The sequence below is a fragment of the Macrotis lagotis genome, chromosome 1, assembly GCF_037893015.1.
Source record: "Macrotis lagotis isolate mMagLag1 chromosome 1, bilby.v1.9.chrom.fasta, whole genome shotgun sequence".
In the NCBI taxonomy this organism is placed as follows: domain Eukaryota; kingdom Metazoa; phylum Chordata; class Mammalia; order Peramelemorphia; family Peramelidae; genus Macrotis; species Macrotis lagotis.
Window position 1 is genome coordinate 1991960 of NC_133658.1, and position 72089 is coordinate 2064048.

The 72089-nt window shown below is 41.8% G+C and overlaps 1 long non-coding RNA gene across 1 annotated transcript; it reads left to right on the forward strand.

Annotated features, from left to right (window-relative positions):
- Window positions 1-2953: 2953 nt before the first annotated feature.
- LOC141512549 (uncharacterized) lies at window positions 2954-58424 on the forward strand. The gene is made up of 3 exons (XR_012475526.1): window positions 2954-3767; window positions 57538-57622; window positions 58263-58424. It is a non-coding gene; the product is annotated as an uncharacterized LOC141512549 (long non-coding RNA).
- The last annotated feature ends 13665 nt before the right edge of the window (window positions 58425-72089 follow it).

Genomic DNA, 72089 nt, shown 5'->3' on the forward strand with positions numbered 1-72089 from the left:
GCTCCCTCCTAATTCCTTGAATTTTAACTTGATCCACATATCTGGAATGGTTTCCTTTTTCATCTACATCTTGAAGTTTCCTTCACTTCTAGGTGCCAACTAAAATATTGTATCTACAAGAATCTTTTCCCAGGCCTGTAAAATGTTATTGTTCTCCTTCTAAAATTATCAACAGACTCTGAATTCCTTGAGAGTGGAGACTTTTTGAACCCTTCTTTGTATACTACAACTTACTATACTTCCTGACAGATGAATAGAGACTTCTCAACTTAGTTTAACTAAGTATTATCTCTAAAGGACAAGACAAGGATGCACATTATCATCATTACTCTTAGATATAGTCTTCAATATTTGAGCTTTAGTAATAAGACAAGACCAAAATTTATGGAATATCTGTGCATAAATAAGCAAATAAATCATTTTTTACAGTTGACACGATGATTTCCTTAGACAACCCTAGAGATTCAACTAAAATTAATTGAAACAATTAAGCCCTTTGACAAAGTGAGATATCAAATAAATTCACAGATATGATCAGCTTTTCTATATATGGCTAATAAACCCACAAAGAAAGGATAGAAAAAGAAATCCCATTCAAAATCACTATGAAATATATAAAACCCTTGAGAATCCATTCATCAAGACTCACAGAGAAATTTATGCATACAAGTAAAATACTCTTTAGAAATACAGACCTCATTTCAAGTTTTCTCTCATGTTGGCTCTACCTCCACCCTGATTGCCATACTACCTTGAGGAGCTCTCTAGCCTGAGTCTGGTCATTCATTAGTGCCTGGTTGCCTGAATTCACCATATCAAGAGAAGTCCCAACATACATACTCTTCATTCCCTTTTAAGACATGCTCCATTCTGCTCCACCTCCACATCAGATACCTTGCTCCATGAAGGTACCCTCCCCTCTACCTCTGACCTTTCAGATTCCCCTTATGTTTTGTATTCACTTATTAGAACGTAAGCCCCTTGATAGAAGGAATTGTCTTGAATTCTTATTTTGCTATTCCTAGTACAAAGGTTTAACTATTGCCTTCTCTATTAAAACAGTCATGTAGGCACCAATGCTGGGCAAGCTCAAGCATGTGACATCTGACAACAGAATATGACTATCCAATATATCCTAACCTGTCTGTCAATGGACTTATTGTCGGTATGGTTTTTCCTCTCACACCTTCTACCTTTGAGCTACTCACCTGTGTGTTATGATTAGCAACAGTTTTAACACTAGGACAATGTCAGCTTACCATTCATAGGATTATACTCCTCTGCTGTTAGTACATTTCTTAGAGCTCAATTTCTAGAAAGCATAGGGAGAGAAAGCAGCAGATGCAGCATGTGGCCTCACCTGAGTCAATCCTTATCCTGAGGTTATGGATCTGGCTTGCCAGTTTGTGCTACCTACATCACTACACTATAACAGAGACCATTCACCTTAGAGACCTGCTGCAGATATGGGTACAATACAGCAAGTGATTTAGACCCTCTTCCTTGTATTTTAAAGGGTCAGTAAGAGTTCACTGGAAGCCACCAGAACTTTGATGCTTTCCCAGAGCATTTACGATTAGAGTCAGGGTTAGAAATAAGGTAAGGGTTAGGGTCAGGAATTAGGCTTAGGGTTAAGGTCACTTTAGAATGAAGAAGATTAGGGTTAGAGTATTGTACAAGAGGAAGATTAACCATGGACAGTCTAAGAAAAAAGTCAAAAGTGACAATTAGTCCATCAAGACACAAATTAGGATTTATCTGATTGTCACATTCTGTTACATGCTGGTTCTTGTCCAAAACTGATGATTTGCCCTTGTGTCTTGATAATAAAGGGGAAAGCAAAGCCTATTTAAGACCATGGGACTCCAGTAGCAACCAGAGTATGTCCAACATTTCTGTTTCCCATCAGTTATGCCACAAGGAGAACAATTTTGGTAATAGTAAATGAGAAGAATTATTTGCGCAGCATGCCCCAACTCATAGGAAACATAATTGTGCAACTCATACTACCAATCACTTGGTTGGTCATTAGGGTCATCTTCAATGCCAAAGGACTACTAGTATTATCTTTATACCAAAAAAATAATTTAATAAATATTCATTGCTTGTGATTGGGTTCTGTCAACATATGGAAAATAATATTTCCAAGGTTAATTTTCTTATTCAATATCATTCAAATCAAACTACCAAATGTTATAAGATTAAAATTTAATAACAAAATTTATCTTGAGCAATAAAATACAGTAATCTCATGAAAAATTAGAATGGAGAGCTATCATGACCATATCTCCATCTATCCTACAGGGCAATAATCATGAAAACTTCTGACTAAAATAGTGAGAGGCTGATCAATGAGTTAGACTAAGTATAGAAGATTTAGAAGGAAAAAATATAGTAGCAGTGTAGGTAGCAAACCCAAATATATCAACTGCTCGAACAAAGACTTGTTAACTGACAAAAACTTTTGTGACAACTGGAAATGGGTCTGGAAGGAATGAAATTGATATCAATATGTCACAACATATACTATAACAAGCTCCAAATGGATGCATGATCTGGCTATAAAAGGTCATACCATAAATTTCTGAAGCATGAAGGAGACATCTTTTCTACCTATGAATAAGGAAAGAGCACTTAATCCCAGAAACACAGTATTGAAAAGGATACAATGGATGATTTTAATTACATAATGTTCAAAGCATTTAGAACAAACACAGTCAATACAGTTAAAATTAGAAGGGAAGCAAGGAACTGGCTAAAAATCCTTGCAGCAACTTTCTCTGTTAAAGATCTGATAAGCATGTATTAAGAATCCACCTGGTTGCTCATATGTACTATTTGTGCCCGATGAGTACTCTGGCCTTGTATGGATCTGTTGAGTCACAATTGGCCATACTGCAAGACTCTTATATAGTGATGTCATTTTGAATCTTTTTGAGAATAAAGGACAACAGCCAACCTTAGAGCACTGAATTAACTGGACAAGAAGGGAAGCTATTCCTCCAATAGTGAAATGATCAAAGGACATGAATATATAGTTTGTGGGGAAGAAATTTGAGTCATCGACAACCATTTTAAAAAACACAATTGCTAACAATAAGAGGAATGAAAACTGAAAAATTATAATAATCTACCTCAACCTATTAGATTTTGAAAAATTACCAAAAAAAACCCAAAACAAAATAAATTACAACTGCCAATGAAGCTCTTTGAAAACAGAAACATTAATGAACTGCTGTTGGAGCTCTAAAGAAATCCAACTACTCTGGAAGACAACTTGGAACTATACCTCACAATCATTCACCAATCATACCTTTTAAGTAAGTAATGCCACTAGTATGACTACTTTCCAAAGTTTGAAAGAGAGAAATTGTCCATTTGTACAAAAATGTTTGTGGTAGTACTTTTTGTCATTGTAAAAAACCATAAAGTAAGGACGTGCCCAGCATTTGAGAAATGGCAAGACAAATTGGTGATTATTGACAATGTTGAATATTATTCATCATTAAGAGATTAAGAAACAGTCAGTTTTGCAAAACCCAGAAAGATTCTTATGAAGTGATACAGAGTGAAGTGAGCAGAACCAAGAGAACAATTCACCTATTGGCTGCAAAATTATGAAGAAAGACAACTTTGAAAAGCTTATGAACTCTGATCAATGCATTGACCAACCATGGCTACAAGGAATTAATAATGGGGCAGGATTCTCACCTCTTGACATAGACAATGGATGAGAAGAACAGAAGGAAGCAGACTTTTTCTGTCAGGTAAATGTTTTGGAATGCTTCTTCTTGCTCTGATAACTTGTTTAGAAAGGAGGCCTTATTTAAAGAAAGTAAGAAATGTGTAAGAGAGAGAGAGAGAGAGAGAGAGAGAGAGAGAGAGAGAGAGAGAGAGAGAGAGAGAGAGAGAGAGAGGGAGGGAGGAAATTAGGGAGGAAGGGAGGGAGGAAGGAAGGGAGGGAAGGAGGGAGGAAGGAGAGAGGGAGGAAAGAAGAGGGAGGGAAGGAGGGAGGGAGGAAGGAAAGAGGATGGGAGGGAGGGAAGGAGGGAGGGAAGGAGGAAAGGAAGGGGGGAAAATAAGCTATGTTAATAAAACATTTTAAAATGTGTGCCAAATAAGGTAGGATTCAGAAGGAAATAAAGGTACAGTTTGGGAAATAAAGTAATGAATTTAGTTTAAAATTTTTTTCTTCAAAAAAGTTCTACCTGATGGAGATTTCCAATTTCATGTTTATTTTTTCTGTTCACTTTGATTACTTTGTTTATGTTTGCTGGTGTTTTTCGAAGTCAGAGAAAAAAATTAAAAGAACTTAGCCAGATCCTTGATTGGTTCGCCCCTCTTAGAAAAAAAAAATTGACTGTAGCTTCTCATATGAAAATCCTTTTTAATTCCCAGTCAAACCAGCAAAATATGTGTTTTTATTTATTTTATTTAAGGCAAGGGGGTTAAGTGATTTGCCCAAGGACACACAGCTAAGCAATTATTAAGTGTCTGAGGCCTTGTTTGAACTCAGGTCCTCCTGCCTCCAGGGCCGGTGCTCTATCCACTGAGCCACCTAGTGACCCTCAAACCAGCAAAGTAAAAAGAAGTCATGGTGAAACACTGACCAAAAAATGGCTTGTGTTGCTCTGATCTAAGACACAAGCTTCCAAAGGGGCATATTCATTCACACCATGATCATTTTTGTCTTTCATTCTTGAAGACTATGACATCAGGAAGATAATGCCATGACAAGCAAGTGAATTGTATTTGAATGAGAGGAGTGCTTGGTCCAGTGGCCAGATATGAATCAGGATAACTGGAGATGACCCTGGATGTGAGGCAAACAGTGTTAAGTGATCTGCCCAAGGTCATACAGCTAGAAAGAGCCAAGTGTCTGAGGTCAAATTTGAACTCAGATCCTCCTGACTCCAGAGCTAGTGCTCTATCCACTGTGCCATTTAGTTCCCTGTTCACACCATAATGACAGTCAGCTAGCTACACAGAGCATGGGAGAAGAAGGTGCTGTTAGGGGGTTTCCTTTTATCCCCAAGTCCAGGCACAACAATTCATCACTTCAAAAAGCCTCGTGTCTTTCAGCTTCCTGGTCTCCTTGCCCTTTGACATCGAGCAGCTAGCTGAGTTCGATTGCTTTCCTCTTTTATTTAAGTTTTGTAATTTTCTTTATAATTTGGTCGAGCACTAGCCAGGTGACCTTGGGTTAGTGACTTAATCACAGGTCTCAGAGCTCAAGAGGGATTTGGGAGGCTATCTAGCTGAAATCATACTTGACTCAGCATTCTCTCCAAAGTATCACTGATAAGTGGTTGCCAGGACTTCACTCAAAGATTACCACAGAGGGGGAGCTCTCTTAGGATAATGACTGACTTTTATATAGCTCTTCAAAGTTTACAAAACACTTAACTAACATCTCATTTAAGCCTCACAACAGGTATTAATATCCCAGCCTCACAGATGAGGAAAATGAAGCTGACAGTGAGTTCATTCAAATGAGATGACCTATATAAAGTGTTTTGTGAATTTTAAACATTAAGAAGTTTTAAATGAAAGAGCAAAAGTTTGTAGAAGGTGAAGAAAGAAAGGGAGACAGAAAGAAAGGGAGGAAGAAAGAAGGAAAGAAAGAAAGAAAGAGAGAGAGAGAGAGAAAGAAAGAAAGAAAGAAAGAAAGAAAGAAAGAAAGAAAGAAAGAAAAGGAAGGAAGGAAGGAAGGAAGGAAGGAAGGAAGGAAGGAAGGAAGGAAGGAAGGAAGGAAGGAAGGAAGGAAGGAAGGAAGGAAGGATGAAAAGTAAGAAGGAAGAAATAAAGAAAAACAAAAAAGAAAAAGAAAGATGTCAGAAAACAAAGAGGATGAGGAGGACAAACATGAGGAGAAGCTCAGCTTTATCACTCAGTTATGTCACAATGCAATTATAATTTGCCTCCTATATATTGGTCACTTTATTAGCCACTTGCTTTGCAAAGATACAAATAAAAGAATCTCTGTCCTCAAAGGGTTTATGACAAACAGATGTAGGCTATGCCCTCTCCTCCCAGCACACTCTCTCACAGGCACACCCACATGCACACACATTAGGTTCCTAGACGTAGGCTAGCTACCTCTCAGGATTCTTATATAACCATGCATGGTATCAGTGAATCTTCCAGAATTCTATGTAATCAAACCGCCATTCTGGTGGACCTATTCATTGTAAACTGCCAGTTATCAGTGTCTGAATTTTGATTAAGTAATTAACATAAATAGGTTTTTATATAAGAATTTATTTTAATATATAGCAAGTACAGAAGGTGCAAAGCATTTCTTTCTTTTGCAGCCTACACACACACACACACACACACACACACAATGAGGATGGTTGTTCTTTGTTCTCAAAGAGGAGCCTGACAGCAGAAAGATGACTCCATGACAAACAAGTGCATTGGATTTGAGTGAGGGAGGGCTGCCCTAAATCACCATTCTGACTTTTCCCTCTAGAGCCACCTGAGTCTGGTGGCCAAATATGAATCAGGACAACTGGAGGTGGCCCCAGATTCAAAGTATTCCAGATTAAGTGATTTTCCCAAGGTCACACCGCAAATGTCAAATATCTGAGGTCAAATTTGAACTCAGGTCCTCCTTACTCCAGGGCTAGTGCTCTATTCATTCCACCACCTAGCTGCCCTAGGGACATACTGTCCCTATAACATCTTGGTCACTGGGGAAACTATAGTCAAACTAAACATAGTTTCTTTTTTTTTTTTTTTTTTTTTTGCAAGGCAAGGGGATTAAATGACTTGCCCAAGCTAGGTAATTATTAAGTGTCTGGGGATGGATTTAAACTCAGATTCTCCTGACTCCAGGATTGGTGCTCTCTCTCCACTGTGCCTCCCAGCTCCCCAAAACATAGTTTCTTCAAACTTGTTTCTTCAACTTGTCTTCCAAATTCACCATATGGATTGATCATCATAGCTTCCTTTAATCTATTCTGAGTCAAAGAGGTCACTGAAGAGGGTTTAGCCTTGTTCTACTTCCCTCACAATCCAGAAAAAGTAATGATTGGGGGAAAGTTTCAGAGAAATATCTATCATTCTCTGTTCAAGGTAAGGAAAGTGTTCCTAACTCTCACTCTCTCATTTATCTCATAATAGAATGGGTGACTTCAAGAATTAATATGGGGCTGATGCATAGACTCAAAGGAGATGAATCTAGAAATATTGTTCATGACATAATTTCTCTGACTTTTGATAAGTTAACTATCAGTATTTATTATTATAGTTAATATGCATAGCATTTAAAAGATTGCATCTTTTCTTCTCCTCTTTCCCTCTGTCCCTCCCTGTCTCCCTCCCTTCTACTTGCTCTTCCTTCCTTCTTTCCTTCCTTCCCCTTCAAAAATGAAGGACAGCCAACACTCTGTGAGTAGTGATATTGGGGGACCCAACTGGCCAGTTCCAGTTGGGTTATGTTTCTATTACCTCTTCCCCCTAGTCCCTTCTCCTTCTCGTCTCCTTCTATCCACATGGGGAGTCATAGCCTTACAGGCAGTGTTGATTGCTTATACTTCACAAGCTCTCTTAGGTTTTGACGGTTGGAGATTTTCCTTCGTATTTTCTTACCTTGTTTCTTTTTTCCAAACACTGCGACAATTCTTTTGTCTTGAAATTTTCACTCACTATTTCTTGAAACATACCTCTGGTAAACTAGGTTTAATAAAGTCCTCTGGGATTCAAATGGAGCTACTTGACTATGCTTTTAAACCTAAATCACTCTGACCTTCACCGATTGGTCAACGATAGGCCCTAACCCAGATTCCACTTGCTTATTGTTTGAGTTTGGTAGAAAGTTTGAGTGCAAAGACAGTATTGATGAGCAGTTCATTGAGAGGCAGGTTAGGATGTACCTGAAAGTCTCATTCTATCACCAGATAGCACATGCTAGGGCTTGCCTGGCATTGGTGGTATGCCACGGTTCCTCACAGAAATGGGAGGAATCGACCAATTTAAGACTAAGAGACTCCCTAGACAACCAGACCATCTCCAATAGTTCCATTTCCTATAAATCAGATCATGGGATGAAACCATTCTGGCAAAAGCAAGTGAGAAAGATGACTTGCATAGCAGATACCTCACTATAATAAATATAGCTGTGCAATTCATACCTCCAATTATTGATTAGTTGGTATGGTCCTCTGCAATACAGATGAACTAGTAGTAAAAAAATAGCAATTGTTTCTATTCTGGCCAGAAAGTCTGAACATTTTCTCTTCCCAGATTGATTCTTTTGGAAAGCCAAACTAGACTGTCTTTTGCCTCATTTCTTATCTAGGCTTTAATCACTGAACGGGTATTATCTCAGACAAATAATGGCCTGGGAAAGAACTTAGCTTAAAAAGGCCAGAATCTCCCACTACATCTGGGGCCGTTACCCATCATCCTGACCTCTGTCTTGCTACTGGACTCTAATGAATCTGGAGGAGGGAGGCAGATGATTTTACACAGTCACACCTTACTTAAATCCAAATCATTTTCGAGTCAAGGCATTGCCCTTTTGAGATTATTGTTTCTCTTCAACAAACAACAACAGTGTGGTTAGCAGAATGGAGGCAGTTACAGACTATCTGTGCATGCTTTAATTCAAAGAGCAAAAGACCCTTTGTTTGTATATCATAATATTCCTCTGGAAGCAGATTCCCAAGCCCCTTCCATGCTGGGATTATAGTAGCCAAACATGCTTGTACCCGCTAATAAGTCTCTCATTACACAAATAGGATGAAGAGCATTGGATTCAGAGTCAGGAGACCAGGGTTCAAATCCCAGCTTTACTCTCAGCTATCTGTGACTTTTACCGTATCCTTTCATCTCCTGAAAACCCGGTTTACTTCTCAATGACCGGCTCTGATAAAATGGTCTCTAAAGTAACTTCCAGACCCAATCTGCAAGTCTATGAGTCTATAAGAATTTCATTTTCTTGGGCCTTTTCTGGACATCTCAGAGTCTCTTCATTTCTTAAAATATAACTTAGATATATGGGACCCATACAGGAGAGCTTCAAAAGTGCGATGACTCATGGATCAATGCAGATATGAGAATGAATTAAATCTATTTAAAGAAAGGTCTGCAGAATTGGTTTAACTGTACTAGGAATATCTACTCTGGGCCTCCTTGTGCAGGTAATGGGCCACAAGCATGTTATTAATGCCCGAGAGGGATTTATTTATTATATTCCATTAGTGTATTTTAACAAACATTGCTTTGGGACAGCATGCCTGCCAATTTATGTTTATGAGGCTGTCAACATAATTTACATGCTGACAAAAATATGATACAATATTGCCAATGCCGGGCTGCCTTGTCAAATGATCTTGTCAGGAAGAAATGAAACATCCCCCAGCCAAGGAGCAAAGCCGATTCATTACCCTCGGCAGCCCAGCTTCGGCACTGACACGCCGAAATACACTTAATGCCTTTTTTCATGCATCATGTGAATAAAAAAGGGGGCTGGATAAGCCACCTCAGAGGAGAATACCCTGAGCAACAGGAAATGGATGTCTGATTTCTATGGAATGGAAATAACAGGAACGGGAGGCCCAAGAAATACTGGCATGGAAGATTAAGTAGACTTTCTTTTGGAAATTCAGGGACACAAGAGAAACCATGGACAGCTCCAAAGACCCAAATGCAAATAATACTCTGACAAGGAGAAGATGGTCATGTGCAAATGTCTTGCTTTTGACTGCTTTTCTTTTTTTTTGGGGGGGGGGGGGCGGTTCAGACTACCTGCTGATGTCTCTAGGATGAGATGTAAGCAAGCCAGATGCTTTTCTCTCCTTGGTTTCCCATGGTGGTTAGGAATTAGAAGACTAAATCTCCCTATCTTTAAAACAAAGGGACCAGGATCCTACCTAGTCATTGGAATCAAGGCAATTAGTCAAAAAGCATTTATTAAACATTTATTCCATGGTAAGCTCTGTGAATTACAAAATGCCAGAACCCAGAGACCCCAGCAATCTAGCCCAGACCCGATTAAGAATCCCTAGTATATGGGGTAGCTAGGTAGCACAGTGGATAGAGCACTGCCTCTGGGGTCAGGAGAACTTGAATTCATATCTGATCCTGGACACTTATTACTTAACTCTAATTGCTTCCTCTCACCCCCCCCAATGAATCTCTAATATGGCATATTTAACAAGTGATCCAGAAGACTCCTCAGAAAACTCATAGAAAAGCCTTGACAATGTCTATTATCATCCTATCATTGTATCCTGTCAAGGCTAGATCTGAGCCAAACTGCTTATAAGTTATGTTGTCATAAGCAGAACATTATTTTTTTAGCCTGGTACTGATGCCTTTATACTACTGTTATGCTCCAGGGAGGGAATAGCTAGAGACATATTCCCTCCTCATTAGCATTTACTAGCATTAAATAGGCAAACGGAACCACACCCAAGCAGTATGGATTATAACCATGAATATCTCTCAGTGGAACTGAGGAAAGACCGTTAAAAGCTTTTACATTACTCTTTCCCTTGCCTAAAAGCCATGTATGCACCCCACATACCTACCTACTTCCTCCACCCCCAGATTCACTAGGATGCAATGTCTCTGCTGGAGAAGAGTCTACTCTCTAGTGAAGAGTAGATCATAGAAATTCTATCCCAGAGACTTATTAACCTTCTATGTGAAGCACTGGGCTATATGACCCCCAGATTTCATGAGAAAGGGGAAATTAATAGTATACATAATTAATTTCAGAAAAAAGTACAATAGAATTCAGGAAAAAAACTAAATTGCCCCCCCCCCAAAAAAATTCCAGAATTGTGGATTACCTTGCTGAAAGTCCTCAGACTCCACAGTGATAAATCAAGGATAAACAAAATATCTAAGGCTGAGAAGGGTCCTAATAGACCATCTAGTTCAGGCCATAATGGATCAAGAATCCCTTCTAAGTTCAAGTCAGCCTCTATTGAAAGGCTTCTAATGTTAGAGAATTCATTGCCTCCCACAACCAATATTACAGTTCACAACTCATTCTAGTTTAGGATATCTCTAAATTGTAAGATGTATTTGTGCACTGAAATTCTCAGATGCATCAGCAAGCTAATCAGTGTGGATATTCTCTTCAATGAGGCAAGTGGTAACCTGCTCAGGTACCCCAATCGGATGTGACCCATATCCACTTCCTTCTATAAGTTCACCTTATGACGTTCATCCTACATGTTTCGGGGGATCAGTTTCTGGGAGAAAATCACAAAGATTCTAGTGGAACATTCCATTAGTCACACCTCATTCTAATCACATGACCAGATCATCTTTTTCTGAATTCCACATTTACTGGATGACATACTTCATTCCAATTCTTGGTCATAGTCCATTATTAACCATGCTTTGAAGCCTACATTTATTTACTAAGCACTTTCTAAATGTTTTTAAAGTTATATGCATTTTTTAAGTCCTTAGAGACTGGAGAATTCCATGTCTCAGTCATGTAACAATGAGAATAAAATTGAGATATTTAAAATATAGACTTTTTTTAAAAAAAGATTTTATTTGAGTTTTACAATTTTTACCCCATTCATACTTCCCTCCCCCCACCCCACCCCCACAGAAAGCAATCTACTGGGGGTGGAGCCAAGATGGCAACAAGAAGGGATCCAGTCTTAGGAGCTCTCTGATAAAACTCATAAGCTAAGGACTCTAACTAAACTTTCGAGAGACAAAACCCACAAAGGGACCCAGTGAGGCAGTTCTCCTACTCAAGGTAACCTGGAAAAGAGCAGAAAGGCTCTGCTCCCAGGGGTCAGAGGGGCGGCCCACCAGAGGAGTGGCCCACCAGAGGGAAAGAACTTCAGCCTCCGGGAGGCAGCCCCAGGGTGCTGGGAGCTGCGGCTCACAGCAACAGGAGAGTCTCCTGAGCTGCACCCCGGGGAGCACCAGGCACAAAGTGGGGGAACAGCGGGGGACCTCCGCCAGAGTGAGCATGAGGAGCCCAGCCCTCAGGGCACACAGACAGCAGCTTGGTCTTTCCCCAGCCCTGATCCAGGAAACAGAAGCAGGCAGAGCTGGTAAGCAGGAGCCTCCAAGAGCATGAGCCCATTGAGCTGAGGGAGGAGAGTGAAGAGAGACTGCTCTTGTCCTCTGCCCCTGGAACAGGACTCTGGGGCTATGACCACATTCAGATCCTGATCGCAGTCTAGGCCCCCCCACAGAACAGCAGTGGCCCCCCCACCTCAGCCCCGTGGCAGAGGGCGCTTATGGTCATTCACAGACCAGGAGGGAGGACAGAGCCTCACACACTGAGACCCTTGTGGAAGTGTCCCAAAAGCTCAGGAAGCACCCCAAAACCAGGCCCAGGCTGGGAAAATGAGCAAGCAGAGAAACAAAAGGAAGACTATTGAGAAATATTTTGCAAATGAGCCCAAGAAGGATCAAAATACTCAGTCTGAAGATGAGGAAGAACAAGCTCCTGCATCTGAAGACTCCAAGAAAAACAGAAATCAGGCTCAGGCTATGACAGAGCTCAAAAAAGACTTTGAAAATCAAATGAGGGAGTTGGAAGAAAAACTGGGAAAAGAAAGGAGAGAGATGCTGGAAAAACATGAAAATGAAGTCAGCAGCTTAGTCAAGGAAATCCAAAAAAATGTTGAAGAAAATAGCATGCTAAAAACCAGCTTAGGTCAAATGGATAAAACAGTTCAAAAAGTTATTGAGGAGAAGAATGCTTTAAAAAGCAAAACTGGCCAGATGGAAAAAGAGATAAGAAAACTCTCTGAGGAGAACAAATCCTTCAGACAAAGAATAGAATTCAGGGAGATTGATGAATTTACCAGAAATCAGGAATCAATACTTCAAAACCAAAAAAATGAAAAATTAGAAGAAAATGTGAAATATTCATTGAAAAAACAACTGATATGGAAAACAGACTTAGGAAAGATAATTTAAAAATTATCAGAATACCTGAAAGTCATGATCAGGAGAAGAGTCTTGACATCATTTTCAAAGAATTACTACAGGAAAATTGCCCTGATATTCTAGAAGCAGAGGGCAAAATAGAAATGGAGAGAATCCACTGATCCCCCCGAGAAAGAGATCCCAAAAAACCAACCCCTAGGAATATTATAGCCAAGTTCCAAAACTCCCAAGTCAAAGACAAAATATTACATGCAGCCAGAAGGACACAGTTCAAATATTGTGGAGCTGCAGTCAGGATCACACAGGACTTAGCAGCAACTACACTGGAAGCTCGTAGGGCTTGGAATACAATATACCGGAAGGCAAAAGAGCTTAGGATGCAACCAAGAATGAACTACCCAGCAAGGCTGAATGTCCTCTTCCAGGGAAAAAGATGGACTTTCAAAGAACCAGGGGAATTTCAAATGTTCCTTTTGGAATGGCCAGAGCTGAACAGAAGGTTTGATCTTCAGATACAGGACTCAGGTGAAGCATGGAGATTGGAGGAGAGGGGGGAAATAGGAGGGACTTAATGAGGATGAACTGCATGTATTCCTGCATAGAAAAATGACACTGATAATACTCATATGAACCTTCTCAGTTAATAGAGCAGGTAGAGGGAACTTTTATAGTTGAAGCACAGGAGAAAGCTGAATTTGAAGATAAAACATGGTGTATAAATGGAGTCAATAGAAAAAAAGGGAAATGGAATGGGAGAAAGAAAAAGGAGAGGGGGAATAGTCCAAGATATTTCACATAATAAGATTTTTTTTATTACAATGAGCTATTGCAATGATATGGAAGGGGGGAGGCAAGGGGGAATGAGGGAACCTTTGCTCTCATCAGAGATGGCTAGGAGAGGAAACAGCAAATATACTCAATGGGGTATAGACATCTGGAGTAAGAAGGAGGGGGGAGCAGGGGGAAGGGGTGGGGATGTGAATAAAGGAGGAGAGGATGGACCATGGGGGGAGAGTGGTCAGATATAACACATTTTCTTTTTTACTTCTTGCAAGGGGCTGGGATTGGAAGGCCTGTCCAGGACCATAGGGCCAGGTGGATGCTGGGCCTAAGGGGTGGGGTGGGGGGCTCAGGGCTTCTTGGCCCCAGGACCAGGGATCTGTCTGCTGCACCACTCAGATACCCTACAGCAGAGTCAGAGTGAAAGGAGAGAGAAAATATAGTTCATGGTAGTAGAGAAATAAGAAAGGAGGGAGTTGCGATCAGCAATGGCAATGTTGAAAAAATATGGAAGTAACTTTTGTGATGGACTTATCATAAAGAATGTGATCCACTCACGACAGAGTTGTTGGTGTTGGAACAAAGACTGAAGCACATTTTTTTATTATTATTATTGGGAGAGGGTGCAGAGCAAATGGGGCTGGGTGGCCTGCCTGGGGCCACATAGCAGGGTGATCTTTGGGTGTCTGAAGCCGGATTTGGACCTGGGTGCTCCTGGCTCAAGGGCCAATGCTCTGTCTGCCACCCAGCCACCCCTACTATGATTACTATTTTATTTTGGGTCTTTCTTTTTCTTCTTTTTGGTTTTTGCAGGGCAGTGGGGATCGGGTGGCTTGCATGTCACACAGCTGGGTGATTGTTGGGTTTACGAAGCTGGATATGGGCTTGGATACTCGTGGCTCCAGGGCTGGTGCTTCATCCATTGCGCCACCTAGTCATACCTACAATTATTACTATTATTTTTTTAATTTTAATTTTTTTTCTCTCCCCTTTACTTTTTTCACCCAAGCAAGTCTATCTATATTCATGGGGGGGAGGGGTATTTTGTTTACTTGTAAACAAGAATATTTTATCAATGTAAAAAAACATTTGTACAAAATGAGAATAAAAAATAAATTTAAAAAAGAAAAAAAAGAAAGCAATCTGTCAGTCTTTACATTGTCTCCATGTTGTACATTGAACCAAATTGAATGTGATGAGAGAGAAATGATATCCTTAAGGAAGAAACAAAAGATAGACTTTTGTTCCTGGAAGTTTAAAGTCATCAAAGTCACTTTGGAATTTTACAATTCACCCCACTCTGGTTGGGGCTTGTTCTTCGTTATCAAAGGAGACTAAAATGACATCACTATGTTTAAGTCAAATTACAGTGTGTCCACCCATGGCTGATCAACCCAATATGAACTCAGCATGCTCTACCATAAATCAGGCATAAATGGTCCCTTTGAACACCTAGGGTGGAGACTTTGAACTTAGATAACCTCATATTTCCTTTGAGCTGCTTCCATTCTGCCTTCCTCATAGAGCACAGGCCCCTCTCTGATGAGGGCGTGGCATGCTGGTCAATCCTATGCTAAGATCTCCTATGTAGTCCAATCAATTCTAAAATTAGTGTCTCTATATTGGGGTTTTTTTCCTGATCCCCTTGTGAGTGCTTGCCCTATGTGAGTTCTCCATAAAATTGTCTTTGTGGCAAACACACATCTGGCATTCTAACAATGTGCCCAGCCCATCGAAGCTGCCCTCTCCATAGTAATGTTGGAAAGCTAGGCAGTTTAGCTCAAGAAAAAACCTCAGGATATGGTATCTTCTCCTTCCAAGTGATCTTCAGAATCTTCCTAAGACCATTCAAATGGAAGCAATTCAGTTTCCTAGCATGACACTGGAAGACTGTCCAAGTTTCACAAACTTATAGCAATGAGAATGGTTCTGTAGATCTTTTAGCTGCCTTCATGGCAGTTGGAATGAAGTGTTCTCATCTGCCAATTCCACCAATGGAAGACTTCACATGCTTATGGTAGAGATCCTCCCCTAACTCAGCTATGGGGTTGAAACCCTTAGCTACCCTCCACCTAGCTTAGCCTACCTGCCACAATAGTTTACTGGAGTATGGCAACTGTGCATGCTACAACTTCTTGGAGTCCCTGGTGACTGAGGTGTACATCAAAGGTGTAAAGTCCAAATCATATATTTCAGTAGGAAAATCTAGAGGTACAGGATCTCTGGAGGTCATATGTCTAATGATAAGTCATCACTAGACAATAAATATACTTCATCCATTTGGTTATTGATCAACCCAAATAGTCTTATGTGGTTACAGTTCTCTTACAGGAGATTCTAAAATATTTTGTGGCTTTATTCAACCAATATAATATCACCTTTTAGTAGGAGCATAAGGAAGGTCTTCATTCAATAATTTAGAATGGCTTTATTAAGAACCTCCTCATTATTCCAGGTACAAAGAATATGACCAAAATGGAAATATTCTTGTCCTCAAGAAACTTACTTTCCATTGTGATAAATAATAAAATACTTTAAGACCGACCCCCTTCAAATTGGATTTCTCAGTGTATATCCTTCATAACAGTGGCAAATACTTTATACATCACCTATCTCCTTGTTTTATGCCTGACTAAATATTAATATTCAGAAAGTTTTCCCCAAAAAAGTTCATCTCTCATTAAATGTTTGATGTCAGATTGAATCTCTCTGATGGATTCATGAGAAATACCTTCCTCTCCTAAGTTGAAAGAAATAAAAAATAATAATAATAAAAAAGCAAGCAGAGAAGGGCCTTATACTTGCCACATCATTCAGTCATTTGTGTGATGATCTTTGGAAAAATCCTGCATGTTTATACATTGGCCATAAAAATTTTATAGATAATTAGAAGGAAGTCTATTGGCAAGTGCTGGTTGGGATTGTCCTAATAATTTTCTTTCAATACTAAGAAATCCCAACATTTTCTTATCCTTTAATCCCTTCATAAATCATAAGACTTGATGCCCAAAAGACCTCTCATCTGTGGTGAATCCAGCATAGGTTTCCTCTAAGTACATTTCATCTAATCAAAATGCCTTTTCTGTCTTTGCTCACTTTATACCATTTATACCTCCCCTTTAAGGACATTTAGGACTTAGTACAGCACCCCCTCACTCAAATCCAATTCATGTGCTTCTCAAGGTATCGCCTCCCTGATGTTATGGTCTTCTTCAAGAATAAAGGACAGAAGGAGAAGCTAGGTGGCACAGTGGATAGAGCACTGGCCCTGGAGTCAGGATGACCTGAGTTCAAATCCGATCTCAGACACTTAATAATTACCTAGCTGTGGGGCCTTGGGCAAGCCATTTAACCCCATTGCCTTGCAAAAACCTAAAAAAAAAAAAGAATGAAGGACAAATATCATCATTATCATCATGAGGACAAAGTGTCCAAGTGTAATGTTCTTACCAGTTAAAAATAAGGGAGTTATAAAAATCTTTGCAGATCTTTTCCATTTTAATTCCATCATTTTCATCCCATTTTCATATTTAAATGCATTCAGGAGGATTTTGCTTCTTTAGATCACATCAAACTTTCTTTTACAAACTTCTTTCACTCTACTTCTCTCTGTTTTGTGAGGCAATCTTGCTCATAATCTCCCATCAAATTGAATCTAGCTGATTGAGTAAATTTGAGTAGAACAGGAGAGAGTCATATATCTATTCTTACCTGATACTTCCCTTGTTGGTCATAACTCTTCACATATCTGGCAAATAAGGAGTTGTTTGTTAATGAGATATTGGGGGGAGTTCTTTTGTTTTCATTAGTCAGTTAATCTTTATTTGTTAAAATTCTGCATGAAATTATTGTAGTTTATGTCTGTGCACTTTCCTCCACGTATATCACTTTTTCCAGCATCAGTACACCCATGGATCTTTCATTTCAGCCAGATAGTATAGGGAATAGAGAAGGAGTGCATATGTGGGCATGTGTGTGTGTGTATATTATTGCATCTTTTGAGGACACTGGGATGATGATGTTATGACCCACAGAGGAAGATTTCATGGGAGAAAACAGATCGTTATAGCAAATATTAGTAATAGTAGTAACTTACTTAAATAGGTCCCAATGGATTGGAAGTCTTGCAATTGGACCCCAGATTTTTTCCTGTTGTCTCTCTTTTTCTTGATTTTAATCTTTGCTCTAAGAAGTTTGTGGACTGTTTCTACACACTTGATTCAAGAATGACTCCCACTTGAGTAACAAATAATTCCCTGTCAGTTGAATACAGTTGTTTCATTTTCTTTTTATCAAATATGAATCTGCCTCTCTGTAATTTCCCTCCCATCCCTCCTAGTTCTGCTTCTTAGGTCTAATCATTATAAGTCTGAGTATCAAGTAATATATTCCCTTCTCCACATGGCCACCCTTTATCTATTTAAATACATTCACTACCCACCAAGTTCTATCTTCCTCCATGTTAAAAGTCCCTTGATCTTTCAAATAATCTTCATATGACAAGAATTCTAGTACCCTTGTTATCTTAGCACATCTCTTCTTGACTGTTTCAAGTTTGTCAATGCCCTTCCTGGAAGGTATTACAGTAGGTATTCCTTTCATGTAGGAGGTGGACTATATATCCTCCATTGGTCCCTTTTAACTCACCAGTTCTGGGATTCCATGGTTCTGTGAATTTCTTGTCCCCTAAAGTGGGACAAACTCCCTTGGTTCGGGCTGTGAATCTCTTAGTCCTACTTAAGGAGTCTTGCCTTTTTTAACAGCTACATCTTGGTAGGTCTCAATAGCATTAACAACTGTTCAGTGTTATAATAATGAAATAAATCATCTCTATCTTACATACAATCAAATAAGGGAATAATTGATGAAGACCCAGTAATATTGGATTGTTTGTCTGACTGTAATTAATTCACTGGGACACTTTGGGCAAGTCATGCACCGAGTACTTGCTCATGACTAACTCCTGCTCTGGTTTCAGATTCCCCATTTGTAGATCATAATACAAGCTAACCTCTAAGGTCCCTTTGTGTGATGGAAAGAGAACTTGATTTTGAGTCAGGGGACTTGGGCTTGAGCAAAGCTCTGATCCCTAAAACCTCTGACATTTCAAATCACTGGCCCTAGTTTTGTTTTATCTCAACAATAAGGGTGTTGAGCATGATGCTATCCAACAGATATATTTCTATTCAAATCTTAAGTTGGAAATTGCTTACAAAATTCATGAGAATTACACAAAGCCAAAGCCACAGCCATGCCTCATTGTTCAGGATTGAGAGATTTTAGAGAAAGCACTTGATGTGTCCTGATGCTCCTTTCTGGTTCTACTGATACACAAGTTAATACAAGCAAACTGGAATGTCTATCAGTCTCACTCATAACCAGTCTCTGATGATCCTCTTAAGCTTTCAATGCAACATTGGAGTATGGAAAAAAGAAGCTTTTCTACTTAAAATGACCTACATATTGAAATCACAGCTGCAGTGGAAGCCCATGTCCCTAGGTGGAATAGGCAGCTCTCATTTCTCATGGTATGGTTATCCAGGCAGCATTGTCATAGTGACTGACTTCTTCCATCTCCACCATGATATTCAAACACCCTCCTTATTCACATCTAGCCAGAAATAGCAATGGCAGGGAGGTGTAGATAGCTGAAATAACATGGGTTGTGGAGGGGAGAAGTTATTCAAGGAGGATATGAACTCTAATACAATCCTCCTACCTTCAAGGATGATGGTCCTGGGAGAGAAGGCCAGCATTGTGAGAAGAGGTTAGGGAGGCAAAAGAGGAAAAGGCTGGAATGAAAGAGGAAGAGGATGAAAGGAGACAGATGAAACAGGATGCAAGTAGTGAAAAACAAAGGCCAGAAGGTGCAAAAGATGGATGAAAGTAGTCTTGTTGGCTCCTGATTCCATTTTCTTTATGAGAAGAGTGGTTATGTGCACAATGATCAAACTTCTGAAGACTGCCTCAGCTCCTTTTTGTCCCATGAGGAAGATCAAGCACACTGAAGTACAGAGTGAAAGACTTCTCTGACCAGGGCTGTAATTCTGTTTTTAATCCACTTTCAAGGACTGACTATTGTTTAAACATATTACTTAACAATCCCTCTATAATCAGAATTTGCAAAAGAAAATATCCAGTCTCTTTTGGGGGGATGAAGGGGCTACAGTAAGCAGAGGGAAAACCCACATAAGGCAGCTCCTCCTTAAATTATGAGAACATCCTCCCTCCTGGCTTTTTTTATCTAGAGTTGCCCCTAATTGTTTATTTGTGCCTCTCTGCTGAAGTCATCCAGGTTCTCACCCTAACCATGAGGGTTCAACTAGAAATCCTGAAGTATTGCTCTGAATGCTAGGAAGGATCTCCACCTGAATGAGAAAAGATGGCCATTTATCTGGAAAGTGGAGCAGGATTGTGGGTCTATGAGAGGTTTCAACCAAAAGGAGAAAAACCTTCAAGAAAATCTCATCCTTTCTCTGAAGACTTAAAAGCTAATGGGTAAAATGACATGAAGGCACAGATCTATTCTCCTGATGGAGATCGCTTAATTCTATGTCCTTCTACATCTAGCACGAGGCCTAGCACACAGTAGGTGATTAAGAAATGCTTACTGGATTGATTGATGAATTTGGACCGATACCAAGCAATCCAACATGTCCCCACTATTGAGGTCCTACCATGAATCAGTTAGTTATCAAATATGCTAAATACAAGCCAGGGTGGGGGAAGGTGAGAAAAATACTTTCTCTCCAGAAGCTTACATCCTTGATGCAAACAGGTAAACAGATGGAGGCCTGGAGGAGCAGAAGGGGAAGGAAAAAACACTGACAAGTCAGGGTCCCAGGAGCTACTTTCCATTCTGGGACTGTGTGAATCACATGGCCAGGTGCTGATGAGCAGCATCTGTGGCCATGGCCTGGCCCTTTCAGCTGAGAAGCCCTAAGAGAGTTTGGCTACCTTTCTGGTGGAGTCCATGAAGTGGCAGGTGGCTTGCTGGGACCTTTGTGAGTGTGTATCTCTTTGAGCGGGAACCACAGAGGGCCTGTCAGATCATCTGTCCAGCTTGAGAATATTGTTTCTAAACTCCCCTAATCTGTCCCAGCAGGAGTTGCTGCCTTTGACCTCCTTCCTAGGTCCTGGACACCCTCCTGAACTCCACATCTGAGTCTCCAGTTCTTGTCATCATGATCTAGGTATCTCCACTGGAACAGGTGCCAACTGGAAGAAAGGATGAATGGGCACAGAGTCAGTTTCTTTCCTGGGGAGACTGGACTTAGCCAATGCTTCCAAGAAGAGGTGAAGTAAGCCAAGGCAGATGACTCAGTAGAAAGAAAATCTCCCAAGTTTCCTTTCTTCCTGGCTTCCCATCTCTCTTCTTGCTCCTCTCTACTGGCCCCAGCAAGGGATGGGTACTTTGAGCCTTGAGATTTCAGTCCTGAGAAATGTGATCTTGAGCTTTTCACAACAGAACCCAAAGGTGGTCCTCACCTCAGGAGAGGAAGTGGTGCCTTTTCCTGGTTCCTTCTCCTATTACTTTTCATGAGGCTGAAGGCTGTTCAGTGAGAACTCCAGTGAAATATTTCAGAAATATCATACTGTATGTGAGAGCAGCACAAATCAACTTGCCTGTAGCTTTTGCAGGCACATATACAGTATTTTAATGTCCCCATTTATCCTGATCTGTAATACATCTTCATGGTGTGGCCTTAATCACAAATGACAAGTGTTGAAAATGTAATAAAGACAGGGGCACATTAATCCACTTTGTATGAAAATGGGGAAAGATAATCCAATTCTGAACAGCTTGCTCCACACACAAACATGCACGTGCGTGTGTCTGCACACACGCATAATTTCATCATGTTTCATATTTTAGTAAGAGGGATCATTAGAAAACCTAATGAGAAAAGAGCTTTCAAGATGCACAATGGAGGAAAGGCACATTGAGCTTATCATGGAGAAGAAAAGACTGAGGGAAGGATGCCGTCTTCTTGTACCTTTTTAGTACAAAATATTTGAAGAGATGTTATGTGGAAGAGGAAGACCCAAAAGACAGACCTGGGAGCAGAGGATGCCAGCTACAGGCAGGCAGCTCTGAGCTCACCATAAGAAGGGATCTGATAATAATCCTGGTTCCCACAGCTGGAGATGCTTAAATAAAGATCCTGAACTGCTTAGTCCTAGGCTAAATGGAACAAGGTGTCACATAAGAGGGTTAGAGGTAGAGCTGTCCACTTGGGTTCAAAACTAGTAACTTGGCCATGACTGCACAAGATGGGGGAGGGCTGACAACAAAACAATTCATTTAGAAGGGGTTTTGGATGAATTGCAAGCTTGAGACATCTCAACCATGCAGAAGAGCAAGAAAGAAAACTTAAGGGAAACTGGGTTAAAAAGGCAAAGGGTTCTGCTCTCTGTCATCTGACATGAACTCTCTCATTCCAAGTTCCACAGTTTAGGAAGGACATTGCTAAGCTAAGGAATGTCCACCAAAGGGTCTCAGGATAAGAAAGGCCTAGAAATCCCATCATACTAGGAATGGCTGAAGCACCTGGAGATGTTTAACTTGGAGAAGAAATAAGATGTCTGCCTTCCAGTATCATATCTAAAGGACTGTCTGTACTGTGGGGAAGGGGTTGGCTTTATTGGCTCTGGCCCAGAGGATGCAACCAGGAGGGGTTTGAGAAAAGGAAAATTTCAGCTTCCTAACATCAAAAGTGGAATGGATGATTTCCAGAATCACTGGAGGCCAACAGCTAGGGCTGGATCTTCACTTGCCAAGGATGTCATCAAGGTAAGAGGGAGGAGCACTCAATGGTCATTGTGGAGACTTCTACCTTTCCAGTTCCTTCCTCCTGTAATGAGGCCTCCTGAATGAGTAGAGCCCTTTTATTTCTTGCTTGCCCCTGAACCTGCACTTGGAAGCTGACCCAGATGATCTCAAAGACTGACTCCTTCAGCAGGCCCAGACATCCATCAGTCATTTCAGTGGCAAGAGACTTCCTCAGAAATTCTGAATTCTTTATAACTCAAGGCCTCAGACAACGCAGCCGCCAATAGACTAGATATTCTCCCATTTCAGAGTCATAACCATTTTAAATAATAATAATAATGATGATGATGATGATGATGCTTTTGGTGTTTGTTGTAATAATATTTGCACTATATGCCTCACAGGAGGATGTGAGGTGCAAATGACATGATGCCAGTGAAAGGGTTCTTTGTCCTCTGCCATGCAATATAGAAATGTTCATCATCACCAGGAGCATCCATCCTACTACCAGGTCTCCTAGGTCCTTCCCTGAGAAGGCTGGTAAAGTCCACCATAGTTTTTGGGGTATTTTCTTTTGGAGGACTATCCTCAGCAGCTAGAAATCTCTGGCCTTGAATATGAATGTGTTAGAATAACCAATCAGAACTTTTCCCAAGTCCATGGAGCACAGAAAGAAATTAGCATGACTCACACTGGGTTAGCTAGAGATGAAGATATTTTCTGAAGCAGATTTTGGGATGCGACTCACATCAATTTCTTCTAAATGACCTAGCTCTGACCCTGACTCTTGGTGGGTCTGAAACTTGGGGCAAGAGCAGCAGAGACCTTCAGGACCCCTTCTGGCAGCCTCAAAGCCTAGAACAGCTTCACGAGAAACCCTGCTGTGCAGTGAGTTTCATTATTTTGGGGCAATTGCTAGCCATCCTATAGAACTTCAGTGACACATGAAGCCCAGAATGAGTTCTGACCTCTGTGGGCAGCACTTGGGTGAGGCCATTACCATGAGATAATGGATTCTGTGCCCCCTTTTAATAAAGCTCAAGTTTTTTTAGAAATTAAAATCATGAGCAATGAGAAGCTCTGTGCATACCAATGAGTGGAAACTTTCCCTTTTTTTTAAAGTTGGGTGCTGCCCTAGGAAGCTGATGCTCCAGGGACACTTGCAAAGTGGATCTAGGATTCCAGGGCTTATCTACCTTGATTCTATAGGTCAGTGGATTCCAAGGAGCCTGCAATGATTACTTATTATCAGGGCCTGAAAGGGGAGACAACAGGAAAATATTTTTTATCAAAACCCAAGTCCATTGGAAGCCCCTTTAACTGGGAAGTAGAATAGAAGTGGCCAGAATACAGACCTAACTCTGCCAAGATTGGTCTCACCCAGGGGCAATCATCAACAGATGTAATCACACATATAGAAATGTTATCCATTGTCATATATGGATTTATTAATATACTCATAAATAATAAATTGTGTATTAATAGGTAGTGATTATGATTCTGCTACTGATGATGATGGCATTAAAGGACCAGATGCCTTCCAGGGGGGTAAAATTAATGATATTCTGCTCCCTTCGCAATAATCCTCTGCCCTGTAACGGAGCTGCAATTGGCTCTATGTTCTCCAAATAAGGGACATTTGTGTGGGATAGTCACATCCCATAACCAAGAAGTTTCAGAGACCAGATTTGAACCTCAGTCTTCTGAATTCCTGAATTGCACACCCCACAATTACTTCATGTTATGATTTCAGGGAAGCTCCCTCCCTAAGTCTTTGATGATTCTAGAATTCCTGCTCCTGGAAGGACAAGCTATATTGGAAAATCAGGGGCATCTCCTCCTTAGTTTATGATCACCTCAAGAACGGGACTATCTTTGCCCAGATCCAAGAATATGAAGAGGGAAATAAGGGAAGAATGGAAATGGGGGGAGGAGTGGCAAGCAAGCTATAAAAGGATATGGGAGCCAAACAGGGTTTTGTATTTGAACTTAGAGGTGATAGGAAACCACTAGTGCTTATTAAGTAGGAGAGTTCTTCCAAAGTGGGGAGGAGGGAAGGCACTGAGATATTGAACCATAATCTATAGGGCTATTCCAGAACAAATCAGCCTAAAACCTAATTTCTTGACTTTCCTGACCCTCCCCCAAAAGGCTTTTAAATCTTGTTTCTGCTTCATCCTAAACTTAATCCTCCTGAAAAATAAACATTGGGTTCCAGACATCTTGAAGGTAGAATCTTGGTGTTAGGCAACCACATAAGTCCCCATGTCCCTAACTCACCAGGCTATATTCCACTGAAGTCCTTGTATCCAGAGCAATTAGCCTTTCTGTGTCTGGCAAAATGGGAATTCATTACTGGAAGAGACAATTCTGAGACCCTGAACTCCAGCATTGGGTCCTGAAGAGAAACTCAGAGGTCATCTAGTTGACCTCTTCACTTGGCTGAGTCTCTCTATAGTCAGATCTCCCAAGTTTTAAAGCTCATAAAAAGCAGAGAAAGGAAGAACCCATTCATGTCTGAGTCACCACAATCCTGGGAAAAGCCACAGAGCTGACCATGCATCTAGTGACACATGCAACATAGAGTGATCAATTCACCTACATGCCTTGATGCAAAAATAGATTCTCTGGAGCCATGAGAATGGTCTCCTAGGGCTGTTCTGACAGTAACAGAAGGATGATTTCCCCTCTTTCAGGATTCCCATCATTCTGTGACAATTTCTAGTCAGGTCAGAGCCTCTCTCATCCAGGGAAGGTGAGAACCACTCATTAATATAATGGAACTGTCTGCCATCTTGGGATATATCATATATTCCCCTCTCAGCTTTGAACTGGGATTGAGCAATATTCAGAGTTCTTAAAGAGACACACAGTGTTTGAGAGACAGAATGGGAGGAGAAATGGCGACCTTAAGAACAGAGGTGGGAAATATCAATGGCACAGGGGCAAAAAGCAATAGGAGAAAAATATTATGAATGAGCTGCAGCAGAAACTAGAAAGATGCCAAGTAGTCATCGAGGAGCAGAAGACTTGATGGAGGTCCCCAAATGTGACACCTGTCTGTAAGAATTGGGGAAAAGGCTGGGATCTGCTCTTTCCTCATCTTCCTCTCCTGGTGTTTGCCTATTAATAGACACTACAGCATCCTGTGCTCTCTTCTTTACCTAAACATTTCTAGTCATTTGAATATTTGTCTCAAACACAACAAAATCATTGTTTCCCTAAAAAGAAATTTCTATTTAAATGAGGATAAAGACTTCCATGGCAGTAGTTCTCTCCTTCCTCATTGGGCACCTCCACTACTAAGAACTACGGAAAACACAGGAGCCAGTGAAAAAGCTGGAATAGTCACAGAAGTGAAAGGGCACTCCCCAAACTGAGAGAGGAGACAGCTGCCTGGTAGAGAACATTTAGTAGGGGCAGAATTTCAATTGGGTCAAACCTCCCCAGTCAATCCAAATCTACTGGGGTCATTGAGGACAAGAGCTAGTAACTCATCGGGCCCTTAGAAATATCAGACTCTGGAGGCAGGGTAGCATGACCAATTCAAATTATTTGTATTCTTGGTACTCTGGATGTGACCCAAAACAGACCCTTTTAATGGGACACCAGGTGGTATCTGACAGAAGATGCTGGTTCTGACGAGAGGCTATAGCCAAAAATAGTATCAGAAAAGGTTAGCTACAATCTCTTTGGAGGAGAATGAGGAAGAGACAGCTGGGGAGGATTTCCCCAGTCCCTCTTTTCCCTCAGACAAACCAGTTCTAAAATTCTCACGCATAGTGTTTAACTGGAAATATCAACTGCGCCACATACAGCAAGGCAGGGGACTGCCTGGCGAAGCCACATAATGAGATAGTAGAGTTAGGCAGAGGAAGGGGAGGGGGAGGGGAAGAGAAAAATGATGGGGGCGGGGGAAAGAAGGAAAATCAGGGAGGAGCTGGGAAGTTGGAATCAGAAAATTTGCATTGAGATTCCCAAGAATCATGACATATTCTCTGGGTATCTGAAAAAGTCAATTCTCTCTGAGACTCTATGGCCTCATTTTTAAAATACAGATAACAGTTCCTTTATTCTCTCTCACACAAGCTCCAGGGAAGAAAGTACCCTGGAACCCATTATTTAAAAATGTCTAAGTAGAAGGATGTCACTGATTCAAGAATGAGACCAATACCTTTCCCACCAAGGTTTTTCTTCTTCCTGTTGTATTTCTGACAGATCCAAGTGAGAGGTGAGAGACAAGAGTGTGTGTTTTGACTTCTTTCAGAGGCAATGTGGTTGCTCTCCTGGCTCACAGGCTGCCTCTTCTCTTAATTGACACAGTTACCCTGGGCTGGTGCCTTTCCCATCAGCACATCATCATCATCCATTTCCACAGCATGGAAACAGTTCCATTCCATTAACTTTTTTAGAGAACCATTCCCTATCTGTCTATTTATAGATTTTAATGGTCTGTGTCTTTGGCCACAGCCGGGCTCATTTTTGAGAGCTTCTTGTCTTTGATCTCTAATTTTTCTTTGTTCAGAATCAATATTTTTCTTCAATGCCTCTTTTGATATCCACCCCCTCTGTTGGCTGCCATAATAATTGGCTAAGGCTGCTATATCAACGTTATCTAACATATTTTTGCCAGATGGAGTTCTTCATTGATGGTCAACTTTTGGCTTAGTCTTGCACTGGAGTCCAGCGGGGTGCTGATCTCTTTGATACAGTGACAGGTGCTAACTATCTTCCATAACATGAGCCAGATGTGGGCATTCTTCTTGCTTTGTGCCAGATGTTGCCACTGCTTGAGTGCTTTTCCTCCTCTAGCAGAGGTTTCTTGTGGGTCCTCATTATTCTCCCTTTCAGAAGATGTTTTGATTCGGTAGGTTTCTGTTCCCTCGATGTTGGCAATGTTATTGTGTGGTTTTTGGATATGCAGTTCAGATTTGATTTTTCGGCTCTTAAAATGTGAGAAACAGAGTCTATGGTGGATATATAGCTGATCTTGAGTCAGAAAGTCCTAGGTTCAAGTCTTTCATCAGAAACAACCTTGTCATGTGACCCCAGGCAATTCAATGAATCTTAGTGCCCATAGTATACTCTCTAAAGTACAAAGTTATAAGTGGTTTGTCTCTCTTCAATAACAGATGGAGTTTCCACATCAGGGCCTCCCCATATCTGTCTCCCATAAATAAAACCTCTGGCAATGATCTCTTCTCTATATCATTGTAGGGAAGGGGCCTAAAAGAACCTCTGCCTCTGTCTCTGTTTCTATCTATCTCTGAGTACCTCTCTCTCTCTCTCTCTCTCTCTCTCTCTCTCTCACACACACACACACACACACACACACACACACACACTGCCTATCTACCTTTCTCTGTCTGTCTCTCTGTCCCTATCTGTGTCTGTCTATCTCCCCTTCCACCATCATCCTCTCCCCAACCCTATCACATGTGAATGTCTACTTTCATTATTTTCCTGAGAGGAGATTTTAGTTTCTAGGATTTCTGTCTCTTCTCATGATCTGCCACAGAGATCAAAGGTAGATATCATGTGTACACTAACATCCCTGTTATCCACCATCATGTCAAACCAAATATGTAACTCTGGAAAATGATTTCTTATTCCTGAGCCCTCAACCAAGATGTATCTGGGGGTCAAGGTCCCAGAGATCACCCGGACAGTGCTGAATATTCCCTTATAGACCAGATTCCAATGAGATCAAGACCCATGAGGAAGGAGCCAGGTTCTCTGGTTGGGGGCTTCACTGACTGGACATGAAACTTTTTTTTTTTCAAACATTGCAGCTCACAAGAGCTATCTGTCTGTCAGGATCTGAGAAGAAAGTATTTCAGGGCAGTGAGAAGGCCAGTCCAGAAAGGATCTCTTCTTGTTGAAAGGCAATTCCTCAGAGGATTGACCTTCCTGTTGCTAATCCATCAAACTCAGAGAGAGAGAGGGAAAGCTGTAAAAGGTAGAAGAGACAAAGAACCCTCAGCCTTCCCAGGGGCGGAGGGGAACGGCAAGAGAACATGTGTGTAAGACAGAGCTGAACAGCTGGGAAGAGAGAGGATTTCTGTTTGGTAGAGAGAAAAGCTATGTCCAGAGAGTGGAGTAAGGAAGACATGGAATTTCCCAGCAAGGAGAGGTGCTCCAAGGTGAGGCAGATGCCCTTAGGAAGATCTGAAGGACCGCTTGTCAAAAATATCAGGGAGGGAATACATGTCCTTGAATGAGTGGAGGCCTTTGAAGAGTCTTCTACAGATAAGTCACTGATTTTGTGTGATAACCCTGTCCCTGTGGAATGTCTAATTTTGCTAAGTATTGAGCTCTCTATCCCTGGAATTATTCAGATAAAGTCTGTATGGCTATCTGCCATGGGTATCACTGAAGGGATTCCTTGGGTAGGAGTCCAGCCTAAGTGAACTCTATGCTAAATTTACAATTAGAGCTCTAAACTTTAAGCTTTCAAATTCTATGGTCCTCTAATAGCCCACCAAAGTGATAGTGGAGCAGAGGTAAAAGGGAAGGTATGGGAAAACCTAACCTTGTTCTCACCAAGAAGCCTCCCTCTTTGGGGTTTAACTCTAGGTAGCATAAATTCAGCAGCAACAAACCAGAGAGGGTCCAGATCAGGGCAGGCAGGATGGGGAAGGTTGTTCAGTTCATGCCATATAAGAATCAGTTGAACTGGGATTGTTTAACCTAAAGAATAGTCAGCTAAATGGAGGATGAACAGAAGAGGAGAGAACCCCAAGGAAGGCAGACCGCCCCTCCCAGAATCTATTGTCATAGTTCAGGCAAGAGTGGGAGAAGTATCAGAGAAGAGAAGTGGATGAAATATATTGGAGAGATGCTTCAAAATTAAAATCAACATATATTGTCACCAGCTTGGACACAGAGGGCAAAAGAGAGGGAGGAATCCAGGCCAACTGTGAGTTGATGAGCCTAAGAGCTCACAAGGAGGAAAGTGGTACTCTCTAAAGTAAGAGGGAAGGGAGGAAGGAGAAGGTTTTTGTAGAAAAGATTAGGAGTTCTGGTTTGAACCTATGGAATTTGGGGTCCCTACTAGACAACTAGTGCAGGTTGCTAAGAAAGGCAGTTGGAGATGAGAGACTGGAAGTAAACAGAGAGGAGAGGCTCAGACCCACAGACCTAAGTAACATCTATATAGAAATGACGATTGATACCCTGGGAGCTGAATGGTATAGAAAGAAGAGAAGAGCAAGAGCCTGAGATCTTAACATCATCAAGGTGGACTAAGTGGCTGTGGAAGCCTCTTCATACTTTGCAGTTCTGTGATGGGAAAAACTGGATCCACACTTCCTAGTCAAAGAATTGGAAGGTGGGAGGGCTGTTGGTGGAGACTGCTGCCTTGCAGAGCTGCACCAAGTAGGTTCCTCACCCTCTCTTTTAAGTCTGTTATAAGAGATGAACCTCTGGACAAAGGGACAAGGAGGGATAGATTTGGGATTGAAAGTGAAGTGCAACCAGAAGAAATTATTGTTTTAAAGCGAGCATGTTTGACAAAATAAGAGAAGGAAATGGGTGAGTTTTAGCAGTCAAGTCTGGGGAAACACAACTGATATGAAGGCACAGAGACTCAAAGAACCCTTTAGGCATGTTTAAGATGGCTTGGTTGGGTGTGTTCACTGTAAGCTTAAGAGGAGCCTTGAAGATTTCATTCAATAAAGAGTCTCTGGTCCAGGGGTGGCTAGGTGGTGCAGTGGATAGAGCACCGGTCTTGGAGTCAGGAGTACCTGAGTTCAAATCTGGTCTCAGACACTTAACAATTACCTAGCTGTGTGGCCTTGGGAAAGCCACTTAGCCCCATTGTCTTGCAAAAAAAAAAAAAAAAGATAGGTCCATGCAGATATTGCCTTCATCTATGGTGGATCTTTCATCTTTTATCATCATAAAATGATATATAATGCAAGGCATATCATTAAGCATTTCTTGCCCACATACTCTGCAGCAGGCACCATGGTAAGGACTGAATGTACAGAGATAGGCCAAACAATGCAAACGAGTGGAGGAGATAGTATGCCAACAACTATGTACAAAAATATCAAGAGGAAATAGGGGAGTCTTGGCCAGCACATGTTTGGCATCTGATTGAGGCTGCCCTGTAGAACTTCCAGAAGAGAAATGAGAGCGTGGAGGTCCTCCAAGAGCCCCCATGAATGGATAATATCAGGCTGGTTGCAGCAATATCTAGAACACTATGGAATCTTCTGAACAAGATCAGCAAGAACTAAAAAAGAGGATTCAAGGACAGAGGTTCTGGCCTTCACCTGGCTAGGCAGCTCCCTGAGGCGGCCTGATATGAGCTAAATCTAGGACAAGACCAAAGAATAGCCCAGGTTAGACCCAGAAAGAAAGAAATGGTGGAAACTGGGCAGGGCGGCTTTTAAGAAATTGCTGAGTGCTCTTAGTGGTCACAAACTCTTTCCCCAACAAAGACTCATCTTCTTAAGGTTAATATTACTCGGGGGATATCACATGCTTATTTATCAGGGGACTTCACAATCTCTAAATTGCAGACTATTCAAAGCACATGAGTATACACATGGCAAGCATAAGTATGCTGTAGCATCACCAGGGATGATGATGTGAGGACACAAGAATGATCACCCAAGAAAGGGTGGGTGCCAGTAAGTATAGCTGGTATTTCCAGAATGCTCCCAGGTTTTCTAAATTGTTCACATACAATAATCATTGATCCCATTTAAGCCTCACATCGATCAACCGAGGTAGATAGTGGTACTCATTCACCAAATCCATTAACAAACATTTTTCAGTTATGTATTATACACACACACACACACAAAATGAACAAAAATAAATCAAAGCAATGTAGGGAGGGGACATGGGTCAGGAGGGTGAAAGGGTCAGGATTTGAATTAAAGTGGTATTAGTCTTTGATTTGAGTTTCAAAGGAATCTTGGGATGTCAAGAGCTGAAGGTTCAGTGTTGTAATAAGAAATCAATGGGAGTGGAAAGGACCAAATTTGTTTTTCCCTTGATAAGTTGGTATCTGTTTAATTTCCTCCAGGCAGGCCTTTGGGGACATCATCCTAAGAATGGTCCTCTAAGCTTCCACAGGAACCTTTCTCGAGGGAGGCCTCTCAACAAGACTTTGACATGATGGGGAGTTCAGACATGTTTAAGCAGACCCTCCAATGTTCCTTGGCAAGGCTTGTTTCTCTCTTCTACTGAGCAGCTCAGAGGGGCAGAGCCAGGGAGCCCTCCCTCTACCAAGGGAACTGGTCTAGGAATGCCCTTTGGCCTTGCTACCTGCCTTTATCACCATCAGGGATGCAAAGTATTGAATAATGTCTCCTGGGAAGATGACCCTGGACTTGGGCTGCAACAACAAAGACAGAGCAGGCCTTTCTAAAGCACCTATTATAAATAATGGTTAATATTCCTATGGCACCTACTATGTCCCAGGAATCCTCATCTTCATGAGAGTGCTAATGATAAGAAAGACAAAAATTACTCGAAATAGCTAGGATTTATATAGTGCTTACTATTTACCAGGCAGTCTGTTAATACTACTACCACTACTGCCAATAATAGCTAATATTTATATGGCACCTCGGGTGCTAGGCACTCTAAAATAATGGTGATGATGATGATGATGATGATGAAAGTCAATATTTATAAAGCACATACTATTTGTCATGCACTCCAGTAATGATAATAATAGCTAATATTTATAAAGCACCTACTGTTTACTAGGGGTACTATAATAGCTAACATTTCAAGAGTACCTACTATGTGCAAAGAGACATTTTACATTAGCACTTTACAAACATCTCTTTACATTTTCACAAGGACCCTGAGAGGCAGGTGCTGTTATTATCCCCATCTTACCATTGAGGAAACTGAAGCAGACAAAAGTTAAGTGGCTTATCCCAAGTCACACAGCTAGTATCTGAGGCAGTATTTGAACTCATATCTTCCTGACTAGCAGGTCTTGCACTATGCCACCTGGGTAGAAATGTAAGGAAGATTGACTTGCCCTCTCATACCTCACAGAACCTTGGATGCCATCATCTGCTAATCATGTCCTCAGTTTCCCCATCCATATGCTACAGGGCTACTAGGAAGATATGGGAAGAAAAGAGGTGCTTACCGACTCGATAAATTGTTGTTGTTCAATCATTTTGAGGGCCCATCTGACTCTCCATCACCCCATTGAGGGTTTTCTTGGCACATGTACTGGAGTAATTTGCCATTTCCTTCTCCAACTCATTTTTCATATGAGGAAACCATGTAAACTATATGTAAACTATGAAGGCTCATATCTAGTTAGCAGATGACCATTGTGACCAGGCCTCCATTCTCAACCCTTCAAAGACTAGAGCCACCTCAAGGCTTGTCTGGGCACAGCAGGACCACCAAGTTATTTGTCACTCCACTTGCCATCAGGAGAAGGTGTCCACTGGCTGAACTTACCAGGCCTATTTTTCCCCCCACAAAAACTTTCATCCTGCCTTCTCTATAGACAACTCTGATGAAATTCTTAGGAGTTTGTCATCATGTACATTTTCTTTCAAAGTCCCCTGGGGCCCCTGATTCTCATGACCATGCTGGGATATTTTAAGTGAAAAGTCCAGCATGCATTATTGCCATGAAATGGATTTCTTCTTTCCACATTAACCTCATTACTCAGGGAGGGCAGGTGCCAAGTGTTCCAGTGATGGGCTCTGGAGGGAGCTGAGCTGGATAGAGGGAGGAAACAAAAGAGGAGGAAGATTCAGGTGAAGTATTTGGAAACGAGTCATTGCTGCATAAAGAATATGATGACTGAGAGCAGAGCCTCTCAATTGTCTGAGTCACCCCAGGGAGAGCAAGTGACGTCATGCAAGCCCCAGACAGAACCTGATGCTCGTCGGTCCAGCCCACTCATGGTCCATAGTCGTTATGAGCATTAATTGAGATGATGTTTTTAAAGTGCTTAGTACAATGCCTGGTTCTTAAGTTGTTTCTTCCCTCTACCTTCCCTCTTCCCCTTTTTCTCCTTGGTACCACCCTTCTTTATTACCTTTGCAAGCTACCCTAGAGGCCCAGATTGCTTGGGAGGGTCAGAGGAGGTAGAGCATCACAAGGTCAAAGATCCAGAGATGGAGGAGACTTAAGAAGCCATCTGGCTCAACTTCTCCATTTGTCACAAAAGAAATCCTTATTTGGACTGAGTTCCTCCAAATGGTACTAGTGATAAGTCCCAGAGATCCTGTGAGTCTCACTCCTGGGTTTTTCCCCCTGGACCATGCTGCCTCTGTGGATTCAACTTGGAGGCCTGAGTCTTGGATCTGGTGACTGTCTCTAGGTCAAAACACCCTGAACCTCTCTAAACCTTCTCTGATCACTGTCTCACTTCATATGGTACCCCAAACATTATTTCTCCAATTTCCTCCTTGAACTGAGGTTCTCCTGTTGTATAATCCCTTGCTCTTGGGGAGTCATGTGCTGTGAGAAAGCAAAAATCTCTGAAGGAGGGATGTCAATTAAGCAAAATCTTGGTCCTCTCTGGGGCTCACATTTCTTCTGCAAAATGAGGGGTGGGACCCATGCTTTCTGAGCTCTGATACAACTCTAACATTCTCTGTTCCCGGTAAGCCAGAATGAAACAGCCCCCTCAGCTTGTACCCCTAAGTCAGAAACCTTGCTCCAGAAGATCTCCATCTCCCAGATATCTCCCAGGCTCTTGCAACCCCAGCTAACCCCCATTTATTGAAAACAGAGCTCCAAGAGCCAAGTTTTAGGTTGGTGTTAGGTTATTTGCTTTTTTTTTTAAGTATTGGGGGATTTCTTTAAACTCCCATCAGCTAATGTTTAAAAGGATTATTTACTGGGAGTAATGAAAATGTTTGAGGTGCTCTCAGAAAACTCTGGTTGTGAAATATCAATAAAATAATTGCCTGATTCAGAACCTTGGATAGCTCTAATTAATTCTGCCTGGGCCTTTTTTCAGTTCCCAAGATTGCTTGCCTTGTATTGCGTAACAAAATAATGGCATAATTAGGAATAAACGTGTCACTTTTATAAGTAATTTCTTTCTATAATGTGTTTGGAAGCCAAGCACAAGTATGATTAAAGCCCCCTTTAAAAGGTTTTATTAATTATGATCATTATTATGGATAATCAGCGACCATATATGCTGCCTGAGGGGCCTCAGGGCTGAGCATGCAAGCAGAAGGCTTGGAGACCAAGCTACCCCAAGGCTTCCATGCAGCCCCTGCCCTCCTGTAGACCCTGCTCTAAAGTCAGAGCCTTGGCCTCACCTCCTGGAAGAGAAAAAGAAAAAGACAAGCTTGACCCTGGACACTCCCCCGCCCCTACCATTATCTGCCCTTGTTACTCCTAAATGGGCCCTCTCTCCATGAGGAATGAGAGGTCCAAAATGGAGAAATGAGGAAATGAAGGGATGAGGGGGATGGACACTCACAAATGGAACTCATACTACTATTGGTGAGGGGAAACTTTCACAATCAACCCTTCCCCAATCAAGAATGGCTCCCACTTCTAGAATTCTCCTGTTAAGTGGAATACCCCCCCACCCCTTCTCTGAAAAGCCAACACATACTTGACCAAGAGCCAACACAAACTTTAACTAAAATTGCCTTTCTAACCCAATGAGTTTTATGACCATGAGCAGGTCATTGAGCCTTTGTTAGAAAATGGGGATTATGGGATCATTGCTTCAGAAATAGTGGCCAGCTTGGAAGCCACCTGGTTCCTCCCTTCAAGGATTATTGGGAGGCTCTAATGAGATACTGGGTATTCAGCACTCTATACAACTTGCAGAACTATAGACATGTCAGCAATTCTGATTTGGATCAATTCAATGAGCACTCATCAAGCCATTGCTGTTTGCCAGGAATTCACAAGGTTCTTGAGTTCATACCTTTAAGGATCTTCACTTCTATTGAAGGAAAATAGCACAAACCCAGAAAAGTCAATGCCAAATGGACTCTAAGCAAATGTAGAAGGAATCTTGGGGCGGGGGGAGGAAAGCACTAGCACAAGGAGATAAAGAAAGGGTTTGTGAAGAGGTAATGTTGGAGCTGGGCCTTGAAGGAGATTGACCAATGGAAGGAGAAGAAGATCGTCTATGTAAAATCTTAGAAATGGGAAATGGGATGAGCCCTTTTTCCTCAGAAGAATGGCTCAAATTAAATGGCTCAAATCCTAAAGCCACTGGAGTAGCCTGAACATGAAGAAATGGAAGCTAAGGGATTAGCCCACTGTCACACAAAATCTTCTTCTAACTAGAGTCCCAGGTCTCCTTCAACACTGCATACAACTCCCAGTAGGTATTTATTTAGCAAATGTTGACTCAATGCATTCCTAGAACCTTGACACTGGAAGGCACCTTTGAGAACATCAGCTGCAGCAGTTAATTCATATTAATAGATCAGAAACCTGAGCCTTTACAAATGGAATGGCTTAAACAAGGTCACAGAGCAAGTTATTGGTAGAATTGAAAAGGCAAAGATCCAAACCTCCTATCTCTCAGGGCAGTATCTTTTGGCAGATTTTCTTTGTGTTTTTGTAAGAAATAAGCAACTTGGATTGTTCCCTGGGAGGGAAAGAGCTAAGGGATTGGGAGAATGATGGAATGCTGCAGAATGCAGAAGCATTTCCTTCTAGAACCCAAGTCACCCTAGATTTCTCATTTTTACTCCAGTTTTTCTTTATTTACTCAGTTGCCAGACCCTGCTGATCCTGGCTCCACACCATCTCTCTCTCATTCATTCACCTACAAACCTATCCATCCATTCATCCATCCACCCATTCATCCATCCCTATCTCTTTTTTCTATTCACACAGTCACCATTGTAATTCAGATTCTCATTCCCTCTAACCTAAATTATTGCAATAGGCCCATCCCTCCTCCTCAAAACTGAAGTTATAGAATATTTGTCCTTCATTTTTGAAGAAGACCACAGCATCAGGGAGGTGATGTTATGACAAGCATGAGAATTGGATGAGTGAGGAGACTGCTGTGCTAAGTCACCAGTCTCATTTTGATACTAAAAGTCTGACCATGCTACTTTCCTGTACAAGAACTTTCAGGTCCTCTTCTGTGACCCCAAAGACAGGCTTTTTAGATATTTTGTGCACTTGATTATTCAGCCCCCTTCTTTTGGCATGCTGTGTGGTAAAGTCTAAGGACTGATTTCTTTAAGCATCATGTTTTAAATTTATAAAATACATAGGATTATAAAGGAAACCAATTCTATTGAAATACACTATTAAACATAAAAAGAACAAGCCTCTTAGGCTAGCAATGAAAACCCTCCTCATCTGACTCCTGCTTCCATTGCCAGTCTTCCTGCTCTTTATTCCTCATATTTTTAGTATGTAATCAAACTGAGACAGAATTTCCCACATCCAGGTCTTGTTCAGCTTATGCGCCAGGCTTCACATGCTCTACCTTCTGGCCTCCACCTCTTAGAATTACTAAGTTCCCACAAGGTTAAGCACCAGTAGCTTGACCTTAAAGTCTTTCTTGGCCATTATCTTCCCCTCTTCCCCAAATATGGGTTCCCTCTCTCTTCCTTAAAATATTCTATACTGTATTTATCTAGTAGAATGTAAACGACTGAAGAAGAGTTAAGTAATGCTTTTTCTTCCCTCTCTGTGTCCCCAGTGCCTAGGACAGGGCCTTCCAAATAATAAGTCCTTAGATCATGCTTGCTAAATTAGATTGGACTATTTGACTGAGGACCTCCAGGCTTTGTAAATCATTTTCAGAAGATGTCCCAAGAGGATAGACTCCAAGAGTGCTAGAGACCAACCTATCCTATCTTTCCCTGATTAGGGGATTTTGATTAAAACTGGGAAACAATTTTTACAACTAGTGTTTCTGATAAAGGACTCATTTCTAAAATATATTGAGAACTGAGTTAAATTTATTTTAAAAAAAAGTCCTTCTCTAATTGTTAAATGATCAAAGGCTATGTAAAGGCAATTCTCAGACAAAGAAATTGAAGCTATCTATAATCATATGGAAAAATTGATCTAAGTTATTATTGAATAGATAAATGCAACTTAAATCATCTCTGAGGTATCACTTCACACCTCTCAGATTGACCTATATGACTAGACAGGATAATGTTCAATGTTGAAGTGGATTTGGGAAAACTGGTACACTGATGCATTCTTGGTGAAGTTGTGAATTGATCCAGCCTTTCTGGAGATCAATTTTGAACTATGGCCAAAGGGCAATAAAATGTGCGTATCCTTTGACCCAGGGTCTATAGATGAAGAGATCATGAAAAGGGGTAAAAAAACATCCCATTTATGCAAAGATATTCATAGCAGCTCTTCTGTAGTGACAAAGAATTGGAAATTGAGGGGATGACCTTCAATTGGGGTATGACTGAACAATTGTGGTATATGTAGGTGATGGAACACTATAGTTCTATAAGAAATCAGGAGGGACAGGATTTCCAAAAAGCCTAGAAAGACTTGCATGAATTAATGCTGCATGAAATGAGCAGAACCAAAAGAATATTGTGTACAGTAACAACAACATGGGATCAAGATCAACCATGATGGGCTTGTTCATTTCAGCAGTAAAAAAGTCAATTTTAAAAGACTTGTGATAAAAAAAATACCATCCATATCCAGAGAAGGAACTGTGGGGTTTAAATGAAGATCAAAAGCTTATTATCATTGTCTTATGTATTATGTATTATACCATGTTGTTATCTCTAATGTTTTCTTTCTTCAGTTTGGATCTGATTTGTCTCTCACAGCACATTCCATTTCGATCTATGTTTAGCATGGTTACAAATGTAGAGCCTATATCAGATTGCTTTCTCTTGGTGGCAGGGGGAGGGCAAAGAATTGAAAAACTCAAAGCCTTGAAAAAAATGGTTGGTAAAAACTACCATTGCATGTAGTAGGAAATATAAATAAAATACTTATTAGAATATCAAAAAAAGAATTGCCTCTACCACTTCAGCCTTTGTGTAAAAACGTTTAGAGAAGGGGATTGTACTTCCCTTGGAAACAGCCCAATACACTCGTGGATACATTCAGTGTTAGGAAAGGCTTTTTAATACTCTTTTCTCCTTTCTTCTCTACTTTTCTCCTTCCTTTTTTTTTTTTATCTTTTAACTACCTCATCTATTTGTGTTATCTAGTAATATTTTTCAAGCCTGATTTATTGTGATGTCAACATGCTAATGAGAAAATATCTACACTAGCTGGAAAGACATTCATGACACTGGTATATTGGACTCAATTTCCCCTGTGATTCTGAAAAAGTAGGTCAGATTTTAAAGCTGAAGACAGCCCCCACCTTTACCCCAAGTCTTCAGCTAAAACTGGGACCTCAGGTTTTTTTTTTCTTCTAAGCAAGGTTGTGTTCCATGATTACCATTTTTTCCTCATCTAAGCTAAAATGTAATGGACTTCCTTCCATCCTTCCTAGAAGTGGCCTCTTCTAGGGCAGGACCTATGCCCTGCCCCCATTGTGTCTATAGCTCCAACATAAAGTGGTTGTTCAGTCACACTCCCCTTCATATCTGTAGAGACTTATAAGGGATGACTGCAAAGGGCCATATTAGCAATTCCTGTGTGCGGCACCTGAGTTGTGCTATAACCAGACAAGGCTGAGTTGGTCACTAAAACAGTAAGTTTTCACATGAAGGCAAATCCTAAAGCCTAATTCTGAAATCTTTGGACAGAGAAAGTTTAGGACTCATATAATCCAAATTGGAGAATCATGAAAACTTTGAATTGGGAGGGAAATGAGACATATAGACCAAGATCTGGCCCAGTCATCCTCCAGCTGGGGAAACTGAGGTCATGGAAGTTCCTGGCCCAAGGTCATACAAAACGTTAGTGAGAATTGTCTGTTAGGATGGATTTTAAGAGAAAATTTTTTCCAGTGAGGTGAATAAAACATTCAGTGATGGAATGCCCACATGGACCCCATTGGAGAACCATGCTAGAGTCTCCTTTTCCTAGTTTGAAACCAGAATTCAGGTGCCTAAGAGAGGGTGCCTTAGATGCTCTTTCTCCTGCTTATAAATAGTAATGAAATGAAATCAGAGCAGAGAATTGAGGTTTAATTGAGCTCTCCTTGAAAGGGTTCTTTGCTCCATGTCAAGGTCATGTTCCCATAGATAAGACGGTTATTATCTGTGAGAAGTAGTGATAATAGGCCCTAGAGAGTGGGGAGGACATGTGGTCGAGGGCATGAAAGGGATGAGGAAATAGGCGAACAGCAATGATTGAGGCACACACAGAAGACATTCCCATTGATAATTGGTTTAAATTATTAAAGCACATAAGAGGTTATTAACTAGAGAGAGTAGAAATTACTTTTTTTCTGCTGAGTTTGACTTTTCCAACTCTTCCAAACTTACACTTAAAAAAAAACCTTTAAATTTAAAGCTGTTTGAAAAAAAAATCTTTGAAAATTATCTACAGAGTCGAAGGATTGAAGAGGGAGCAGATGCTTCATGAATTTGCTATCAGGTTACCTGCCGCCAGAGTGTAAAATGTGAAATGTGATTAAATTATGCTAAGTCCCCTCGGCTGCAGTCACCCAGGGCCAGGACTCCAGTGGAAGGGCACAAGGGGTGTCCACAAAGAGCACTTTGGGACAGAAATGCTGAGATATGGCTTGCAGGAAACTTCTGACAGACAGACAGTCAGATAGACAGCCTCAGGAGCACAGGATCTCAAAGCTGGGCAGGACCTCAGAAGCCCTGAGGCTGAGAATTGCTTCTTGCACCTTCCTGCCAAGTACTCGTCTGCCTCCTTGCTGTATATGTCCAATGAGGTTTTAGATAAGGAATTACCGATGATTCTCAGATCTCCTTATCCAATCAATATGTCTCTCTTAACCTCCAGGCTTGCCTTGGCATCTGCCCACTGGACATCTGGAACCAGGTGTCCTTTATACATATTTAACTCAACTTGTCCTAAATGGAACTCATTCTCTTTCCCCAGCAAGCCCCCACCCCTACCCTTCCTTCCCTAAGACAGTTGAGGACACCACCATTCTCCCAGTCCCCCCAGGCTCACAACCCAGGAGTCATCCTCAATCCTCACTGCTTCACCCCCTTTATCCAATTTGTTGAAAAGTCCTGTAGATATAGCATCTCTCAAATCTCCAACCCAGGTTCAGGCCCTGGGCACCTCATTGTGGGAAGAGCTTTCTCATAGTTCTCCCTGACTCAAGTCACTCCTCCTCCAATCTGTCCTCCATTAAGCTATCAAAGGAATCTTCTTATAGTGAGATCTGGAGTTCATTGACTCTAGAATCAAAAGGAAACCACCCCAGGTTTGGCATTCACAGTCCTTCGCAACCTGTGCCCCCTATGCTCCAGTCTTCTCGATTTTTCCTCCCTTTGGTCTCTTTGCTCCAGTGATCTGAATTTCCTTGCTATTCTTCACACATGATATTTTATCTCCTGATTATGGGTATCTTCAGAGACTGATGATGAACAATGAACACCAACAAAACCCAACTGCCCCATCAGCCTGTCATATATGGAATCATAGATTACAGCAAACGGAGAAGTTCTGAATACTGTGGACAAGTACACTTCCCTTGGCAGTGTCCTTTCCAGGGAGATGCACATTGACAATGAGGTTGACACTCACATTGCCAGAGCTAGCTCAGTATTTGGGAGACTCTGAAAGGACGTGTGAGAGAGAAGGGGTATTAGACTGACCACCAACCTGAAGGTCTACAGAACCATTGCACTGACCTCATGGCTATAAGCCTGTCAAACCTGAACAGTCTAGCTGCCATGTCAGGAAACTGAATCACCTCCATTTAATTGTCTGAGGAAGATTCTGAAGATCCCCAGGAAGGAGAAGATCCTAGACACCGAGGTCTTTTCTCAGCTAAACTGCCCAGCATTCCAACATGACTACAGAGAGCACAACTACGATAGGCTGGGCATGTTGTTCAAATGCCAAATGTATACTTGCCAAAAGAGAATCATTTTATAGAAAACTCCTACAAAGCAAGTGCTTACAGGGGGATCAGAAAAAGTAATATAGGACACTCTGAAGGTCTCTCTTAAGAACTCTGGAATTGATTATGCAGCATGGGAGACACTGGCAGAGGGCCGCCCAGCATGGAATGCCCTCACCAGTGAGGGGGCTGTGAGCAAGGCAGAATGGAAGCAGCTCAGAGGAAATGTGATTCATAAGTTTAGAGTAAGCAGCCCAGGTGTTCATATGGGCTATGTGCCCAAACTGTGCGTTCCAACCTTGTATCGGATGATCAACCACAGTATGACTACTGTAATTTGTCTACAACATAGTGATGCCATTTTGGACTTCGATAACAAAGGACAAGAGCTGATGGGTATCCTCAGTATCCTCATGGCTATCCTTCATGCCAGAAACATTCTTCCTTCTCCCAGCTGATCCTCCTTAGTCTTCATGACTTTTCTCTGAGAAGATGAAGGAATACTATAGTTGAACAGGAGAAATAGTCTCTAATGACTTGACAAGCTATGGTGTGGTGGAACTCAGGTGCTCTCCGGGAGAGCAGAGGAAGGAGAGGTAAAGAAGAGGGAAGAGGCCCATTAGATCAGGACCCTGAAAGACCCCCAACAGAGACTGGAGGTAGTAGACCAGGTGAGGGAAACAGCAGAATGAGACCTCCGAAGAAAGTGTTATTCGCAAGAAGAGCTCATCAAATCAAAAATCACTAAATCATTTGGTAGCAGAGAGCAAGCCAGTCAGAAAGTGGGGCTTCCTCCCATCTGGTTTCTGGAAAGCATATACTGTGGAGGATTTAGACAAGAGAACTGATATGCAAAACTAAAATATAGGCTTGAGTTAGCCTCATATCCTGTTTGGTGGGCACCCCAACAAAAATGCTTTGAGTTGATCCAGGATCTAGAGGAAGCACAAAAATACCTTGTATTCATCCCCAATATTCTATTTTATTTAGGTTTTATTTGCAAGGCAAATAGAGTTAAGTGACTTACCCGAGGCCACACAGCTAGGTAATTATTAAGTGTCTGAGACTGGATTTGAACTCAGGTCCTCCTGACTCCAGGGCCGGTGCTCTATCCACTGTACCACCTAGCTGCCCCTTATCCCAATATTCTAGAGAGTTCCTGGGGACAAGTGGCATTCTGGAGGCAGACACCCTTTAATCACACAAGCTTGGATTTGAGCAGTATAATAGAGAAAAGGACAGAACATACTCAGGAAATTCTGGAAAGTTTAGATAGTATATAACATCAAATTCAGACAATGTAATGGATATTAGAATGGAAAGGAAGTCTGGGGTCCTTGAATATCTGAGAAACTAGACTCTTCTTAGCAGTAGTGGGGAAACTTTAAAAGATGTGGATTAGGAGAAGGTTAAAATGTGTTCATTTTAAGCACCTTGCACCTGACTGAGTTTTAGACTTAGTTCCAAGAAAAACCTTTGGACCAAGTGTGTCAGTAATTAATGTGCTGGATTGTGAGATGCAAAGGTCCTTAGAGGTCATACCAAATAATCCCTTGTTTTTCTTCAAATGGGGAAACTAAGACCCAGAAAGAAGGGGCTTTTGTTGAAGATCACACAAGTAGAAAGTAGACCTATGAACTGAACTCATGGCCTCTGTTCTCTTTCCACATATTAGCTACTGCTTTTTTTTAAGGATCTTTACTTCATTGGTAAGGAGACCAATTAGTGTTCAGAGACAGGATACCATGTAGCCAATGTAGCCAGATCCCAAAGTAAACAGAATGTCCCAGCCCAGCCCAGGATCTAGTGTATCATAGGCACCTCATAAAATGAAGTAGGTAAAGATTTGCCTGGATTAAGTGAAACTGAACCCCCCACTCCACACACACACACACACACACACACATATCCTAGAAAACAGGTGTTTGTTCTAGGCTCCTACCCCATATAAGGCCATGAACATCACTCTACCCATAATCTGCTTTGGTCCAACTTGATCCTCTCTCTGTCTCATCATTTCTCTTACTATCATTTGGGAATTTGTCTTGCCAAGGATTCAACCTCACTTGGTGCAAACCAACTATCTCTCTGTGAGTAGACACCCCTTCTAATAAAGGCTACTAACCCTCTACTTCTAAGATCCAAGTTCCACCCATAACTGATCTAGGATCTCCCCCAAACAGAAGAGAGTGAAATTCTGTATTTCCCCAGGGAAATGTTGCTCTTGAGGGTTGTCTGCAGGTCATGAACAGGAGACTGGTTACCCCACCACTATAGACCATCAGTCGTCCTGTTTCAGGGATAGCCTGGCTCCTGGGTTGATACTAGCTCAAAGAAGCTGGAATGTTTGTCCCACTATGGTCAAGGTAGTACTCTGTCTTGCCCCATTCTATTCTCATTTTAATTGTTCCACTTTTTCCACTGCCTGCTCTGATCTCTGAGAGATATTAGTATTAGTATCATTTCCTTCTCATTGGGTTCTTCCCAGAAAACACAGTTGAAGGAGGCCAAGGGCTGGTAAAGTAGAATTACATTCTTTTTCCCTTCCCACCCATGGTGGCTTAAAGCTAACTTTGATAGGACAGTAATGAGCTGGAGCAGTGAGGTGGGGCAGCCGAAGGACACTGCCACTCCTGAGAATAGTCACATTGCTGAGGGTAAAGGTTGGCAACCCAGCTTCCTGTGTCACCTCATGGACTGAAGAGGCTGCAGGTACCTGGCTCAGGATCACAACTAAGAAGCCTGAGGGTCTACCACTTTAGATCTGCAAGGGATCATTGAAGACTTAGTCTAACCCCCTTCCATTTTGCAGATGAGGAAACTGAGACCTATTTGCTCAAAGCCACACAGATAGTAAGTATCTGAAGCAGGATTCTAAATTCCATCTCTGAGCAGTCTTAGGAGCAAACCAGAAGCCAAATTGGTGCCCAGGTCTCAGAGGCATTCTCCATCATTTGTCTGGGGTTTGCTGGTGAGTTCCTACCTCCAGTATCTGAGACTGTCCATGAAATTCATGATCAATTGAGAAAACAGAAGGAAAGGGTTTGGTGAGCCTGAATCTTCTCTGAGAATGCTGGTTATTTCTGTTGGGATTTCATTGTTACTCAGAACAAAAGGAAAACAGAATGGGGGAGAGAGGTGAAAATGAGAAAAGAGTATTGAGGAAGAGAGAGTGACCACCACTGTCAGAGGCTGCAGAGAGGCCAAGGAAAATGAGGAGGGAGAAAAGGCCCCAGGATTTGGCAGCTAAGAGATAGTTGGTCACTTTAGAGAGGGCAGTTTGGGTGGAATTCTGAGGTCAGAAGTTATATTGTAAAGGAATAAGAAAAGGGTGAGAGGAGAGAGTGGAGGCTCTCTAGTGTAGATGGCTTTTGGAGGAGGTTATTTATAAAGAGCAAAAGAGAAATAGGATGATAGTAGGAATGGAAGGATCAAATGGGCATTTTTACAGTATGGGGGTGCTAGTAGCAAGGAGGAAATGAACCAGTGGAGAGGGAGAGGTTGAAAATAAAATGATACGAGTGAGGCTGGCAAAGGACAGGGGCAATATGTGAGAGCAGACAGGATACAATGGAATCTCTCAAACTGGTAAAAGGGCTAGCTTTGACATGGAGTTGGACCCCCTCACTGTGTGACATACAGTGAAGGAAGACAGAGGAGCAGAAAATACCTGAATTATGAGAGATGAGGAAGAGGGGAGAAGAGGGAACTCACAGGAAATGATCACTAGAATCACTCTACTGAGGTCACTCAGCTTTGGCATAAGGTCCCTGGGACCCCAGTTTCTTATGTGGGTCAGGTCAGCCAGCTTCCAAGAGGGACCTGGGTATTCTTTGAGGTACTGCAGTAGATTGCTTCCATGCTGCCTCCCTCCCCTGCCCATCCTCAACCCCCACTGTTCATATACATGCACACAGACTCACACACGTGTGCCAGAGCTCTCTCACATAATAACCAAATCAGGGTCCTCCTCCATATGGCAGCACTTCAGCTCTGTGGAGATGGCTTTCTTCCCTCCCCCAGGTCTACTCTCCTCTAGGCCAACCCAAAGTCCCTAAAAAACTGAGCCTCTCCTGGTTGCCTCCCTCTTGCCTCTAACCCAGAATTCTCAGAAAACATGATGCTCTCATCTGAAATTTCTGAGCAAGACTCAGCCCTGACCCTGGTCCAGGGCTCAGTTTGGCTCCACCCATGTCTGATTCATTCACTGATCAAATAGCATCTCTCTTCAGTCCCCCCCTCCCTTCAGCTATTTCTCTCTCCCTCACTGGTTCTCTTTCTTCTCTAATTGATGTATCTGTCTTCTTGTCTGTTTGCATCTCTCTTTTTCTCTGTTTCCCTCTCTTTGCCTCTTTCCCCTTTCTCATCTCTGTCTCTCCTGTCTCTTTCTGTGTCTCTCTGTCTCTGTCACTTTGTCTTTCTGTCTCTCTTTGTCTGTCTGTCACTATATCTCGTGTGTCTCTCTCAAAACACATGCTCACACATTGCTATCCAACTGGCAGCACAATGCAGAGGCTAGTCAGGATCCCAGGAGAATCCTGGGTGTTCCCAGATCTTAATGCAAATTACTTCCTTCCTTGAGCTGGAGGGACAATTGATGACTACTTCCCTTCCCCCAAAACACCATGCTCCCATGGTTATAATTATTATCTCTTCTGGAAATGACTTCCATATCTCTACCTCTAAGCCCAATCTCTTCTCTGAATTCTAGTCCACCTCATAGAACTGGAAATGAATCAATCTCTATCTCTATCTCTATCTCCATCTATCTTTCTATCTGTATATGTCCCAAAGACAACCATAATTCAGCATGTCCAAAATGAAAGTGATTATCTTACCCAACAGAAGCACCAGCTATAGTTCTCCCACAGACTTTCCTTGTTTCTGTGAAGGGCACCTCCACTCTCCAAGTCATCCAAGTCTACAACCTCTGTGCTTAGGTCTTCCTCATCAGCCCTCAAATCAATTTGTTGCTTAGACTTTAGAATTATCCTTTCATAGCATCTCTAGCATCTACCTCCCCCTCTCCACTCATTTGTCCACTACCCATGTTCAAACCCTCATCACTTCTTGCCAAAATCAATTCAGAGTCCCAACTTTAGGTTTCTACTCTAATACATGTTCCACATAACTGGCAAACTGTTATTCCTGAAGCACTGATTTGATCCTGCTCTCAAGAATTTTTAATGGTTCCCTAATCCTTTAGATAAGTAAAATAAGCAGAAGTCAGATGAGTATTCAAGACTTTTCAATTATGATTTCAATCTACATTTCCCAACTTAGTCGATGGGTGTATCCCTTCATTCCCTCTGCTTTCCAACACAATTGGTCCACTTGCTAGTCTTCAAACCTGGGACAGCATTTCTTGTCTCTTGGTCTCTCTACAGGTCATGTTCCATGCCTAGAAGGGACATCTTTCTCCTTGAGTCTTTTATAGCCCAGGTCCTGTGCCACCTCCTATTGGATAAGCAAGATGGCTTTTCAGGTCCACTTCCTGGGTCTCTCCTCCGTCTCAAGCTCTATGAAGGAATGACTTGGCCCAAAGCTTGTCTTCATCTCTACTTCAGCCATAAATCCTTCTTCACTGGTCAACCAGATCCAAAATGCTAATTATCCTCAGCACCTCCTCCATATTTTCAAGAAGTGAAGCCATTAAGGAACACCATTCATTCTCAAGGGCTCCTCTCTGTGCCCTGAGAGAGTGCATCCCATCCCACCTCTTATAGAACCATGGAACATCAGCATATCTTCCCTGAGGCCTCCCCAAGTTCATCCCTCTGACTCAGTGGCCATCTGAGTCACCTCTCGAAAATGCCTCTTCTCTTTTGGCTCCACTCATCATGGCAGAAGTAGTTCTCTGCCACTAGACTGAAGCACAATAGCAACAAAAACTCCCATGTGGCTGGCTTGGTTTTACAAAACATTTTACATAATTATCTCATTTGATCTTCACCACATCTCTGTTAGATAGCTGCTATTATTAGCCCCAATTTACAGAAAAGGAAATGGAAGTTGAGAAATGAGGTCTAGGGGTGGCTAGGTGGCACAGTGGATAGAGCACCGGCCCTGGAGTTAGGAGTACCTGAGTTCAAATCCAGCCTCAGACACTTAATAATGACCTAGCTGTGTGGCCTTGGGCAAGTCACTTAACCTCATTGCCTAGAAAAAAACCTAAAAAAAATGATGTCTAAGACAGGATTCAAGCTCAGGATTTCTTATCTAGCCCTCTCTCCACTGTGCCACCGCAGTGGTTATGACTGACACCGCACAATGTTCCATATTTCCATTTGCCTAGCACTTAGAGGACAGAGAAGATAGAGTACTGGGACTAAAGTAAGGACAATTTGAATTCAAACCCTTTCCCAGAAATTTACTAAGAGAAGAGGGGGATAATAGAAGGGAAGGCAAATTGTGGGAGGAAGTAGTCAGAAGTTAAATCATTTTGAAGAGGGTCAGGGTGCAAGAATAGAGAGAATGGAATAAATGGCACTGGGAATAAATGGATGGAAGGAAATATAGTCAGCAATAGTAACTGATTAAAATTTTGAAGCAAGTTCTCTGATAAAGGCCTCATTTTTTAAACATAGAGAACTGATGAAATTTATAAAAATTTAACCATTCTCTAATTGATAAATGATCAAAAGATAGCGGTTTGGAGATGATCATTATAGCCATTTTTTAAAAATATTCTTTTCTAGTGGCAAAGTATTGGAAACTGAGGGAATACCCTTCAGTTGGGGAATGGCTGAACAAATTGTGGTTTGTGATTATTATGAAATGCCATTCTGCTACAAGAAATGATGAGCAGAGTCCTTTTATGTAAACACTTACCTGAGCTGATGCAAAGTGAAATGTACTACATACAAAGTTACAGTAAGATTATCGAATGATCATCCGTGAATAACTGCTGTTCTCAGCAATACCATGACCCAAGACAACTCAAGGACGTACGATGAAGAATGTCATCCATTCTCAGAGAAAGAGTTGATGGTTTTCTGAATATACATTTAAAGCATACTTTTTTACTTTCAAAATAAACTATGGGATATTGGGTAAGTCATTTTTTTAAAAAAAATCTGTTTGCCTCAGTTTTTCAAATAAAATGAACTATCTCTTGCTTTAAATTCCCTGGAACAAGATGCCCCCCCCAAAATTAACTGATTATTTTAGATTTCATCACCAGTTAGCTAATCCACTTTTTAATGTTCTATGCTTCTTCACCTCCCTCCGTTTCCTCTGCTCTGATTGGAGCGTGCAAAGGTAGGCTGCTAACTTCCACTCAAAATCTTCCTTTGAAGGAGGAAGAATCTGAACTTTACAATTCATTCCACTTGTTTTTCAGCCATCTTTAAATCATGACCATGTTGGATTTTCCTAGCCAAGATACTAGAGCAGTTTGCCATTTCCTTCTCCAGTTTATTTTATAGTTAAGAAACTGAGGTAAACAAGGTGATGTGACTTGCCCAGGCTCATGCGGATAGTAAATATCTAAGATCAGATTTGAAAAGAAATTTTCCTGATGTCAGGGGAAGCACTCCATCCACTGCATTCCTAACTGTGCTTACCCACTGCACAACTCACCAGCATCCCTTCCTTTCCAACTCCCTTTTGTTTGTTGTCTTCTCCCAACTGAACTGTAACATCCATGAGGGCAGGAACTGTCTTTTTGGTTCTTATTTATTTATCCACCCCTTAGCACCACTTCAGGCCCAGAATATGGACTTAAAAATGTTTACTGAATTGTGAGGATCAAATGAGATATTTGTCAAGGGCTTAACACAGTTCCAATCATATAGTAGCAAAAGGGTCCCTATTCTCAGGGAACTCACAGTGTAATAGAGGAGCAGACATGAAAACGAGGTGCAAGTGAGTTATCAACAGGATAAAATGGGAGATAATCTGCAAAAAGACCAATTGTAACAAGAAACAGTGGTTCTTTACCTTGGATGCCACAATAAAAGCAACTCCTAAATTTGTCTCTTCACATAGGAGAATCTGTGAGTCTTCCATAAAAAAGCTAAGCTACAAGAAATGATTCCCTAGCATGAGGAAAGAGGAGATTCTGAGAGAAATTTTAATGATGTAAAAAGATAATAACTAACCACACAATGCAAACTAAGCAGATGCAGGAAACCTAATGTTCAGGTGATGACATTTATGATATATAGTTAAATGGATATGCTAGAACACTCTTCCTGTCCATATCAGTTTATGTATATATGTGTAGCTGGATGGATAGATAGGCAGATAGATTGGATGGATGGATGGAGGAGTGGGTGCACCGACTGACAGACAGACAGACAGATCGAATCTGCACTGCAGTGGACAATAAGTTGGACCCAAGATGAAGCAGATGAGTGAGATGGATAATTTTCATAAGTCTGTAGGTTATTTGATTGACCAACCTCTCAAGTTTCTCAGAGATCCGTGAAACAGAGGTCCATCTTCTCCAGGCTGTTGGATGATTTTCTAAATCATGGAGCAGTTCACTGTCTGAATAACTGAAATTGAGGATAATTCTAAGGATCTTGGAAAGGCATATGGTGAGTAAAGGTGAATGGCTATATCATATCACAAGCCAGGAATTACAACAAGAAAGTGATATAAAAGATGACATCAAAGAAACACATATGTAGACTAGTGGCATGGCTCAGGATAAATAGATAATTGATGGCTATGCCCCATGTGTTCTAAAATATTCTTTCAATGGTCATGTTGGGTAAACTTCTTGTGATGAACCTTTGGAGACTATGGACAAGGATCACATTGGATGGGCAGAAATGGGCAGATGAGTCTATGCTTATGTTCATTTCCAAACCAGTGAGATCCCTTATACATTTGAAGACTCTTCTGAAAAAGGCTAGAACTTTCTAGAGTCATATTCCAGTCAAAATTTCCATGGCACCAAAAGGTCCTGGTAACATATGAAAATCTCTAGTTCAACTTTGATTACCCATCCTTTGAGCATTCGTGTCCAGATGGCAGAGGCAAGGGGTCACAAAATAGGACTTTTGGTCCTTATCTCCTCTGAGTCATTAGACCTCTTCAGTGACATTCTTATGTTATATTGTTGGTGTACCTTGCTAGAGTACCAATCCTGTCAAATCAATGGGAGTACTTTCCCCCATCCCTTTTCAATTTAAAAACACTTTGGATTTTTGGATTAGAGTTACAAAACCTCAGACAAATCTCTTTTTTTGCCAGACCTTAGCAGTTTCCTAAGGGCCCATCATTCCTCTTGTTTAATCCTTGGTCCAGAAATTCAAATCCCAGTCTCAGACACCATCTTCTCAGCCAGCTGTTCATTTCCCAGAGAGGCCTTTCTCTGCTGAGTCTTCTCTCTTCATTTATCAGCAATAAAGGCAACAGTGCCTGCCCATGTCCCCAAGGTGTTTTGACTGAGGCTTCATAATCCTCTGCAATGCTTTCTACCCACCCTGATGTTATCCTTTATTCCCACATGAATCTTAAGAAGTCAGTGATGGCTGACAGGTTTAAGGCTCTTGAGGCCCTGGAAAGACAGTCATGCCATCTCTTTGTTTATTTCAGGTCAACAAAAGATGCTTTGGCCCCTCAGGAGGTTGTCCTCAACTACCAGAACTTTACCTTCTTTGTCTTCTTCCTACCCTCCCATAGTCCTCAGGGCTCCATCTGTGTAGACCTCAGCACTAAGGAAGCTGTTTTTTCCCTACTGTAGCTCAGCCAAATACAAACACATACACACAACACAAATTGCCCATCAATTACTTATGATTCTTCTTTACCTTGTTGAGGATTTCTGCCCTTCCTGCCATGTGTCCTTTTTCTCTGGGTGAGAAATACTGAATCCTTCCATCTCTCAACACCATTCCTCTTCTTTGCATCCCCCTTTACAGCACATCTGTTCTGCCAGGGACCACCCAATCAGGACTCAATTGGGATTAGTGAAAGCCCAGAGAGGGTTTGGCAGTGGGGGCTGCTAACCAGGCATATTCCTTCTCATGTGAAGCCATCAGTCCAGGTTCTTGACATCCCATTCCATGGGTATCATGTGTCAAAGGGGAATAAGTCACTGCTGAGCAACTTGCTATCACTGGTATCCTTGTATGAAGCAGACAAGGAAGCTGGGAGGTACAATGGATAGATTGCCAACATGAAATCAGGAACCCTTAGGTTCAAATCTACCCTCAGACACTAGCCATGTGATCCTGGGCAAGTCGCTGAGCTTGTCTTAGGTTCCTCATCTCTAAAGTGATCGAGAGAAGGAGAAAGCAAACCACTCCAGTATCTTTGCCAAGAAAACCCCAAATGGGGTTGAACCAACTGAACAACAACAAAATGCCATCACACTCTGCTATATTAAGAAGCCATCGATAGACCCTGCCCTCTCTTGCTCAGGCTCAGCACCCATGTCCATCTGGTTTCCAGATAGCCAGTTCACCCAACTCCAGTGTAGCCTCAGCTTGAAGCTGAGCAGCTGTCTGGTCTAGCCTGCCCTACAAGACCCAGTGGAATAAGAAAGAACCTCCCATCACAGTCAGAACATTGAAGCCCTGGGAGGATGGCTGGGATGCCCCAGTCTGCACAAAGCAGCCAGGTTTCCCCAAGGTGTATGGAAGATATAGCATAGGCTACAAAGGGCCTCCGACTCCTCAGTTCCATCCCTTCTGCCTGGGATTGCTGGCTTCCTTTAATGCACAGCAGATGGAGGGGGCTCCCAGACCAGGAAAGGATAAGAAAGGCTATCCATTCTAATGCTTGTCTAGGCTCTGCATTCCGAAAGGAAAGACTACCAATCTCCAGGGCCTCCTGCTGCTCAGTCCTCAGAGCATGGCTGCTCCTGCTGTCCATCTCTGCCTTCTCCAGCCCCCTCCCACCAAAACTAAATCATAAAATCATAGCTAGCTCATCAAATATCACTTCCAGGTTTGCAAAATGCTTCAAATGTTCTCTCTCTTGTCCTTGTGAATTCTATTATTATAATAATATCCTTGCAAAGGAAAGTAGCAAGGTTGAGACTGGGTCTGGGTCCTCCTACACCCAGGAAATCTCCAAGGCAGGATGCCAACTCCGATGTTCTTTTTAAATCCAACACTGTCCAGTAGACTAGCAGTTGTCTTCAAAGGACATACTTATTGGTACAAGATGTGAGGGACTAGGGAACATCCTGGCTTAGCAGCCAGTCCAGGGTCCCATGTGTCATCAAGCCCCTGGGAACCTCATAAGAAAAATAGCATCCCCAATCCAGGAGGGCAAAATTTTACTCCATTGGATCAGGCTTGGCTTCCTATAGCTCTCCTCTGAACCCATTTCCATCCTGGTACAGACTCTTATTCCCTCACACCTGGACCATTACAATAGCATGGGGTGGGGGTGGGGGGGTCTGCCTGCCTCCAGCCTCTCCCAGATTCAGTCCGTCCTCCATTCAGCCATCAAAGTGATTTTTCTAAAGTGCAGAGCTGCCTCTGTCACTTTTCCCCACTCAGTAAACTCCAGGGGCTCCCAGTAGCCTCCAGAATCAAATATAAAACCCTTTGTTTGGCTTTTAAAGCTGTATACAACCTGCCACCACCTGCCACTGCAACACAAACACACACACACATACAAAATGTGCTACTATGGACATTTTGGTGTTTATGGGGGCTCTTTTAGTCATTGATCTCTTTGGGAACACACACAAAATGTGCTGCTAGGGATATTTTGATATTTATGGGGGCTCCTTTGGTCATTGATCTCCTTGGGATATATGTCGAGCAATGAAATCTCTGAGTCAAAGGGAAAAGGTATTTTAGTTATTTTCTTTGTATAATCCAAAGTGGCTCTTCCTAAATATTGGGCCAATTCATAGCTCCACCAACAATGCATTAACAATCCTGCCTTCCCAGAACCCCTCTAACCTTGACTATTTTCATCTTCTATCATCTTTACCAATTTTCTACTCAGGGTAGTCGTGACTTGTAATTTTCTTATTGTTAGTGATTCAGAGCATAATTCCTTTCAGTTAATATTTTACAATTCGCCTTTTGAGCACCATTTCTTCCTATCCTTTGACCTCTTCTCTATTAGAAAATGACTATTGATCTTGTGTTTCTATTAGTTCCTATGTATCTTGGAAAAGGGTTGCCTGTATGTCTTGGATACTCCGTTGTCAATTAGATAGGAGTGAACATGCTGGAGAAGCCTCAGTATCAGAAACAAACAAACAAAAAGAGTGTTGTTTTTCATGGAGATAAAGGAGGTGTGAGGGCTCCTTGGAGACCCAGAATAAAGCTTGGCTTGCTCATGGCCTCTCTTCTTGGATAGGACAGCATGGTCACTTCTTACAACATCAATAGGGCAGCAGGAGTTCTAACACAGAGTGAGGGGGTGGGGCGTTGCTAGATGGAGGAACACTGAAGGCAGGCTTTCAACAAGGTGAGTTTGTCTCATGTTTCTATAAAGTGATTCTAAGTGTTTGCTTTTGAGATTGTAATATCCTCTATATCAGCTCCCCTGCCTCATATGTAATTAACCTGTCAACCCACCCAGAAGTAATAAGTGTGATAGACAGGAAAGAGATTAAGAAAGAACTCTGTATGATGGGCTTTCAAACCCCTTCTTTATCCTTCAACTCACTTCCATTTTAATTGGCACTTGGGTCACAGCTGATGCTAATGAATTGCCATATTACTGTTATCAATACCAGTGATCCAGGGGCTAACTTTGTCATTGAGATGAAAGTATGAAGCCAGGGCTAGATTATTGCTGAGGAGTCAGTGCCATAAACCTGAGCTACCAGCTTGTGATGGAGACCCAGGGCAGCCTAAGAAGGAAGCTCCCAACCTATGTGCTAACCTTGGAGGGAAGGGAATGTGGGTGGGAAGGGGTTATTAAGTGGATAATAGCAAAGTGAGTCAATTGCATCAGACAAGAAAAGCTATTTAAAATAGTAAAAAAAAAAGCATGGATGAGAAAGTTAAAGATCCTGGAAGAGAAAGAGGAGTAGGAACTGTGGAAGGGACAGTGGATTTAGAGTCAGAGGAGCTCAGGAGGCAATCTACATTCTATTATTTTTAGTATTCCTACTTAGCTTTGGAGAAGTTCCTTTCCTTCTCCAGGTCTCAATTTGCTAAGGTAAAAAAAAAAATGAAGGGGTTAGGCTAGGTGGCTTCTGCTCTGCCTTTTAGCTTGAATTCTTATAAGCTCAGGATTAAGAACAGTGACAATAGTGGAGAGATTGTTGGTCTGGAAGTCCCAAAGACTGGATTGAAGTTTTTGCTTACCTTGCCTGAGCCTCTATTTTCCTAACTGTAAAATGGTTTCCACAATGCCTGTACTATTGGTCTCCTGGGCTGTAGTGAAAAAAAAAAACACTTTGGTGATGGTAAGGATGGAAAATTCAAAGACACTAAGTGACCAACCAGCATCAGGCAGAGAACGTGCCTGAACCCTACCCACTCCCAACCCCAGGAAGACAGAATTGGTGTGTAATGATACTCACAGTACAGTCACCAAGGGAAGAATTCATTAAAATGCTCTCCAAATTTGTGGAGCTGGATATACATCACTAGACTTAAAAGGGGCAGAACAGAACAGGAAAAAGAGGACCACTCCCTAAGTGAAACTATACATTCTAACATCAGTCTCAAATCATAGCAATTAAATTGTTAACCTAATCATCATTCCATAGCCTCTTGTTCTTCAGGTTTGCCAGTAAAATGAAATTTCTTTGAAATGGTAATATAAATATGTAATATCATATGGTATGTATTCTCTCAATGTGTGTGTATAGGTTTACACACATCTATCCACATCTATGTGTATATATACTATGTGCATATGTGTGAATAAGCATCAATTTTGAACCACATAGTGATTTTCTACAAGTCAGATCTGGGAGAGGGGGAGTGTGGCCTCTATCTCTACCAGGACACATGTGGTGAAGTAGATTTACAGTCAGATGACCTGGGTTCAATTCTAGCCCTACCATTTAATATCCATGGAGTCTTTACCCAGTCTCTTCCTCTCTATGGGCCACAGTTTACTCATTTTTAAAAATGACAACTTCTTAAATACTAGATCCCATGATAAGGGACCTTGGAACTCTCCATGGTACTAGCCTGCAGTGCTAGCCTTCAGCTAGTGCCCTATTTACGGAAGTCTGGCCCACTCAGAGTTCTTAGCCCTGCTCCTTGGCCCCACTCTTAAGTGCTGCCAGGCCTGTGACTCAATAAGGTCTCTGTCTTGATGCCAGACTTCAAGCCTAACAAGATTTCAACCCATTTGACTGCATTTAATTAGACTGGGTTGTATTGTCTAAGACAGAATTGCAAGCAAGAGGGAATGTTCCAAATTCCAGGATGTAGGAACATGCAAACAGCAAAAAAGGAAGCAGGAAAACTCTAGAACGGCCTTCAGTGCTCCAGCTTGTCCTCTTCAGAAGCCCTTACCTTGTTCATCTTTCAGGTCTCAATGACCATTTAATCCAACTTGTATCTTACAAGAATTCCCTCTTCATCATCCCCAACAAGTATTCATTGAGCCTCTGCCTGCATCCCTCCAAGGAGGGGAGCCCACCTGCTCTTTAGGCTGATTCTTTCATGTTCAGGTAGCTCTCATTGTGAATATTACCTCCCTCCAGATTTTCACTTCCTCCTCTATAAAATAAAGAGATTAGACTGATGAAAGAGTTTGTCTTGGAGTCAGAGGATCTTATTTCAAATCCTGGGTCTGTACTTTAGCATTTCTGATATTGATTCAAACCAATGCCTATTTCTGAGATTCTCAATGAAAAACAAAACAGCCATGGGTTAGAGGCATCTAGGTGGCATAGTGGTGAGAGCACTGAACTTGAAATCAAGATGATGTGAGTTCAGATTCTGCCCTGATACTTAATAGCTCAGTAACTCCGGGCAAGACATTTAACCTCTCACTAGTTCAGTCCCCTTATCTCTACTACTGAAATAATAATAGTACTTCCCTCAAAGGGATGTTGTGATGATCATCTAAGATAGTCCATGGACAGTACTTGGAAACTTTACAGTGCTCTGGAAATTCTAGTTATTAGATTCAATCTAATAGGAACTAGACAAGCAGCGGTGTCCAGTTCCTTAGGGGAACTCCCTCTTCTCCCTTACAACATGATTTGAAGCATTCCTCTATATTTCTTTTTTTTTTTAGTTTTTTTTTTCCCAAGGCAATGGCATTAAGTGGCTTTCCCAAGGCCACACAGCTAGGTCATTATTAAGTGTCTGAGGCTGGATTTGAACTCAAGTACTTCTGACTCCAGGGCTGGTGCACTATCCACTGTGCCACCTAGCTGCCCCTGCATTCATCTATATTTCTCAGGAACTGTCTCTATCCTAGGTTCTTGGCAAATACCATCTTGGACCCTGCTTCTGAATTTCTATTTGAATGCCCAAAAGGTAGGACTGAATGAACATCCATTACATGGAGAATAGACAAGGACCCCTGGGTTCTCCTTCCATCTTTGTCATGTACTAGCTGTATGACCTTAAGCAAATCATTCTCTTTCTTGGGACTATAGTTTCCTCCATAGGAATAAAGAATTGGACTGGTCAATGATGAAGGTCCTCTCTAGCTCTAAAAATATAATATAGATACTTTCAAGTTTGCAAAATGCTTCAAAAATATTGCTTCCTTTTATGCTCAGAATCAGCCTGTGAGGTAGAAGCTATTATTACAGATGAGGATATTGAAGCATAAAGAGATTAAGTGCCTTCCCTAGAGAACCACATTTAGTAATGTCTGAGGCCAGATGGACTTCTAGGTCTTCCTGATTCTAAGGCTAGCATTCCCCCACTGAGCCATCAGATGTCCATAATCATGGTGGTGATGATGACAGTGGCAAGAACAGTAATAGACATTTAGATTATTTGAAAGTTGGTGAAATGTTTCTAGACCTCATCTCATGTGATCTTCATAAGAGGTCTGGGAAGAAATAATAATATAATGATATCTATTTTCAACTAACATTTACCTTTCCCATAAAGATTTGTAAAGTTCTCACAACAGCCCTGTGAGAAGGATGCCATCATTGTCCCAGTTTGACAGATGGGGAGCCTGGGCCTTAAAGAAATGAAGTTACTTATGATCAGTCATACATAAACAGGTATCTATGATTGAGGTTGAGATAGTGATAATAAACTTAGGATAAAAGTCTATTTTGCAGGCAATAGGAACACAGTTGTATGGAACAAAGATGAAACAATATTGGAAGAAGGTTGGAAGAAAACTGCTCTTTCCAGCCATCAAAGGTGGGCAAACTTATTATCTCTTAAGTATTTGCTGACCAAGCATTGTAGGTAGAGTGGCATGAAGGGTCAACAGCAAATATAGACTGAGCCAGGCAGATTATTTCTGTCCTTAGGTTGTCAGAACCTCAAATCTTGAGGTTTTAAATTCAAAAAATTGCAACACTAGAAGCCTGAGGAGACTGAATCTGAGACCCTTGTTATACCAAGCTGGGTCAGGTTTACTAGCACCTCAGCAGCATCTGAAACTTCCCAATATTATCCAGAACTTCACCATAGGGAAGGAGTCACAAAACCCCAGCTTCTAGATTCCTGAAGCCTTAATCTGCACTGTGGTCTCTTGATTTGGGCCTGAATTCAATGGACTCCCAGGACATCAAAGAGAAAGGCAGTTTCGAGATCATCTAGCCCTCCCCCATATAGACACACATCCCCCTCACTGTACAAAGGAAGAAAGTGGGGCATGTGGCTTCAGCTGCCAAATATTGGCTGCCCACCCTTCTGTCTGGCTTTAAAATACCTCCTCCTTCTGTGGAGGATGTGACAAGTGAGAAAAAGGGAAAACAGCTTGATTCAGGAATGTACTGTGAAGCTTATTTTCTCTTCCTAAATGGAATCATTTTCCCCCTTTCTCTCTTCCCAGCCGTTCACTTTCCAACATGTCAGTCTTGAACTTTCTAGGGCTTTTCTGCCTCTAGCAGCCCTGACCACAACTCCTTTTGAATGTCTTCAGCTGTCCTTTTCCCATCTGCCAACCCCCGCCCCTCATAGGATGCCTCATTTGTGATAGAGCTTCAAAGCAACAGAGCCATGGTCCCTAAAAGATTGTGAAAATAAAAAAAAAATTGGCTGTAATTCATTGGAATAAATGAAAGTCTTTCACATTTTCTGAATAAAACTCAACCTCACAAGTACAAACTGAGAAAGAGATAACTTGTCAACAGTTTGTCTGAAAAAAGATGTGGACAGTTTGAGTGGACTGCAATCTCCATATGAATGGGGGGAGCCAACAAAGCTCATGGGATCTTGTGCCACATTGAGTGAGGAAACGCTTCCAACAAGGAAGAGGACAAAGTCCACTGACCTGGGTGAGTGACATCTAGACTGTGGTCTTCATGGCTGATAGTCATAGTTAGGAAGGACATTGATGGCCTGAAGGGTGTCTACAGGAAGGCAACCAGGTTGGTTAAGAGTCTTGAAATCTATATTAAATGGGTATTAGTTGAAGGAACTGGGGAACTGTATTCAGAAAAGAAAAAAGACTCAAGTAGGACACCAGAGCTGTCTTCAGGTATTTAAATAGTTATCATGTCCAAAAGAGATTAGGCTAATTCTGTGTGGCTCCAAAAGGTCAGGAGCAGTGGGAGGGGAGAATTATAAAGACAATTTTAGACCTGAAGATAGGAGAGCCACACTAGCAATTCAAGTTTTCCCAAAGTGGAATGGACTGACCCCTAAAGTGGTAGAATCTTCCTCTTGGAGGTCTTCAAGCAGTTGCTGGATGAGCCAGTTTGGTAGATGCTCTGATGGGGATTCTGTCTTCAATGTGGATTAGCATAATTGCCTCTGAGGTGCCCTCTAGCACTGCAGTCCCAAGATTTGGAGATTCTTTGGGTCTGTATTCTTGGGGTCCAGTCTTTCAAACCATGTAGTTTTCTTTTGGTGGAGCCCACATCTCATGCCATGCTTTTCTACAACTGAGATATACTCCCCTGTGCCATTGTCCCAATCAGCTAATGCAATAATTCTTCCCTGACAAAAAAGGAAATAAGCAGAGTCCGGCAGAACTATGCTGAATGAAGGGAGAAAATGACTCATTGCTCTCACTGCTTTCTTTTCAAGATGCTTACCAACCTGCCATTGAATTCTAAATCCTGGACTTATTCCATGTCACTGACCTTCCATTTTTAGGACCTCATTCTACTGATTTTTATCAGCACATTTACATCTTTTCTTCTCTGATGTGGCAACAAAGCTTGTGACTTTTTGAAGACCCTGGACAGTAGATCAAGTGGCATTTTCTAGGGCTTTCCAAGACCTAGCATGACATTGATGTTGATCAAGGGACCAAGGCCTTATCAAACATCACCCTAAACATCTCCAACAAGCAAAACTTGATAAGTAACTAGCATGTGCCAGGTCTGATGTACCGGGGCTGGGAGACAGAAAGTGAGAGAGTTGCTTCTTGGTCAGAGCTATTCTGCTCCATCCAGTTCAAAGATCATTCTTTGTAGAAGATAACATGGAAGCAAATGAGGAGGTGAATAGATTCATATCCTTGCCAAACTGATACCATCTGTTTCCATCCTGTCATCTACCCAGAGCAGTGGCTCCAGACTTGGACTTTTCACGGATGGATGAATAGATACATGATAGAAAGATATATCTCTATACACATGTCTATTGTGTGAATATATATTATAAATATAAATTTTTACATATAAATAGCATATATATGTATTGTGGATATTTATAATGTGTGTGTCCTCTATCTTTTCTTGACTACTTCAGCTCTTTCAAACCCTCAGCACTCTTGTCCAGTTTTAGGTGCATGCCATACTTTTGTGTCCCTCACTTTTTCACCCTTCTTTCCATCGTCTATCCAGAAGTCAGAGAGAAAAGGAAATTATTTTTAATAATTAAATATTTTTGATGTGTATGTGTTCTTTATGTTTTAGTCTCTTTAGACAACTCCCTTTTCTCTGGGTCCTTAGTAATTCATTCTGGATCATCTCCGATTCCTCCTGGGCTAACTTCTACTGCAGTGTTCTAGGCCATGGGAAAGCAACCCAGCCTTCTTCTGAACTTGTCTACAGCTTAGATGCTGGCTAAACAACTCCTGAATTTCTTCTCCTCTCTACCAGACTTTATGATGAAGTAGTCACTTTCCCCAGGGCTCCCATCATTTCTATCCCAGCACTAGTTCCTCTCAGTTAGTGGAAATCAGATATGGAATAGAATTTCCCCTTGTTGCTTCTTCCACTTTTTCTATGCAATTATCATTGGGGTAAAGAAAGATTAGCTTGGCTCTGCTTTTGGCAGAGGAGTTCCAGCATATGTGTGTGTGTATGAGCATAGAGCCAACTCAGAATATTATCCCAGCCCACTCAAAGTTAGTGAGAAGACCCTTCAGCTTGATGTGTATACAGAGCTATACACATATATGTTGCAGATATATATCATATATATTACATATGGACATGTCACATATATATACCCTTGCGTATATACGTGTGTGCATGCCTACATATACATGCATGTAGATATGTACAAATCCACCTTTATCCATATATATTGCTATGTATTATGACTAGGAGAGGGCCTATGGAATCCTGATTGAAAAAGAGTTTCACCTTCTGCAGAAATCTTTTCCCACTCCTCTTCATTTGAATGAGTTCTGTCTATTCATTATTTGCTGCTTACCCTCTCAATAAGCTCTGTGTGCAAAGCTGTCTCCATCTTGGCCCATCCCTTAGCCCATGAGTTCCCTGGGGCCAGGGCCTCTCTTTTACTCTATTTTTGTGCTTAACACACTTTATTAAACACAGCTTCTGGCAAATGGTAAGCACTTACTCAAGTCTGTTGATTTGCCTTGCTTGGTGGCCAGAGGAGAAAACATCTCCCTTAGAAGGAATTGCTTGGGGGAAAGGTTCAGGGGAAAGGAGGACCCTGTGAACTTGGAAGCCTGTAGGATTTCAGACTTCCAGGCCATAGCTGGCAGTCATGTCTCCAGAGGATACAGAGCATACACTGGATGTGCAAAAGCATAGTCAAGTCTCCACAAGTAATGGGGAGGGGCAGGGGAAGTTACTAAGAGTAGCATCTTGAGGACTGTAGGAAAAGGACTCCTAACAGCTGAGGGGTATCCCCTTTGCCAGATATGCTCAAATTTCATTCCCCGGGACTCTGTAAGTATTGGTAGGAGAATAAATCACAGACCTTTGTGGGGAGAGTTTTGGGCCAATTGCTCCTACTATAACTTCATAGTAAAACACTTCTTTCCAAAAGATAATTAAGTCTGACTGACTAATTGAAATCAAGTGATAAAGGGGAAGTGCACAGATTGTGACTTGTGAGCTGTAGCACTAGAAAAGAAATCCCCTTATTCTCCAGAGCAAACCTGATTATGGGGGCCAGGTACAGAGGAAGGCACACAACCATCTTGGTGGTTCAGGTAAAGACCAAGGTGAGTCCTACGTCCCTAGAGTTCAGAAGAAAGAACAAAGAGGTCATTTACTGAAGTTGCAGCTCTCAGCTTCCCCCAGAATTGCAACCATTCTTTTCAGAATAGGAGTAGGGCAGCCACCCAGAGTGGCTACGTAGGTGAGAGTAGTCATGGTGAGACATGGTAACAGCCATGAGAGGGAAAGACTTGGACTGAGCAAAGAGTATCATTCAGGCAAGACAGCCTTCCTTCCATGGCTAGAAGGATCAGAATGGGATCATATACACTGGGATGCAGACCTGGCTGATCGAACTACCAGGTGTTTCACTGAAAGGAATTGAGGCTAGCTTAGGAAGGTCAGCCAATGACATCCTTTCTTTCACTATAGAAGAGAAGGGCATTAGGACCCAAGCACTTCAAGACTGGGAGGACCTGCTAGAACAAGAAAAGTGACTTCTTTGAAGGGGGGAAATAATCATGTTGCTGATGATAGAAACCAAGTATTTAAATATGTTTTGTCAGTCTTGTGGGGAGATGACATTTCTAAAGTGGATGGAGGGATAAAGAGACATTAGCCGATGAGGTCAAGGGAGGGAGGGCTGGCAGCCAATTGACCCAAGTCTAATTTTTCCTTCCTGGGATTCTGACCCTTTTCCTGAGGACCTTTCTGTTTCCATCATTGCCCCTACTGAGCCTAAGGAGAAAGTGAGGCTGGAAGTATTCAAGCACCATCACAAGGGACTGAAGCACAGTTTTATAAAAAGCAGGAAACATTTGTACTAGACTGAGAAAAGTCAGAAGGGAGAGGGGTGCTTGTTTCCTATTATTAGTGGTTCCTCTGTCTGGGCAGCACCATGAACAGGTCCAAAGACACACCCAATGCCCCGCCTCAGAAGGTGGATTCAATCTCAACGGTTTCATTTTACATTCTATTTGGGATGTTCGTTTTTTGAGAGAGACACAACCAATACTTCCCTAAAAGGAGGGGGGAAATGTGAAAACAAAATTCTGTCCCTTCAACTAGCAGGTAAATGACTGTTACCAATCTGGGCCATGATATGAAAAAGAAGTCTTCATTTTTAAGTCAGTTGCTTTATGGAAAGTTACAGGGAGCTTCCAGCTCAGTTTAAGGGCAAATACTCTGGAACTTTCAAGAGGAAGTGAAGAACAAAGAGATAAGGAGGAACAAAAGAACTGCTATCCTGCTTCCAACTTCCTCTCGGCTCTATCAGGACTACAAATTGTGAGCTTTCTCTTTCCAGCCTCTCATACCCAGAAGCAAAAAAGGATTCCTGACTCTAGAGTCAAAAGATATGAATTCAAATCCCCCCTTACTCCCCCAAACTTGTTACCTATATGATTCTGAATTATGATCTAATTTCCCTGTTCCTCAGTTTACTTGTCTGTAAAGCTAGAGGGCTAAGTTCCTTCCAAATCTTTCCTCTCTTGTTACCTCCCCTCCTCTGTTGCCCTCTTTCCACAGTCAGCTTTGCAATATATCTGCCTTCTCTTCTGTGCCTAGGAGTCCCAACGTCCTGATCTCTAGCTCACTGCAGGAAACTCAGAGGAAAGAAACTGGCTCCAGTGTATCTCAGAGGCCCTTCACAAAAAGGGAGAAAACGCAACCCAGAGTCAGACATGTAGGAGTTGGGGATGATGAAGACAGTGGGAAGACAGATTAGGAGACCAAATCCTCACTAATAGACCTGCTGATAGACTCAGAGGTCATCAACCAAGTTCTGATTCCTGCTACTCGTTAACTGCATCACCTTGAGTCTCAGTGCCCCATTTATAAAACAGGTATAATCATACTTGCCCTGCCCCCCACACACAAACAGGATTATGTCTTGGAAAATGTTAGTATATATCCAGAGGCATTTTGCAAGGGTGAGATCCTTGGAAGCTAGTGCTTGGAACTCCAGCGCTGGCTATGCCCAAAATCTCTGATACCACCCATAGGAGCTCAGTTTCCCAAATTGAAATTAGGGGATTAACCGAGATGCTTTCTGATGGCCCATCCAGACTGAATTCCTTGTGATTATGAGGCCAAATTTCAGATAAGGAGGTTGGACCCCTCCAGTCATCCCCCACCCCATGGTCAGAGATCCACCCCTATCTGGTTTCTGCTCCAAGCTCCTCATGATGTATTATACAATATTCACACAATTTTGTCTCCTCTCCACAGCCTTCCAGATTGATTTCTTAGCTCTCTTTCAGACATGCTGTGTTCCACCCTGACTTGATTAATGACCACACCAACCACTGCCCAATACATAACCAGTGCCTTCCTGCCTGCATGCCTTGGATCACCCTGTGCTTGTGCATCCTATCTCCACACTCCTCCTTGTCCTCCTCCAGGAAGCCTTCCCTGAATATGGCACTGGTCACAACCACTGTGCCTTGTGACCATAGTGCATTAGGCTTGCATCTCTCTCCTGTGAGGAGCACATGTGAATTGTCACCTTGGTCACTATGACTGCTACCAATCCTGTCAACACTTAGGTATCTGCTATCATTTCACAGAGCTGTGAGACAACATGGTGAATGCTAGGAGCACCAATCTGTTTCACTGAGTGTGGGTGTTGCTCCCAGCATCCAGGACAGAGAAATGAAAAATTCACTTGTGGAGAGATGAAATTGCACTGAAATTGGCCGTCATCAGATTTTCACCCACTGTCCTTGAGTGCCCAGCATACCTGCCAGGTATCACAGTGGGAGGGGCAAAAGAAGGAGAAAGTATGGTTTCTCCTCTCAAGGAGCTCAAAATCTGGCCTAGGAGATGAGAAGGAAGCAAAAACTAGCCAGGAGCTCAAATTAGGGGCCATCTGTCTGTGGTCACTTTCATTAATACCACATTCAGAATTATTGAATCATATTTTTAAAAATTTAAATTATTTTATTAATTCATATAAAGCAAGGATTTCCATAACAATGAAAAAAGTGATTGTCCATGTCACTGCAAACCTACTGTTATAAATGGCTTGAGAATACTTAGTCCAGAGTGTAGGTTCAACTTGCTTTTTCCCACAAATACACAGCAAAACTAGTATGACCATTTCTGCTTTTCCTTCTTTTTATTCCCTGGATGGTTATCATTAGCTACAAATAGGTATCTAGAGTTACTCTGTACATGCTTCTAATTATCAGTTCCTTCCCTGGATGCAAATGTCTTTCTCCATACGTCCTTTATAGTTCATCTGAGTTTAAAACAGTTAAGAAATCTCCACCTATTCTTATAGTTGCTGCTTCTATCCACTGAGATGAATAAAGGTCTCAGTCTCTTTGGGGATCGAGTCCTTAGGGATAGTTTTGTTTACTTGTTTAATGTGGGCTGAGAAGTAGGAATGGACAATGCCCTAGGTCCAATCAATTGGGCATGGGCTTCTGGACTTACTAGGGTCACAGCCCCAGTGCTGGGGACCCCTTGACTCTTACAAAGGACCCCAAAATTCATCCAGCCCAGAATGTTTTGTTCTCCTTGTTATTTCAAATATTTGGAAACAAACAGTAAGATTCAGGGAATGAATGACTAAAGCCCCCCCCTTCTCCCAAGCCCCTTTTCAGATCCTGCTGTGATTGGTTACAAAGGTTATTGGCATAGGATGTGGAGCAGGGCCTGAAGCTTGATTGCTGGCTGAAATCAATTCTGTCTGCCCTCTTTTCCAGCTTTGTTTTCTTAATCCACAGAAAAGAGGAAATGGGAGCACATCAGCCAGTCCTTTTCTTGCTAACAGGGACATGAAGTGAGTGAGCAAGTCCAGGGCTGCAATCAGAAACAAAATCAAAGAAGAGGTACAAAAAAAAAACCCCAACACTGTTGAAGGCCCAGACAAAAGGGAATAGTGGGGCGGAATTGGGGGGAAGAGGTTGTCCCTATGAATGTGTCTTTGTGTATATGCGTGTGTATGACATCCATTTGTCTGAGGGGTATGGTTAAATACATGTGTGTGCATGATGTGTTTGTGAATAAATGGGAGTGGGGGGCTCACATGCCCCATTGGATTCTGCCCAGCTGGCTGGGACCCATAAAACTGGGCATTGCTCACGTGGAAAGTTTTCATTCTCATCTTTCAAAAAGTAAACGTGAAGTCACCAATTTCAGACAGATTTGTTTTGCTTTAAGTTCTCTTCTGTTTTGCCACCACTTGTCCAGCCATTCCCCCTCTGTTTCCTCTTCAAACAACACATTTCTGTCCTGGGAATGAGGCTAGAAGATTGTGAAATTTTTTAAAAAGAAAATGAATTTTTAATAAATAGAATGTCTTTTCTTGCCAAAAATGTTAGATACATCAAATAAAAAGGCCCCTTCCTCCAAAAGTCCCACAAGCCTATTCCCATAATCTATTTTTAATTGAATATCACGGTAACCCTCAACTTTAGAGGGCTGAGAGACTGCTCTGTTCCCACCCATGCCAATTCCACCAGTGACACTGGAAGTTCTATCCAAGGAAATTCAAGTTACAGAAGGGATAAGTCAGGGAGTCAGAGAATCAGAGCTTGCTGAAAGGGTCAAGATTCTTTCTGCTTCTTCCCCAAAGTGAGTCAATAGGATTGGTATCTCTAGGCATAATTCAGGTACAACAGGGCCAAAACTAAAACCCTGTCCAAGGTGGAACTAGCATGGTGGAATGAATGCAGTCGGGAAGACTTGAATTCAAATCTCACTCCAGCTATTGATTGTTTTGCTATGCGGGCTTGGGTTTGAACCTCTCTGCACCCCATTTTTATGATCTGTAGAATGTGGCAGTTGGCTAAGATGGTCTCTCAGGACCTGTCAGATCTAATTCTACAGCCTAAGAGCTTGGGAAGAGGAGGAGAGCTTGCTTACCAGAAGAGCTGACATCGCCTGGCCTCTGATGTCGCCGCGAATTACTCCTAGTCTAGGTCAGTAAATTGTACACTGATGAGACCTAAGTCATGTTCTCCTTTGGGATTGGATAGGAGGCTTCATCATCAGATGGAGTCCGGGGACCACCATCATCAATAAACTCAGCCTAGGAGAGGGAAGAGGAGCTGGCTTGGAATCGAGGACTTGGGCTCAGATCTTGGCTGTATGACACTGGGAAAGTCTCTCTGAGGAATTCATTTTTCATCTGAGAAGGGGAAAGGCTCACTCCATCTAGTTCCTTGAGTGCCCAGGAGGAAAGTGTTTTGGCAACATTAAGGTACTGTGATGTCCTCTAATATTTCTATAGCATTTTAAGACTTGCAGAGGGCTTTACAAATATTATCTCAATTTTGCCCTTACTACCAGCCTGGGAGTAGGAGATAGTGAAAGAGTCTTGAGCTGACCAAGTCATCTGGCCCAGATAGGTACCCAGCATCCTCAGGTTCCAAAAGGATTTGAAGATGTGTGGTGACTTAGCCCATTGTTAGGGAATTGTGAAGGACAGAGAAGGACAAGGGAGTCACCTAATGACTAAAGTCAAATCTCAAAAGAAGATGTCTAAAGCAGTTAACATGTCCATTACATTATTGACTGTAAAATAGTCCATACCAGAGTCAGGAAGTATTCTAACAAAAGCCCACAAAGGAAATATCATTTCAGTGTTAGGAAGATTACTACTTCCACTCCAAAAAAAGGAAAACAATTCTTGGTTGTCATTCTTAGGGTACAATGTGAACATGTTAAAAAAAAAACATGCAGAGGGGCAGCTAGGTGGAGTAGTGGATAGAACACTGGCCCTGAAATCAGGAGGACCTGAGTTCAAATACAGCCTCAGACACTTAATAATTGCCTAGCTGTGTGACTTTGGGCAAGTCACTTAACCCCATTGCTTTAAATAAATAAAAAAGAATATAAAAAAACATGCAGAAATCCTTTAGGGGAAAAAAGTCTTTTGGATTCAAAGATAATAGAGACACATGCCTTGGATTTGTCCAATAAACCTAAATGTGGTTGACCTCCAGATGATAACTAAGAAACAGCTAAGATCCAAGAAGGATCCACAAATAGAATCCAAAGGTCTTCTGTGAAAGAAATTCATATGAATATCAGACAACAAAATATCCCCAAAGAATCACCAAACAAATGGTGATATTATGTGGAATTATTTGTGGAAAAGGAGGCAGAGACTGGAGATGGCAATCCAAGACCAGGTCTTTGCCATTATCTTATGATGTAATTCTGCTATATCTCATACGGTATGTTTCTTCCTTAAGGATGTGATTTCTTTCTCATCACATTCAACTTAGATCACTGCATACTGTGGGAATGACATAAAGACTAACAAACTGCCTTCTGTGGGGGGGGTAGGGAGAGGGAAGCAAGATTGGGGGAAAATTGTAAAACTGAAAAATAAATAAATAAAACCTTTAATAAATTTTTTTAAAAAATCACAAAGTTTTCTGAGCAAGTCTGGGCTTGGTGATGAATGTATATTAAATAAGAAAATGGCGGGGATAAAGGGGGGGAAGGACTGTGGAGCTTACCACTTCAGACTAAAAATCTGGTGTTTGTCAAATATGCAGCAAGCTAGACTTGCCCCTTTAGCACTCCCTCTCTATCATGGGCTGACACATGACAAATTTCCACTCCATAAACATCTTGCTAAACTAGGTCTAAGCACTCCCTTGTAATGGGAAAATTATCAGACTAGGGATTGTTCACAATTTCCCCAATGTGATCTTGACCTTCAGAAAGTTAAGAAAAATGATTTGGTATATTTTGGCTGATGCCACTATCTAAATATTAAATCTTCAAACTCTGTGGAATGCCAAACTTTCCAAATATAAAGACTTGCCCAAGAAGAATCAAATCATGTGGGAGTAGGAGGACCAGATTGTCCTGTTTGTGGGCTATTTTTAGTGAGTCTACACTGGGGAGTCTCCATCCTAATACTCTGATTCACCAAAGAAAAGTACCTAGGTCAGGAGAACATTGTCTCTAAAATGATCACATTTGGTCAGCAATTCTTCCCAGGACTAGTGGATAGGACTCATTTCTACTTAGATGTCATGAATGGAAGGACAGGATGGAGGGAGGATGGAGGATGATGATGCCAGTTGAGAGAGGAAAGAATGAGAAGCCTGCTGGGGTGTTTATTGGATCCACCTACGGGGCATTTATGAGGAGAAAGGAATTTCACAGCATAAGAAGTGGAAAGAAGGACAGATAAACCAATCAAACATTTATTAAGATATGTGTTATCTGTTATGTGTTAAGAACTGGAGATATAAAAAACAGACCAAAAAAACACCACAGTCCCTGCCCTCAAGGAGCTTACAATCTAACAAGGGAGATGGCACACAAACAAATATATACAAAGCCAACTATGCACAGAATAATTTTTGCTCTGCTTATTTTTCAGGCAGTTCTAATGCTTCATTTCAGGTTTTTCCTGCAAAGATATTGGAGTGATTTGCATTTTCTTCTCCAGTTCATTTGATAGATGAGGAAACTGAGGTAAACAAGGTGAAATGACTCACCCAGGGTTACACAGTTAGTGTCTAAGGTCCTATTTGAACTCACAAAGGTGAATCTTTCTGACTCCAGGTCCAATTCACCACCTAGAGGCCCCACAAGATAATTAGGAAATAATTAAAAGAGAGAAAATCCTGGAATGAAGAGGGACTGGGAAGTCTTCCTGTGGAAGGTGGGGTTTGGGTTGAAATCTGCAGGGAGGTGAGTCAGAGATGAGAAACCAGAGAGAATTCTCAGAGTGGAGAGACAGAAGGTCATGTTGCTGGAAAGGCCAGGAGGCTGGATCAAGCAGTACATGTTGGAGAGCAAGCTGTGAGACTTGAAGGGGCTAGATTGGGAGGGCTTGGAAGAGCAACAGAGCCTTTTGCATTTGTTCTTCCTGCATCTGCAAAGGAGGTTGTGATTGGTAATGAAATCTGGGATCCCCCAAGGGATCATCCAACTAAAGCATTGTGCCAGGTGCTAGACAGACAAATGCTGTTCACCATTTTAGGAAAGACTTGGAAAAAGGCCTAGATTGTCTGTTCACTACCGGCAGCTCACTGAGAGGAATAGCTCACATCCTGGATGACGGAGTCTGCATCTTAAAGGACCTTGACAGGTTGGAAGATTGTCATGGAACTAATAAGAAGGAATGAATTAGGGATAAATCTAAGGACCTGGAACTGATCTGAAATAATTGAATGGCCCAGGAGAGATGAGGCTGGACAGCGCCTGAGAATCCCAGTGGGCAAAGGGCATGAGAACCCTTCCCTTCTGCCCTGCCCAGACTGCACCTGCAGGAGGAGAATGAGGAGAAGGGGAAAGGGGATGAAAAGAAGGATTGAAATAACACCTACATTTTGCTAAGTACTTTTGAAATGCCTCATTTGATCCTCACAATAAGCTGTTACTATTTTATTTTATAGTTGGGGAAATTGAGGCAAACATTAAGATGTTGGGGAATAGCCTTCTGAAGCATCATCAAATTCTGAGGCCCCTAAAATTCTGGTTTAGATGGGAAACAGGTAGGAGCAGTTGCAGCCCAAGGGGGAAAAACTCTGATTACAAAGATGGCAACAAATGGAAACAGCTGGTGGAGGACATGAGCAAACCTCACAAAGGATTTAAGATGCAGATCCTGCAGGGACCAACTAACTCAGAGCTGGAGGCACCTCAGAAGCCAAGAGTTTAGTTGAGCAATGGGAGGTCCATGACTTATCCAGGACAGACACTAAACTGGAACCCAGGATTTCTGCCTATAGAGCCCCTGGTTTTTCACCCTCTATCCTGTCCCACATTTCTAGAACTCTACTTTTCAAGAAATTCCCAATCATTCTAATGATTGTCACCAGCTTCTAGCCTGGCGTCCAGTTATGCTGGCTGCTCTGGAGGAGTCACCCCACATACACTTCTCTCTCTCTCCCTGGAGTCTCCATGCTCCCTGATGCTCCAATGAATTGTCAATTTAATTTTAAAATCATATTTAATTTTCCCCAATGACATATAAAACAATTTTTTAACATTCAATTTTAACATTCACTGTTGTTTTTTGTTTTGAGTTCCAAATTATATACCTATCCTTATCCCTATCTCCCTTCCTACTAAGATGATAAGCTATCTGATAGAGGCTACACATAGGCAAACATGCAAAACACTTCCATATTAGTTATTCTGTGGGAAAAAGAAAGACAGACAGAAACGGGGAGGGGGGAGGGAGGGGGATGGGGGAGGAAAAGATGTCTGTTTTGAGACACCCATTCTTTCTCTGGAGGCAGATAGCAGTTTTCATTATGAGTCCTTTAGAATTGTCCTGGATCATTATATTGCTGAGAATGACTAAGTCATTCCCAGTTGTTCAAGGTATAGTATTGCCCTTACAATATTCTCCTGCTTCTGCTCACTTCACTTTGGATCAACTCATGTTAGACTTTCCAGGCCTTTTTTTTCTGAAATCAACCTGCCAGTCATTTCTTTTAACATAATATTCCATTATAATCCTATATCACAACTTATTCAGCCATTCCCCAATTTCCAGTTTCCAGACATCCCTTCAGTTTCCAACTCTCAGCCACCATAAAAAGAACTGCTCTAAATATTTTTATACAAATTTGTGTATTCTTTTCCCCTTTTCTCTCATCTCTTTGGGAAACAGACCTAGTACTAGTATTTCATTGCCTTAATGTCCCAGATCTGCCCAGTAATACCTGGTCGTTGACTGATCCAGAGTCAAATGTGTAAGTCACTGAGGCAGGATGGGCACAAGCAAGTATACAGAAGACCCCTCTGCTCACTGAGACCCCACTACAGAGGAAGTGGTCTTCAGTCATCTACAGTCTCTCTAGATCTTGGAAGGAGAACTACCTCCTAATACTTGAATTACTTTGGATTTTTCTGTAACAGACTTTATATTCATCCATATTCAGTCTCATCTTGTTAACTTCACTCTCAAGTCCAAGCTTGCCTTAATCATTTTGGATTCTGACTCTGTCCTTTGGTGTGTGAGATAAACTCTCATAGGGGAGTTTCCATCCTCTTGTGCCATTATCTAGGAGGTCAAGAAGAAAGGCCCAAGACATTCCACTGGTACTAGAAAGGGAGCTACTAATGACATTGGCCCTGGGATTACCCATGCTGCCAGTTCCATAGCCAACTCTGCTCTCATCTAAGCCACATATCAAGGACCACTGAGTATATTATTCTTCCATTAGACATCTTAGCCTCCTCCTATGTCACAGTCTTTTGGAGGGCAAGGACCAACTCTTGTAAGTTGTCTCCCCACCACCCCAGGAGGGTAAATGATTAACAGTAGTCTTCTATTGTCAACTGAGGGATGTAAAAGAGAGATGGTGGGAAAATGTTGGCAAGAAAGTCCATTTCCATACCCATGGCCTTGTTATTAC